This window comes from Phaseolus vulgaris, chromosome 11, assembly GCF_051622355.1.
Source record: "Phaseolus vulgaris cultivar YP4 chromosome 11, ASM5162235v1, whole genome shotgun sequence".
Taxonomy (NCBI): Eukaryota; Viridiplantae; Streptophyta; class Magnoliopsida; order Fabales; family Fabaceae; genus Phaseolus; species Phaseolus vulgaris.
The window spans coordinates 31,721,997-31,784,099 of NC_143508.1; the positions used below are offsets into that span (position 1 = coordinate 31,721,997).

The following is a 62,103-nucleotide window of genomic DNA, read 5'->3' on the forward strand; positions in this document are numbered from 1 at the left end:
CAATGGATCTCTCAGCAAAATGGGTTTCACCAAAGTAGGTGGCAAATGGATTAGCAAAGATGGTGACTTTGGAGCCTTATCTAGTGCTGCTGCTGATCATGAACAAGATGAACCTGCTGATATGGATTTTCATCATGAAGATCTACCTGAAGCACATCAAGATGCTGGACCTAGTACTGGTGCTGGAAATCAAGAAGAAAGAATACAATCCATGTCTTCTTTTGAAGAACTCATGATGAATAGGCTTGATAGCTTTGCGGAGAATCAAAGGAATCTCCATGATCTTTGTGTCAGCAATTTCCATAGGATTGATAACAGGTTTGACAGTATGGATGCACGTTTCATGACTCTAGATGAACAAATTGAAGCAGTACAGAACCAAATCTTTGATCTTCAATATGCTGATGATGATGAATGAAGAAAAACAACCGGTTGATGTATCGAAACGACCGATTGTTTTTTGTGGTTGTATCAGTTTTCTATTCTTTCTGCTTTTGCTGTTTTAAATCTGATGTATTAAGAACAATTATCTTTTTCATCTCTTCTTTTTGTCTATTTCTGAAGATAAATAGGGGGAGATGTATGCTGTGTTTGGTTTTTAATTCTGCAAAACAGTTTGGATGAGTAAAACAGTTTGTTTGATTGTTTGCTCTGATATTATGTTCTAAATTTCTATATTTGTTTCTGTGCTAACCAAATATTAGAAACTCTGTGTTTTGCTTAAAACTGTGCTTTGCAGGAATTGCTTCAGATTCAATCAGGTACAACACAAGCATCAGGGATTTGTCTTCATCAAATAGAGGGAGATTTTTGAACCAAGTGGAGTTCAAGTTTTGAAGAATCCAAAACCCTTTGAAGGATGTTGAAGGGCTGTGCTTGCTGTTGCTGAGCTGTCTTAGATAGGATCTGGGGTAGATTGAGTTTTGTAATTCACCCTTGATCGAATCCAAAGCATAGGCATTCTCAATCTTTTTAAACAACCGATTGTTTGTTTTGGTACCATAACAAAAAAATGGTTTTTGTTTTGACTGAGCTTTAAATGTTTTTAATTGATTACGCTCCAGTCTTTAATGCTTTGCCAATCTTTAAATGCAATGAATAATTTTGTAAAGATTTGATAACAAACAACATCTTTGAATATATTCAGAAAAACAGATTTGAGAAAAGACAATTAACACAAGTTTTTGAGTTTTTCAAAGAGTTGAGATTGCTTAGAGATCGAGATTGATCAAAGTGTGTTAGATAGGATTTCTGCTTGTATTGATTTCAGATTTGCTTCTGTATCTGTTGAACAAGAGTCTTTGTGTGTTTGCTAAGAAGTGTTGTGTGTTCTTGAAGGGATCAAGATCAGCATTCTTAGTGTTGGTGTGTTGACCAAGAGAAGTGTGTGTCTTGATGGGATCAAGGTCACTTTCTTGGTTGTGTTGTAAGTGATCTAGGGTTGATTGCTTAGTGGTGTTCCTAAGTGGTTTCTGAGAAGACTAGATGTAGCTCTGGGTTTAGAGTGAACCAGTATAAACATCTGTGTGCATTCTCTCTATCCTTAATCTCTTTAAATTTAGTTTTAATATTTGCAAACTGGTATAAACAACCGATTGTTTCTGCGAAACAACCGATTGTTTTTCTGGTGCTGTTGTTTTTGCTTTGTGATTTGGAAAACTGAATTTCTTTATCAATTGATTCTCGAAGAAATTTCATTATTGACTTAAAAGTTTTCGAAAAACCTCTTTAAACAATTCACCCCCACTCTAGTTTAAAGCCACGTATTCTAACAATTGGTATCAGAGCTTGGTTCTTGAAAGTTATTCAAGTTGATCCAAAAATCTTGTTTTATGGCCTTAGCCTTCTAAAGATACTTGAATACATCGAGATGAGGACCTCTTCCATGTTTAGCTAAGCATTCATAAACGGAGTTCACAGATAAACACCCCGCTTCATCATTCCCCCACACCTAAACATCTTTCTTTTCTTTAAACAATTTTATTGTGGGTATGCGTATTACAATTTGGTTAATGGGCCTAGTTTTCTAATGGTGTGCTATGATTTAAATTCAAGTTGCATGTGTTTAAAGATAAAATATAAGGAGATATTTTATAATGATATAAGATAAAATATAAGGAGATATTTTATAATGATATAAGATAAAATATAAAGAGATATTTTATCTGCTGTGATTCTGGAGATAAAAGATAAATAGATATTTTGTCTGTTTGCTGCACATAAAATTCCTATTATTAACCCTAAAAAGATAGGGAGGTGTATGTATAACAGAATGTGGCCTACAGTTTAACAGCTAAAGGTCATTGGTGCATGTGGCAGGTGGTTTTCTGTTAGAGATATAAGATAATATCCTTATTGTCAGTTAATATTTGCTTATCTCAAGTGCAACTGTTGCATGTGCGGTTATAAAAAGGGGCTGAAACCCTAGGTGAAGGTACGTTGTTTCTAACGCTTGGCTAACACTTTACTAAGCATTATATTAGATACTTCTTGTTTCTTATAAGCCTTATACTGACTTGATCGTCGAAGTGCGATCGGCTGTTAGGGCACCCTCTGTCTCAACAGGAACAACATCCAGACATTAAGGAAAGCACGAGTTCCACCACGAGGCAGACTAAGTTCGAGCTCACCTGCAGAAGTCTACCGGCGACCGAGTCTACCGGCAAGAACATTTGGCGCCCACCGTTGGGCCCGTTAAAACTAGGTCCCATCCACATTCGTGATTGAAGCCACTAAGCAGTATGAGGACTACTAGGCACGGTCCCACAACATCAGAAGGAGGTGATAACCTTACTATATAGCAAATCTATGGAGACCATGAAAGGCCTCCAATCAGTAATCGAAGAAGCCAAGACTGACCAGTTGATGACTTTTTACGGCAAGTGCACTGCGTTTGTCAGAAGTAATAATTGTCCTTAAGGACGGATATCGATCCCACAAGGAACAGTGAATTATGGAGTACAATATTCGCTAAATATAACACTAAAATAATAAAAAGAGTTTTGAGTTGATTATATTGGCACTGATTAATAAGAAAACAAACAAAGAATTAGTTGCTTTAATTGGAAAAATAGGGATTAGGTTTCATCTTTCTTACTCTCATGTATTTTGATTAGCATGTCAATGTTAAGTTCTTTGATTGAAATTGATGGTCGTTTAAAAATCATTTATATCGATTCTTCGCATATAAAATCCTTAAGAATGTCCCCTAACTATCGATCCCTCGCATAATTATAAGAACAACTTATAACGAAGCTCAGACGTTTCATAGCAATTAACACTTCAAGTCTATTCCTATCATTCAAATATGTTAAGTATTGTTATTTAGGTCTCCAAACCCTAAAAATACCTCCGAGTCAGATTTAGGATTATCAATTTTTCATGGAAAGTTAAAAGTAAAACAATAATACCAATAATCAATCAAGAACTAAGAATTGAATATTAATATATAAGATATCACCTCAATACATAAGAGTTTGAGCAGACTACTCTCAATCCCAATGGTAGAATTAGCCACGCATACTTCTAGAACCTTCCATTCTCCCAATTGTGTTACAATTCACTCTTTGGTGTGTTCCTCTCAATCTGGCACACTAGGGTTGAACCTCTAGCCCCCTATTTATTCTACTTTTCTAAGGTTAGGTGACTTGTTGTGTCGTGCTAATGGGCTAAATGATAAAACATAAAAAAATTCCAATCTTTCTTTGCATCTTTTTCCATTTTGGGACCTTCCAGCTTTCTCTTTTTAGCTCAGTTATTTTCCTTTACTCCAAATCTTCAATCGTCCCTAAAAATCTTCAATTAACACCAAATTTGGGAATAAAATGGTATTATTCTAATAAAGCTCATAAAAATGTAAAAAGGTATAAATTCATAAATTAAGAATTATTTTATATGTAAATTAGCAATAAATCCTCATAAGTGCCTATATTTTAATATTAAATATTACTGAATTTAGACACTTATCACTCTCCCTAACTTAGAATCTTGTTTGTCCTCAAGCAAAGTAAATGAATATATTTGAATTTAAATATCAAACAGCTTAATTCACTAAGCAACAAACCAAATTAAAAACTTATGATGCTTCCAAATTCAAATATAGAAAAATATAGACACAATCAACTTCTAGGATCAAATCAAAACAAATAAATGACAATTCATCAAGGAATATCTTCTCATATGCTCACCGATAAGTGTTTCGCTCTATTTTCAATGAATCGTAACAAATCACAGTTGCTTTTCATTTCATCTCCAAATCACAAACATATTAGAAACATGAATCTTGAGGTCTTTTACAGAGTTGTAATGAGGTTGGGCTTCCAAAAAATATTGGTTTTTCTTAGATAACAAAATGCACATCTTAAAAAGAAGAACATACCTACAATTCAATTATAGAGAACATATATGTTATCTAATTACCACTTTCTTTCGATGTCACCTTTTTCCTCATTTTCTTTCTTACTTTTCATGATTTTCATAATTAATTTTTTTTCTTTCCTTTCTATTTATTTTTCCTCTTTCATTTCTCTTTTTTTTCAATAATAGGAAAAAAAATCTTCTTATTTTTCAACTTTTTGAACTTTCACAATCAGAACCAACCATTCCCTTTATATATGTATTGCATCTATGTTCTCCTTCCTTAAACATGCTAAAGGTAGTAAAATATATCATTAAAGGTTAAGGTGCAATATTAACAAAAAATTTCTTCGCCCAAAGAGGATATATAAAAAAATGGGATTCTAATAAGATAAAGGTTGGCTATTTGGTCATGGCTCCTAATTAACACAACAAATGTCTCAATCATCTTCATGCTCTTTTATGATGTAACAAAAATCAAAGTTAACAACCACAACTGTCAATTCATCAGTAAAACTCTCAAAACTGTTTAAGGTTCACACGCTCACTTGGTTTAATTAGTTTCATTCCTTTTTGTCTTGTCATTCTCTGTCTTAATCAATCATCCTATTAAATTTTCATGTATCACAATTTCAATTATATTTGAATAGGGATTCAATCATATTTTCTTTTCTAACCTGTGTCTAATCCATCTCACTATTTAATATTTAAACACAAATCTTTTTTCCACAATTCAAAATTAATATTCTAGTTCTTTTTTATTTGAGAAAAATAAACTAGAAAATAAACAAATTAAAATTGAAATTTATTCAAGAAAGATAATTAAAGACTTAAAACTAACAAACTAACAAAAAAGGAAATTTATTCAAAAATAAGCAATAAAAACAAACTAAAAAAATAAACAAATAAACAGAAAACAAAATAACCAAAAAATAAAATAAATAAAATAAGAAAAATTCAAATAACTGAAAAGAAAAGAGAATTAGAAAGATAAAACCATATTTTTGCTCAATCCTCTCTCTTTAAGAAGTCATCTAGCTTTTTGTTAAAATCTTTATCTACAGTCCTGCTTCATTTGTTGGATCTGCCCCCCTAAATAATGGAACCTGTCCCCAGGTCAAAATACATAACCTACAAAATGATTAGGAGGCATATAGGATTTTTTTTATATTATTTAATTTTTTAATTTATTTCAAATAAAATCAAGTAATAAAACAACATAAAACTAAAATGTGGGTTGGGTTGCCTCCCAGTAAGCGCTCGTTTAACGTCATCTAGCTTGACACCTGTTTATTTCAAGGTGAAAAACTCCCTTTGTTGTATCCTTTTGTACACATTCTTCCCCTGCCTTAAAATTTTTAAGACCATAAAAAAGATTTAAAGTTACCTCCTCATCTTGAGTTCTAACTTTAAGTTCTCCTTTGTCAACATCAACTATGATTGTAACAGTCTTCATAAAGGGTCTTCTAAGTATCAAGGGAACCTCCTCATCTTCTTTCATGTCCATCACAACAAAATCCACAGGGAATGTGAATTTATCCACCTTGACAAGAACATCTTCAACCACACCATATGGATACTTGGTTACTTGATTAGCTAACTTTAAATTCATCTTAGTGGGTTTAATCTCCAAATCACCTATTTTCTTCAGCATTGCCAAAGGAATTATATTTACGCTTGCTCCCAAATCCAATAAAGCATTGTCTACAAATAAAGCACCTATAGACACGGGAAGGTTAAAACTCCCTAGGTCCTTGAATTTTTTAGGCAAGCCTTTTTTAATAATGGCACTATATCTATCCTCCAGCTCTATATTTCTTTCTTCAATATAGCTCCTATTCTTTCGAAATCTTTCAAATGTTGAATCTTGCTTCAAATTTCCTGCAAAATAATTTTTACGGAGCAATTTATCAAAGAATTTTCTTTCCTTGTCATATTTTGAAATAGGATAAGGATATGATAAATCTTTTTCAAGAACACCTCTCTCCTTATTTTTAATTTTTTCTTCCTCACTTCTTTTCTTTTCTCTCTCTAACCCTGTCTGATCTTTCTTTTCAGTTACTACATTATTGCAATGCTCTTTTGGGTTGGTTTGGCTATCAACTGAAAACCGGCCACTTTGTATTTCTTCAAATTGTTTGGCCACTTTTCCCATCTGGATCTCTATATTCCTGATTGTTGCCATGATATTTTCTTCCCTTATCACAAGCTTTGTCAGGGCGTCTTCAACTTTACTCATTCTTTCAAGCATGGATGGATCCTCAACTTCAAATGAATTGTTCTGATAAGAACAATGACCATTAGGATGATCACCTCCACAAAAATCATACTTGATTGATTGACTCTGGCTTTGAGATGTATGAACAACATGTAATTGTTGGGGAAATTTAGCCATTTGTGCAGTTAGCTGCTAAATCTGTTCTGTTAGAATTTTATTTTGAGCCAATAGTGCATCTTATAACAACCCTTCCTTCTGATTATTTTTTCTATCATGTTCGACTTGATAATCAGTTGATGCCAATGCAACAATAATCCTTATCGCTTGTTCTACATCAAAAGCCATCATTGTGCTGCCAGCTGCAGCATCTAGGAGCATCTTTGTCTCAGATCTGAGACCGGTGAGAAATATGCTCAGTTGAGCAATATCTTCAAACCCATGATTTGGGAATTTTTTAAGTATCATTTTAAATTTTTCGCATGTCTCTCACAGAATGATTCATCTGCTCCTTTTATGAACACAGAAATTTTAGACTTTGCTTTGATGTAGCGAGAAATTGGAAAAAATCTTTGCAGAAATATTTCCTCTACATCCTTCCAACTAGTGAAACTCTGATTTGGAAGTGATCTGAGCCAATCCTTAGCCTTTCCTGCCAATGATAAAGAAAACAAGCGCTTATACACATTTTCAAGATCACCTGATTGAAAGCCCATTGTTCCCACCAATTCATAGAATGTAGACAAATGTGAACATGGATCTGTTAGAATGTTTGGCTTTAAACGAAAAGTGGGGGGGGGGGGAATTGTTTAAAGGGGGTTTTCGGAAACTTTTAAAGCTAGAATGAAATTCTTTGCAAAACACCAGATTAGGAATTCAGTTAGCCAAGAAACGAAAGCTCAAAACAGCAAAGCCCCAGAAAAACAATCGGTTGTTTATGCGAAACAATCGGTTGTTTATACCAGGAAAACAATAACAACTGAATTTAAAAGAGTTTAAGAGATACACAAACAGTTTATGCTGGTTCACTCTTAAACCAAGAGCTACATCCAGTCCCCAAAATCCACTGGGCAATCCACTAAGCAATCAATTATAGATTACACACAAACACCACCAAAGAAGTGACCTTGATCCCCTTAAGAAACACACTTCCTTTGGCTTAGCACACCCACCAAGAATGTTGATCTTGACAACCTCAAGAGCACACAACCCTTTGAGGCTTTACAACACCAGAATGTACAAAGTATTTAGAACGAATTACACTTGTTACAGAATGAACTGAAATCAATACAAATGTAATCATATTCCACTCTCTCTTGAGAAAACCAAAGCTCAAAGGTGAAAACTCAAATCTTGAAAGCAATCTCTGAAAAACTCAATTCTGTTTTTCTCTTTCCTTGTTTGTTATAAAACATTAACAAACTATTTATAGCTTTGAAATATTGGTCATAGCATTTAAAACATGAGCGCATTCAATTTGAAAATCATTTAAAGCACACTTAACTAACAAAACATATTTTGTTTAAGATTTTCAAACAAAGAATCGATTGATTTCACGAAACAATCGATTGTTTTGGTTTGACAGCAAGTCAACCAACCAAAACAGTTTTCAACCTTTTCAAAAACATCTAAGTGTAAAACAATCAGTTGTTTCGACAAAACAATAGGTTGTTTTTCACTTAGTTTAAAAAACACTTTAAACTTAAAAGATTTGAAAACACTTAAGCTTTAGATTCAACAAAGAGTGGATTACAAAGATAAACTACCTAGATCCTACTCTAAAACACAATAGCAATTTCAAGCAGCTTCATCCTTCCATCAAACACTAGGATTTGGATTCTTCAAAGCTTTTGATCACACTTGATTCAACAATCTCCCCCTATTTGATGAAGACAAATCCTTCGTTACTTGAGTTGGACTTGTTTGAATCTGAAGCAGTTCCTACAAGACAAAGCTTTATAGAATAGACAACATCTATAGCAGTAGGTTAGAAAAGCAATATTGCTAAGCACTGTATCAGATAAACAAAAGATTATGTCCTCAATTCAATCGATTGTTAAGCCTCTCATACCACTGCCTTGGAGCTTACTTAAGCCCATACAATGCCTTTTTCAGCTTAAAGACATGATTAGGGTGTTGATGATCTTCAAAACCCGGTGGTTGCTCAACATACACTTCTTCATTGATGAAGCCATTGAGAAAAGCACTATGCACATCCATTTGAAAGAGTTTGAATCCACTCATACAAGCAAAAACCAGCAGCAACCTCACAACTTCCAATCTTGCAACAGGGGCAAAGGTTTCTCCATAGTCAATCCCTTCCTCTTGATTGTAGCCTTTGGCCACTACCCTTGCCTTGTTCCTTGTAATTACTCCAGCCTCATCAACCTTGTTTCTGAAAACCCACTTAGATCCAATGATGTTCATCTCAGCTATTTTAGGAACCAGAAAGCATACATCATTTCTAGCAAACTGATTCAGCTCTTCATGCATAGCTTCCACCCATTTTTCATCTTTGAGAGCTTCTTCAATAGACTTTGGTTCAACTTGAGAGACAAAAGCAGTGTGTCTGCAAAAGTTTGAGATAGAGCTACGTGTAGAAACACCCTCCTTTTTCTGCCCAATGATGTTCTCCACTGACAAATCTCTAGGTATTCTCCATTCTTTAGGTAACCCACTCTGCTGCAGAATTTCAATCGGTTGTTTTGATGAATCAACCGATTGTTTTTCTGCACATCAGTCCAGCTTCTCCAGATTGATGTTCTGCTCATCCTCTTCTGTGTTGTTCTTTGAGATTTGAATGCTTTTGCGATCAACTTCATCAAAGACTACATGAACAGATTCTTCTACAGTCATGAGCCTCTTGTTGTAGATCCTATATGCATGACTATTTAGGGAATAGCCAATAAAGATTTCAAGATCAACTTTTTTATCAAACTTTCCTAGGTTTTCCTTTCCATTATTTAGAACGAAGCAGCTGCAACCAAACACTCTAAGGTGACTGATGTTTGGTTTCCTTCCATTGAAGAGTTCATAGGAGTTTTTTTCAAGATTGGCCTTATTAGCACTCTATTCATTACATAGCAAGAGGTGCTAACAACATCAGCCCAAAAATACTTGGGTAAGGAGTATTCACTTAGCATGGTTCTTGCTAACTCTTCAAGAGATCTGTTCTTTCTTTCCACCACACCATTTTGTTGAGGAGTTCTTGGTGCAGAGAAGTTGTGTAGGATCCCTATCTTCTCACAAAATTTGCTGAATTTCTCATTTTGAAATTCCTCTCCATGATCACTCCTTATAGAACCAATGTTGCTGTTTTTTGTATTTTGTAATCTTCTAGCAAGCTTTTTGAAGGCAGAGAAGGCATCACTCTTTGATTCTAAGAAGAGAGTCCGTGTGTACCTAGAGAAATCATCCACAATAACAAGAGCATAATAGCTGCCACCAAGACTCATGGTTCTTGAAGGTCCAAACAAATCCATATGGAGCAGCTCAAGGGGTTTTAAAGATGAAACAACATTTTTAATTTTGAAAGAATTTTTCACTTGTTTCCCCTTTTGACAAGCTTCACATATGTGGTCGTTCTCAAACTTAAGCTTGGGCAACCCAATCACAAGATCTTTTGAGATTAATTTGTTTAAGTGATTCATGTGAATGTGAGCAATTATTCTATGCCATAACCAAGATTCATCATGCTTAGAAAGAAGACAACCTATAGAACAAGGAGAACAAATATCCAAGAGATAGACATTGTTGATTCTCTTACCAATTAACATTACCTCTTTTGAGTTAGGAAGGCAGATTTTACAAGAGTTTGTCTTGAAGATTACTTGATAGCCTGTCACATAGTTGGCTAATGCTGAGCAAGTTGTACTTTAGTCCCTCTACATACAAGACATCATGAATAATCAAGATACTCTTATCTCTTATAGAGTCTCTTCTAAGAATTCTTCCTTTCTTGTTATCTCCATATGTTACATGGTCTTCTTGTTTGAAGGTGATGCTCACAAACTTTGATTTATCTCCTATCATGTGTTTTGAGCAGCCACTGTCCAGATACCATTGTTGCATGCTCTCCATCAAATTTCCCTACAAAGTGAAATTTCAAGTACAAAGATATGGTCCCCTTTTAAATTTGGGTCCTTTTGATTTACATTCATCACTGGAAACTTCAGAGTCTTTAGGAATCCATTTCATAATTCCTTTAGGAACAGAATATTTCCTAATTTTACAGAATCTGACAGAATGGCCTCTTTTCATGCAGTAGAAACATGTAACAACCGGTTGTTTCGACAAAACAATCGGTTGTTTTTCTAGCAGTTTCAGAAATGACTTTGAAAACTTGTCTTGCTTGTTTTGTGGATTAAAACCTAATCCAGCTTTTCCAAAGACACAATTTTGAGATGCCAAGACATTCTCAAAATTGGATTTACCCTTTGAAAGCTTATCCACAATCTTTACAAGATAATGAACTTTCTTTTCAAGATTTTCACAATTTTCACAAATAAGAGTTTCATACTTGCAAGAAGACTTTTTGTAAAGGATTTCACGGTTTTCAAAATCTGTTTTTGAATTTTCTAATTCTTCTTCCAGTGATTTGACTCTGTTTTCAAGTCAGTTGTTCATTCCTTTCAACCGGTTGTTCAAGAGGGCCAATCGGTTAGCTTGTTCATGTGTTTCTTGAAGAGCTTGAAGCAATTGACTGTAATTTTCAGCATTTGAAGAATTAGAGGAACTTACACTACTTGAATCATCTTCCTTTTTGGCCATGAAGCATAGATTAAGACCTTTTTTATTCTTCCTCCTTCTTCTTCTTGTCTTTGATTTCTTTAAATCAGTGGTACTCTCATGAGTTGCTTTGAGTGTATCCCACATCTCTTTAGCAGATTCACACTTTGCTATCCTAAAAAATTCTTTAGAATCCAAAGCAGATGTTATTATAATTTTGGCACAGTAATCAAACGTGGCCTTTTCACTTTCTTCATTAGTCCATTGGGACCAAGGTTTTTTAATAAAAGATCCATTCTTTTTAATCTTTGGAATGAAAGAACCATTTTCGATTCCATCCCAAATCCCTTGATCAATGGATTTGATCCTGCCGGTTGACCTAGCGTAAGAACGATGCCTCGTCACGATCTTTCCTCACCAGCTTTGACACCACGTGCTCTTCAAGTCCACTCCACAGATCGTCTCTCTGAGAACCTGAAAACACAAGATGGCGCCTCTGCGGCCGGTGGCGCTCCGACGCTCAAGTCAGTAACAAGAACACCCAAAAACTGAGAGAAAACTATACTCTGTAGAACCGTATTAAAGTGCACTCAACCCAAAACAATGAGCCGTAATGAACGTACCTCTGCAAATTCTGTTAAGTTTACCTTTATGCCTAGGTTTTTTTTCTCTCCAGGCAGTTACGCTTTGGACGCGTGGCTCACATCCAACCCTGCACGTGTCATCATCTGGGTTAGGGTAGCAAGTAATACCCAGCCCTACACGTGTCATCATCTGAGCTAGGATAACTTGAGCGTCATTTCTATATTGCATCCAACCCTACACGTGTCGCCATCTGAGTTGGGCTAACTGGTAGTACCCAACCCTACACGTGTCATCATTTGGGATGGGATAACTTGAGCGTCATTTCTATGTAGTAACCAGCCGCGCGGCCAAGTCTCCTATTCAAGGAGTAATCTAGCATGTAACATGCTCTAGAACACCACCCGACAAGGCGAGTATCGGATGCAACAAAGTACACCATCTCTGTGATATCGCTTGTCGCAAGTGCCACCCTTCTTATTGCTACGCCATGCATGTTCCAGCTGAGGAAACCTTGCCACCAACGAATGTCCACTCTGGGAATCCCGTCGTTGATGAGCAAGCTATTCCCTCCAACTCACACAACCTTCACGCCCCATGCTGGCGTAACAATCATCTTACTGAACTTACACGCTTGAACTTACTCGCCTGTGCCTCCAACAACTTTAACTAAGTTTACAAGGAAACCCGGTGATGTGCTCCTTGCGGCGATGTCAGACCACCTGATCTTCCATGTTCTAACACGTCGATGACACACAAACCCGGCGACAACTGACTGTGTACACTGTAGAGCGCCACTTCCACGAACGGCGACTATGCTCACTTCTGAACCATTCATCTTCCTCTTGTCCACGTGTCCCGCTGAGCTCGCCTCACACAGTCACTTGCTAGACACGTCATCGCACCCGATGACCTGATCGGTACAGGATTCAACAAAGATTTTCATTCTAGCCCCCCAATATTTATAATTCAAACCACATAACAAATGTGGTTTGTTAATTGAAGCACCTTCCTCAGAAGATAGTTTTCCAACCATTGAAAAAGATTTTAGGATCAAACTTGAGTATTTTTCAAGTACAGATTACAGATTACACACAAACACCACCAAAGAAGTGACCTTGATCCCCTCTAGAAACACACTTCCTTTAGCTTAGCACACTCACCAAGAATGTTGATCTTGACAACCTCAAGCGCCACAACCCTTCTTGGCTTTACAACACCAAAATGTACAAAGTATTCAGAACGAATTACACTTGTTACAGAATGAACTGAAATCAATACAGATGTAATCATATTCCACTCTCTCTTGAGAAAACCAAAGCTCAAAGGTGAAAACTTAAATCTTGAAAGCAATCTCTGAAAAACTCAAATCTGCTTTTCTCTTTCCTTGTTTGTTATAAAACATTAACAAACTATTTATAGCTTTCAAATATTGGTCAAAGCATTTAAAACAGGAGCGCATTCAATTTGAAAATCATTTAAAGCACAATTAACTAACAAAACAGATTTAAGATTTTCAAACAAACAATCGATTGATTTCATGAAACAATCCATTGTTTTGGTTTGACAGCAAGTCAACCAACCAAAACAGTTTTCAACCTTTTCAAAAACACCTAAGTGTAAAACAATCGGTTGTTTCGACAAAACAACTAATTATTTTTCACTTAGTTTAAAAAAAACACTTTAAACTTAAAAGATTTGAAAACACTTAAGCTTTAGATTCAACAAAGAGTGGATTACAAAGATAAAATACCCAGATCCTACTCTAAAACACAACAGCAACTTCAGCCTTCCATCAAACACTAGGATTTGGATTCTTCAAAGCTTTTGATCACACTTGATTCAACAGGATCCTCATGATCCATTGCTTTGACTTGATGGGTAATGATGAGAGTGAGAAAAACGGGTTTTATTTCCAAGGCCTTGGCGGTAGCATGTATTGCAATACTAGAAAAATGCCTTGATCCTTGGTACATGACATAATCTCCAAGTGTCCTCCTAGGAGGTGGTGCTTGTTCTTCTACCATGTTGCTTTCTTCCTAAAAGATATTAGTGGAGAAAAAAAAATAGTGTACCTTTTTTTCTTTAAAAAAAAAATTAAATTAAATAAATTCAAAATAAATTTGAAGATAAAAATAAAAAAATTAAAATAATCTGCAAAATAAAATAAAATAAAACACTAAAATGAAGTTAGGAAAAAAATAACAAAAATATTCAGAAAAAATATAAATAAAATAATAACTTACGTAAAATAAAAAATAAAAACAAGATAAAAGAAAACAAAACAATATGAATAAATATAAAACAAAAATACAATAAAATAACTAACTTAAACTAACAAATAAATACTATATGTAAAAAAAAAAAGAAAATTATAATCCTAAACAACTAACTAACTTACTTTAAAGATACTACGTAAACTAAATTTACGTAAAAATAAAAACTAATATTAGTAATGATAAATAATTAAACCAAATAAATAAAACTAATATACGTAACTAAACCTAAAAAAGAACTAAAATAAAATATAATAAAATCAAAAGAAAATCAAAAGAAAACTCAAAATAAAACTCAAAATAAATCTGAAAATAAATAGAAACAAATAAAATCAAAATAAGAATTAAAATAATAACAACAAATCTAAAAATTAAAATTAAATCAAATCAAATCTGTTTAAAACAAAATAAAAACAGTAACAATTATAAACACAAAATTAAAATAAATCAAAACAATTAAAATATTCACAATATTTAGGAAACTATACTCAACAAATTAAACCTGTTCTGGCAACAACGCCAAAAACTTGATGACTTTTTACGGTGAGTGCACCGCGTTTGTCAGAAGTAATAATTGTCTCTAAAGACGGATATCGATCCCACAAGGAACCGTGAATTATGGAGTACAATATTCACTAAATATAACACTAAAACAATAAAAAGAGTTTTGAGTTGATTTATATTGGCACTGATTAATAAGAAAACAAACAAAGAATTAGTTGCTTCAATTAGAAAAATAGGGAGTAGGTTTCATCTTTCTTGCTCTCATGTATTTTGATTAGCATGTCAATATTAAGTTGTTTGATTGAAATTGATGCCCGTATAAAAATCATTTATATCGATTCCTCGCATATAAAATCCTTAAGAATGTCCCTAACTATCGATCCCTCGCATAATTATAAGAACAATTTAGAACGAAGCTCAGATGTTTAATAACAATTAACATTTCAAGTCTATTCCTAACACTCAAATATGTTAAGTATTGTTGTTTAGGTCCAAACTCTAAAAATACCTCCCGTTCAGATTTAGGATTCTCAATTTGTCACGGAAAGTTAAAAGTAAAACAACAATACCAATAATCAATCAAGAACTAAGAATTGAATATTAATATATAAGATATCACCTCAATACATAAGAGTTCGAGCAGATTACTCTCAATCACAAAAGGTAGAATTAGCCACGCATACTTCTAGCACCTTCCATTCTCCCAATTGGGTTACAATTCATTCTATGGTGTTTTCCTTTCAATCTGGCACACTAGGGTTGAACCTCTAGCCCCCTATTTATCCTACTTTTCTAGGGTTAGGTGGTTGTTGTGTCGCGATAATGGGCTAAGTGATAAAACATAAAAAAAGCTCAATCTTTCTTTGCATCTTTTTCCATTATGGGACCTTCCAGCTTTCTCTTTTTAGCTCAATTATTCTCCTTTACTCCAAATCTTCAATCGTCCCTAAATTCATAAATTAGGAATTATTTTATATGTAAATTAGCAATAAATCCTCATAACTGCCTATATTTTACTATGAAATACTACTGAATTTAGACACTTATCACCAATTAAGGCCATTCCTCAAGCGTGGAATGTGGCAAACCTCAAGTTGTATTTCAGCTAAGATATTCTTGCTTAATGCTTTCTTTTTGAACAATGTGTGATAAAATTGGTTTTGGAAGATGATGCATTTAGCTTTCTTGATTTATCTGAGTTGGCACATGATAAGTCGACCTAGCTCGGTATAAGTACGAGCATAGGCGCTCTGTGGGATTGATTTGTTTGTCGATTTGCTTAAGCACAACACAGGTAAGTTAACCTAGTTCGGTGTCAGTACAACCACTCGAGTATAGGCGCCCTGTGAATAAATGATTACCTAGTGGCAGGTAAGACAAGGGCATGTGTACCATGCAGGAGAGCACGTCATCTCGGCCCAAGTGTTTGGGGGAGGTCGATTTCCATAAGCACAACACAGGTAAGTTAACCTCACTCGGTGTCAGTACAACCACTCGAGTATAGGCGCCCTGTGAATAAATGATTACCTAGTGGCAGGTAAGACAAGGGCATGTGTACCATGCAGGAGAGCACGTCATCTCGACCCAAGTGTTTGGGGGAGGTCATGTCGGTGTTTGGGCACGAGAGGTAAGTCGTGAGCTCGGCTCAGGTGTTGGTTAGCCCAGAAAAGGTAACATAAAGAAATATTTTATCTGTTGTAATATTATTCTGAAGATAGAAGATGAAAAGATATTTTATTTATTGTGATATTATATTTTATCTGTTGTGATATTATATTTTTATCTATTGTGATGTTATTCTAAAGATAAATGATTATTATCTTTTAAGTCTGTTGTGATATTAGTCTGAAGATGAAAGATATAATTATTATTGTTTAAATATGTTATCATATTATCATGAAAATAACGAATATTTAAGAATCTGTTATCATGTTATTCTGAAGATGAAAGATATAATTATTATTGTTTAAATATGTTATCATATTATCATGGAAATAACGAATATTTAAGAATTTGTTATCATGTTACTCTGAAGATGACCAGAATGATTAGTTATCATTTAAAACTGTTGTGATATTGTTATCATAATCATGATCTCTCACAATAGAGAAGTTATTCTTGTTACTGGTTATAGAGCATAGTAGTGAAAAAGTACATGTCTAGGAAAGTTCTGGCGAGGAAAGACTTGGTATTTAAGCACGTCCATTGGTGATCCACCTCTCTTTCCTGGGAACTTACCTGGTGTACTAGTTCACGATCTACAACATGCAACAAAGATTAACTTTCACAAATTTTCCAGAACTTGTGTGTCGAGAATGAAAAATGATTATGTCCTACCGTAGCTCGACGGTAAAGGGCAGTACAACATCAAACTTTTACACCATGCAGGGTCATAGAAGTGTTGGACGACGAAGCCTATCGGCGAAAAGTCAAGCCATTGGAACCATTCCTCTAATAGGGACATCGCGGAACAGGTACGCTGACCCTTGGCTTAGAGACAATCAGGACATGGGCACCCCTGATCGCAGCTCGCCACCTTTGTGGCTCGAGCACCCGAATAGGTACATAGCGACTCTCAAGTCGCAGCTCGCCACCGTTGTGGTTCGAGCCTTCGAACAGGTACGCTGACCCTTGGCTCAAAGACAATCTGGACATGGGCACCCTGATCGCAGCTCGCCATCGTTGTGGTTGAAGCCTTCGATCAGGTACATGGACTCTCAAGTCACAGCTCGCCACCGGTGTGGCTCGAGCACCCGAACAGGCACATAGCGACTCTCATGTCACAGCTCTCCACCGCTGTGGCTCGAGCACCCGAACAGGTACATAGCGACTCTCAAGTCACCGCTCGCCACCGTTGTGGTTTGAGGCATTGAGACAGGCGCAGAGCAACTTAGTCTCTTCACTGAAACAAGTTCAGCTTGAGACTAGGGCCTTGTGTACTGGACAGGAACTCGGTCCTCGGTCTTGGACCGGCTACTACTCGGTTCTCGGGTAGGGCAGAGGTCATCTCGGCCATGGACTAAGAGTTAAGCTAGCGGTGTTGGGCCTGCTTGGTTAATGTGCCTAGTTTTCTAATGTTGTGCAATGATTTAAATTCAAGGTGCATGTGTTTAAAGATAAAATATAAAGAGATATTTTATAAAGATATATGATAAAATATAAAGAGATATTTTATAAAGATTTATGATAAATATAACCGAATGTGGCCTGCAATTTAGCACCTAAAGGTTATTGGTGCATGTGGCAGGTGGTTTTCTGTTAGAGATATAAGATAATGTGCTTATTGTCAGTTAATATTTGTTTATCTCAAGTGCAACTGCTACATGTGCGGTTATAAAAAGGGGCTGAAACCCTAGGAGAAGGTACGCTGTTTCTAACGCATGGCTAACACTTTACTAAGCATTATATTAGATACTTCTTGTTTCTTATAAGCCCTGTAATGACTTGATCGTCGAAGTGCGATCGGTCGTTAGGGCGCCCTCTGTCTCAACAGGAACAACATCCAAACATTAAGGAAAGCACGAGTTCCACCACGAGGCAGATGAAGTCCGAGCTCGCTTGCAGAAGTCTACCGGCGACCGAGTCAACCGGCAAGAACATGTGTATTACAAGCTCTGCTTCCAGCAAGGATTCCCACTCAAATCTTGCACGCCTCCACCTTAAACACTATCGCCAAACCGAATCTTCCCACTCACCTACCTCTTCCACCTTATGCCCCTGATTTAAAGACAAAGAAACACAATCTTGGGAACATTGTTTTGAGATTAGAATTTCCAACCCACACATCCTCCCAGAACTTTACTTTGTCTCCACGTCCTAATTTCCACCCAATTTCATTAAGAAACCATCCATCTCCTCCACCCTCCCTACAGACTTTAAGTAAGTCTCTCCACCACCAGGATTGTAGTTTCACTGGTGTTTGTTAATGTTGTAGTCCGAGCCATACTTCACAACCAACATATCCTTCCACCTCCCTTTCTCATCCGATATATAACGCCATCTCCATTTAGCCAGGAGGGAAGAATTAAACTTTCGGATGTCTTTCAAACCCAGACCACCCTCCTCTCTTGGTTTATACAAAACTTTCCAGCTTACTCAAGAGATTGACTTGTTCTCCTTCCCCCAACCCCATAGAAACCTCCTTTGGATACTAGTGATGCTTTTACAAACCATATCCGACACTCTGAACAGGGATAGGTAGTAAAGCGGAACAGAAGTAAGGACATATTTGATTAGACAAATTCTCCCTTCCATGGATAAGAATCTCCCTTTCCACACATTGGGCCTTGATTTTAAATTGTTTAGCACCGGCTCCAAGAACTTTTTCTTCCTTGGATTTCCTCCCACTTCAAGCCCCAGATGTTTAAACAGTATTCCCATCTGAGCACAGTTCAAGGTCTTTGTGTAGCAAACAAGAGTATTTCTAGGGACATTGATGCCTATTAGTTTTGACTTGTGGAAGTTAATCTTCAAGCCTGATGCTAACTCAAACCCCCTAAGGATTCAGAGTCACCACATTGGTGTAGGAGTCCTCACAGAAAAACACAGTGTCATATGCAAACTGAAGGATGCACAACTCAACCTCCTTTCGACCGATCTTAATGCCAGAGAGTAGACTAGCCTTAACAGCTTGCCTTACTAAGTCGGCCAAGCCTTCTGCTGCTACTATGAAGAGGAAAGGAGCTAGAGGGTCACCCTGCCTCAGTCCTCTAGATGGTTTAAATTCCTCCGTAGGGCTCCCATTAACAAGCACACAAATACTATGGCACTTTCCACACATCCTCTGATCCAACTAATCCACTTACTGTGAAACCCCATCCTTTGTAGCATATCATAAAAGAAAACCCATCTGACTGAGTCATAAGCTTTCTCAAAATCCACCTTCAGACACAAACCACTTCTCCCACGCCTCCTTAGATCCTCTACCGCTTCATTAGCCATAAACACGCTATCAAGAATCCCTTTGTCCTTTATAAAACTCGATTGACTTTCATCAATAATTGAGGGTAGGACATTCTTTACTTTGCCAGCCAGCACCTTAGAGATGATTTTGTACATAGCACCTACTAGCGATATAGGAAGATACTGCTCAAGCCTTACAGAGTCCCTAACTTTAGGAACTAAAGTTATGAAAGAAGCATTGCACCCCTTCGGGATAGAACCTGTTTCATGAGCCATAGCTGCCATAAGATCTTCTTTTAGAAACTACCAACTTTTCTTGATGAAGTTGAAGTTGAATCCATTAGGTCCAAGACTCTTTGAACCTTCACATTGCCACACCGCGTCCCTTACTTCTTTCTCGGAGAGCTCCGCTAATAGGCTCAGATTGTCTTCCTGAGATAAGGATTTAAACTCAACCACATCAAGTCTTACTCCAAAATCTTTCGTTGGCGGCTTATTCTTTTGTATGAAAATAATCTCTTGATTCACTTTCCTCCACTCCTGTAGTCTTCCTAATAAAAACCTTCATGACCTACAACATTGTAGAAACTACAAATGTAACCATAGAAACATATATAATGATCTATGATATTTAGGTATCCCTTGCTTTATAATTCATCACCAACAAAATATATTCCAGCTGCTATAAAACATAGTGAGAAAACATGTTTACAGCATGTCTATAAAATTATGGAATACCGACTAATGAATGAACCACAGTTAGGATTCAGTTTTGTTACAAGTGGAGACTTTATGTTAGTCACTGTTTAATGAGGTGGGGTTTCACACGTCCATTCAACTCTATCCTTGATAGAGGCACGGATGACAACACCATGTGATATCTCATGCGTATGCCCTCTATCCTTTAACACTATTCTTTTCAGGGATTTGGGTTTCCTTCCCACACAATCGTAAAAACTATATATACACTATCCCTTTGTCTTCACAAACAACACATGCCATTGCAAACCTCAAGCTTCAACACTTGGATTCCTTCTTTTAAGATTTGGGATTCTTCTACTTCATTCAATCAAGCACAACAATGGGTTTTCGATTACCTGCTATTCGACGAGCATCATTCACAGCTAGCCAAGCAGCTTCAAAATCTTCAGAAGTCCCAAAGGGCTATCTTGCAGTGTATGTTGGAGAGAAACAAAAGCGGTTTGTGATTCCCATATCATACTTGAACCAACCTTCATTTCAAGGCTTGTTGAGTCAGGCTGAAGATGAATTTGGATATGATCATCCCATGGGTGGCCTCACAATTCCTTGCACCGAAGACGTCTTCCAACGTATAACTTCTTTCTTAAATTGACAATATATTTCACTCTTGAAGACTGACATAGATTAGTGGAGAAATTTTGTACAATAGGCATCTCCTCATCTTGTAAAGTTTTTTCCCTTTCTTGAGAAAGTGGGAAAAGAAACAGAATGACAAAATCAAATTGTATAATTCTTTTGTTTATATGGCATGAATTCAATCACTAAAGCAGCTCCTCCGTATTTTCTATTTTAGTTTCAGTCTGCACTTTTTGCTTTATGGATAACAAATTTTCATTACTACTTTTGTATTTAGCTTCCTTGTGTCGTGGTTACGATAATTTAGTTTGTATTGTATCAATCTTTTAAGTCATAACCATGACTCCTTTTTCATTGGATAAATTGATTAATAACATACAGGACCAACAGCAGAAATCAATGGTGAAAAAGATACCTAGAATTGAAAATAGCTTAACAGGGTCTAAATTTTATAATTATGCAGTGGGGTACGATGCTTGCATGGCTATGCCACACAGTCCTTCTTCAGAATCTACACCCCTTTGCATCCTAATGTAGCCTTCTTCACCCCACTCAGTTCCCCATGAGTTCTTAACCAACCAATACTCAGTTCCATCATCGCTGACGCCATATCCCACTGCAGTGACACCGTGATCCAACTCTGTTCCACATGAACCAGTGAAGACACCACTCTTGTAAAATTGAAAGTCAGAGCCACTAGCATCAATTGCTACAGAAACTGGTTGATTGGTTACAGCTTTTTGCAGTGCCTTCTCATTGTTGGCTGGGACATCCTCGTAGCCTCGAATGGTAGCTGCATGACTAGATGCCGCCTTTGCATTGCAGGTTCCATCAATGCCCTTGAAAGGGTAATTGGCTTCAGTATTGAGTCCGTTATTTTGGATGATGAATTTGAAAGCATCATCCATAAGACCACCTTCACAACCTTGGTCCACACCCTTTGTGTCACAATCAACAAGTTCTTGTTCAGACAAAGAAATCAATTTTCCAGTGGTGAGTTGATGAATTCCTTCTGCCGATGCAACAGCAGAAAACGCCCAGCAACAACCTACAATGCAAAGTAAATTAATAGTTACATAGTAATGATTCAATGTAATTTGACTTGACTTGGGAAATGAATTATCCAGGACTTACCACATTGGCCTTGGTCCTTGACCGGTGTTACCGCACCCTTTTGCCTCCAATCCACTGTGGATGGTACTGATGTCACATTTTCGTACTTAAAAGTGGTTGTCTTTATGATTGAGGAACACATGTGCCCCTTGAATCTATTTCTTGGTGCTATGAACTCCTCGTTGGTGAGGTCTGCAAATTGATTAATGGCTAGCTTGTAAGGTTTATTGGCTGCATTGTTGAAGGCTTCAATGTAATTCATATTTTGCTTGAATATCTTGAAACGCTTTTCCTTTTCTTGAGGGTCCTTGTAGACTCTGGAATAACGAGCCATCCATTCCTCATGCCTCTCATAGATGGAGGCATCTTGCAGAGTGCGAGATGTGACTTGTAAAGCGCAGAACGCCATGCAGAAAAGCATTGCAAGTGAAATATGACACAAATGAATTTTGGTAACCATGATGGGTACTGTAGTGTGACAATTATGGGAACAAATGCTTGAGGTTGGCTAGTGAAATGTATGAAAAATATATTGTGTTGTGGTATTTATAGTAAAGATAACTTTGAATGTTAAACTAATTAATGTGCTTGTTTTCAACTCAAGCTCTAAGAGCACAGTGTACCTCTGAAGAAGTTTTGTATGTATCTGGACAAATTATTTGTCTAAGAGTGATAACGTAGAGGCACTGACATGGCAAACGATGACAGAGTAGTTTTCAAAGGAATGCCTTGCGTGTATCGGAAATTTTTGGAATTATAAAAATCCAGCTTTGACACTTTTATTGTTTCATCTCCATGCATATTGCCAATGCATATCAAAATCTAATAAAATTATATACATGTCATCCTGAGTGAGCCACGCATACATTTAAGCTAAAAGGCATGAGGACCATAAATGAATCAAAGAGAAAAGTAGGAAGGCACAGGTGTTAGAGAGAGAGAAAATTGAATTGTATGAAACAATTGTAAATCATTACAATGACACAGAAGGAAGGTTTGTGTATATATAGTATTGACAGAGTGCGGTTTAACCACACAAAGAAATGCTCTAAGAAATATGAATTTGTCATTTGAATGGTCTTTCCCCTCTCTTCCTCAAGAAAGGGAGATCTCTACAAGTTGAGAAGACGTCTATGTTACAAAATGTCTTCATTAATCTATGTCAGTGTCCAAAAGTATACTACTATTTGTCAATTGAAGCAACACGTTATACGTCGAAAGACATCTTCACTGCAAGGAGTTGAGAGACCACCAATAATGGGATGTTCATATCCGAACTCTTCAACAGCTTCATTCAACAAGTCCTGAAATGAAGGTTGATTCAAGTATGATAAGGGGACTACAAACCGCTTCATTTTCTCTCCTACATAGACTGCAAGATAGCCCTTTGGCACATTCCCTGCTTTTGAAGATTCTTGATTTGTTGCAAATAATGCCTTTCGGATAGCATGTAAACGAAACCCCATTGTGTTGATTTGGGATGAGAATAAGCTCGAGTTTTGAATGCTCTAGGATGTGAATCAGGTGTGTTGGTTTTTTAGAATACTGCCTTTCGGATAGCATGTAAACGAAACCCCATTGTGTTGATTTGGGATGAGAATAAGCTCGAGTTTTGAATGCTCTAGGATGTGAATGATCTGTGTTGATCCTATAAATTAGCCATGAATATATAGAGAAATGAATAGATAAGACCCCATTGGCTGCATGAATTATTGAAGGAGGGTTACGCAATAGGAGTAATTGGACCAATTGAAAGACAAGGGCACATGGTGTTGTCTGATTAAGGTTTAGTAGTTGCTGTCTGTCACTGTGATACTATTTGATGATACATCCAAGAGATATGTAGTTTTGAATGGAAATGTCAAACATGAGGTTATCAGGTGTGTTGGTTTTTTAGAATATTTCAGAGATTATCTTTGCTAACAATTACATTTATAGTAACTGCAGTAACAAACTCTTAACTAATTTTATGAGCAGTTACCTAGAAATATTAAATCAACAATTAAAACAGAATTAAAACAGAATAACAAACAGTTAAAAAAACAGAATTTCTAACAAGGTGGATAATTTGACGATCATTATCGCAATGCACTCCCACTCAGTTTCCTAATCCCTGAAAACGACTTCTGCGGCAATACCATGTGATATTGTTTTCTTGAGTCATCTCATGGCCAACTGTGAACATTATATGTAAGGTTTGGCTCTGTCCTATACCTCATAGCTCCACTGTGATAATAAGAGAACCAACGCTGAATAATTGTCCATATCACAAGGCATTATGAATCACATTTGATGTACATTAAATTCTAAGAAACACAGCATGATATTTGAATAACCCACCACCCTGAATAAGCTAGTGTCGATAAGATCAAATTACACTTCTTTTTCGTAGATCCAAAAGGTGGGTCATTTCTACTATGTACATGCTAACATGATACGTTGATTATTAAGAAAAGTCATCAAAGACAACACCACATGCCATGTCTCTCATTTGGTCCCATGAGTCCTATTTTATTTCCCTCCTTCACCAATAATTCAAGTAACCAATTCATACTTTTTGCATAATCTTTTATCTGTATATATATTCACTTATTCAAGCATTTAGGATCAATACAAATCATTCACATCCGAAAGCATTCAAATTTCCCAAGACTTCTCTTAAATCCGTTATCTTCTGAAATCAATACAACAATGGGTTTTCGTTTACCTGTTATCAGAAAGGCCTTATTCGCAGCAAATCAAGCATCTTCTAAAGCAGTGGATGCACAAAAGGGCCATCTTTCAGTCTATGTTGGAGAGAAAATGAAGCGGTTTGTGATTCCCGTATCATACTTGAACCAACCTTCATTCCAGGAGTTGTTGAGTCAAGCTGAGGAAGAGTTTGGATATGATCATCCAATGGGTGGCCTCACAATTCCTTGCACCGAAGATGTCTTCCAACGTATAACTTCATGCTTGAATTCACCTTAAATCTCACACTTTAGGAGACTAACATAGATTAGTAGAGGCATTTTGCACAATACGATCTTCTGAGCTTCTAAACATCTCCCTTTCTTGCAAAAGAGGGAGAGAAACCGAATTACAAAATCTTTGTATATAATTTTTTTAATTAAATTGAATTCAACAACTCAAGCGGCTCCTGTAGTTTCATTTTTAGTTTAAATCTGCACTTCAATCTGTATGACCATGCTTCAGTTCTGTTTAAAAGCAAGACTTTATACTGATAAGAAAAAATTCATGTACAAGAAAGTAAATTTTATCAAGAAATATACACATCATCATTTTGTGAACTTTATGAAGAAAACAAATTCAAAGCACGAGGTAGTCATTGTTAAAGCAGGTGAAAAATAAAATTGTGCTTTACATCAACATTTCTTCTTTTATGAATAATAGAGGTGGCCTACTCCAGTTACGAAAGCTTTCTCTTATATCATTCATGAATGCTATGTCTTAGTGTATGTCTTTAGGAACTATGTTCTTACAATGCAAGAAGCATAGGTTTAAAGTTATCAAACCAATAAAACAAGAGTCCTTGGAACAAAAGGGTTTCTTCATTTGTATCACAATTGTGACTCACGCTGGTATATACGTATCAAGTTAAATTTTGTAATGAAGCTGTTGTAAGTATATAATAAAACAAAAAAAGCCATATGTACAAATCTGTCCCTTCTAATCTATTTGTATCTCCATCAGCAAAATTTGCAGATCATTCAAAGTCACATTTCGCACTTCTTCCCCTTGTTATTAATCAATTTATCCAATGGAAAAGAGTCACAGTTATGACTTAAAGATTTATACATATCATAACCACAACACAAGGAAGCTAAATAGAAAGTAGTAATGAAGAGATCCAGAAAGAGAGCGGCAATTGAATTCCGTGTGAAAGAATTTTTACTCAGTTCAATTATGCATAGCGGTGTATGTATCATTGGCATAGTATTGTTAATCAACCAAGTAAATATAAGCTATACGAAATATGAAGTTCTGATTCCAAATGTTTGTCCATAGAAAAGGAGATGTTTACATGTTGATTGAATTCATGGCATATAAACAAAAGAATTATAGAATTTGATTTTTTCATTCTGTTGTTTTCCCTATTTCTCGAGAAAGGGAAAAAGGTATACAAGCTGAGGAGATGCCTATTGTACAAAATTTCTTCACTAATCTATGTCAGTCTTCAAGAGTGAGATATATTGTCAATTCAAGAAAGAAGTTATACGTTGGAAGACGTCTTCGGTGCAAGGAATTGTGAGGCCACCCATGGGATGATCATATCCAAATTCATCTTCAGCCTGACTCAACAAGCCTTGAAATGAAGGTTGGTTCAAGTATGATATGGGAATCACAAACCGCTTTTGTTTCTCTCCAACATACACTGCAAGATAGCCCTTTGGGACTTCTGAAGATTTTGAAGCTGCTTGGCTAGCTGTGAATGAGGCTCGTCGAATAGCAGGTAATCGGAAACCCATTTTTTGTGCTTGATTGAATGAAGTAGAAGAATCTCAAATCTTGAAGGAAGGAATCCAAGTGTTGAAGCTTGAGGGTTGCAATGACATGTGTTGTTTGAGAAGACAAGGGATAGTGTATATATAGTTTTTAAGATTGTGGGAAGGAAAACCCAAATCCCTGAGAGGAATAGTGTTAAAGGATAGAGGGCATAGGCATATGTGATATCACATGGTGTTGTCTTCAGTGCCTCTATCAAGGATAGAGTTGAATGGACGTGTGAAACCCCACCGTATTAAAGAATGACCAACATAAAAGTCTCCACCTATTGTTCATTCACATGGAGAATTTTTATTTGTCTTTTTTGGACTTCCGTTGAGATGAAATACGAAGATGTATAATATGCACCAAGAGATCAAAAGAAATGCTAAAATAATAACCATATTCTTCGGAAAAGATCAAAGTTGAGAACTTTGATTAGAAACCCAATCAACAGCGAAAAAGAAAAGAAACCATAAATGCCTCTCGTAAATTCGATTTATAAATGCGGCTATGTAAATAGCCGCATTTATAAATCAAAGTTACGAATGCGGCTATATATATAGCCGCCTTCTTATCTCTTCCATTTACAAATGCGTACTCATTAAATGCGGTTATATAGCCGCCCTTATAAATGTAAAATAGTCGCACTCGTTTTGCTTTTCTGCACCAGTGACCTTAGACATCAATTGGAGGATATTAAGAGATAGAAAATCCTATAGGAGGCATCCATCAAGGAGAAACACCCTGAATCTTCTTTTCTTGTTTTGCATGTTTGTAATAGCCAACATGAATGACTAATTCTTCCTTAATCTATTCAAACTCTTATGTATTGAGGTGATATTGATTTATAATATTTAGTTCTTGATTGATGATTGGTATTATATAATTTTATTCTCAAAGCTTGAAAGTATTCATGATTTTGATCCTTAGATTTGACTTGAAAGGACTTTTAAGCATCTGACCTAAATGATAATGCTTAACATATTTAAATGCTAGGAATATATTTGAAATGTTAATTGCTTTATAACATCTATTGTAATGATAAAGAGGTTTTATAAATATGCAAGGAATCGATATTTAGAAGACTCTCTTAATAATTTTGTATGCGAAGAATTGATATGAATGATTTTTAATTTTAAAGTACGAATTCTTAAATATTGTGAATATTTTATTATTATTTTTTATTTCCATATATTACTTGATTTAAAGTCTATTGTTCTAACCAATTCATAGAATGTAGACAAATGTGTATATGGATCCTCGTTATCCTCATGGTCCATTGCTGTAAATTGATGGATACTTAATAGATTGAAGAATGTAGGTTTCATCTTCAAGTGTTCTTTTAGGCTGTGGTGGTTGTTCTTCAGCCATGTTGCTTCCCTACTGAAAAATTTCAATGTGAAGGATAGAACTGGTTGAGGATTCTTCTCTAATTTCTACTTGTTTTCTTTTCTCTTTTTAACCTTGATCTTCATTGCTTCCTTTTCAATTTATGATTGATATTACAATTGGTCTTTAGAAACCTATCCTCTTAATAGCATATAAGACAACTCGCTAAAGGATTAACACAAGGAGTAACTAGAAATAAAAATTCATTGCTGCCTTTTCATGCTTAGCCTCGCCTAAGTTAGATTTTCGTTATACTTATTACTTCATGCTCAGGATGTAGAGATGAATTAGTATGAGTAATAAGGTATTTGCGTGTGTATTGTTAGTAGTTGTGTAAAGGAATTTGCAATAAGGCAAGAAAGTTGTTATTTTCATACTCAAGCTAGCAAAACCTCACTATATGATGTGTGTTAAGATAAGTTAAGGAGTACATAACGCATTTGTAAAGGTATCAAAATAACTATACATGACAAAGCAAGTCAATGACGTAAAATGAGAAAAAGCAAAGGTACTAGTAACATAAAATCATAAAGTGTTCAAACTGTTCCTATGGTAAGAGAGTTTAGCATATTACAGACCATAAAATATTTAAGTTAATCATCCCTTAGTTGGCCATCGACCACAGTTTTACCCGGGCCGAGTTCTGCGTAGTCTAGATCGGAATGGAGCACTGATGCTTGTTCGATGGTTGCCTCGAATTCTACAAGGTATGATTGGGTAGCATCTTGCTTGAAAGATTCCCAAGCCTTGGTGAGGTCCTCCCCTTGGCGGGTTACCTCATTCTCCAACTCTTCAATTTTGGATAAGAGTTTGTCCTTTTCTTCTACTAAGCTCGTAGCTTCTTGAACCTTCTCAACTAGAAGTCGCTTGGTTTCTTCTTGAAGATTAGTAAGGCGTGTGGCTTCAGGTTGGGCATGGTCGTTCAAGTTGTTGATCTCGGCTCGTAGGTTTTTTACTTCCCTTTGAAGCTCCACGACCCTTTGATCTTCAGTAGATTTCTGACTTCGTGCTTTAGAAACAGCCAAGAAACCCATTGCAAAGGTCTGCCCAATTTGCTTCATGGTGTCGTGAAACAAGTGGTCTTCGTCGAGGGCCATGAGTAGGGGTGGCAAAGCGAGCCAGCCCGTCCCGCACTTGGCCCGCAAAATGCGGACCGGGTTGGCCCCCCTCTGCAAAGTTATCGCGGGCTAGAATTTCTATCCAGCCTCACATAAGAGTTGGCCTGCGCATTTGCGGGTCAGCCCGCGTTTATTTTTTTTTTTTTTTTTTTTACATTTTGCTCTTGAAAAATTGTCAAATTGAACCTATATATTTGTTATTATCAAACATAATTTTTTTTTCTTCCATTTCAAACAAAGTCAAAAATCAAAACATTAAAAATATTAAGATAAAAATCAAATATCAATATTCTTCCACTTCCAAAACATTAAAAATACCTAATTCCAAAACATTAAACATAAACATAAACATTAATTCAAAAACATTAAACATAAACATTATTGATATTCTTCCATTTCAATAACATTGGATGCCGCCTTAGAAGAACTTTCATCTATTTTTTCATAATTATAATCATCCCCGTCATCTGCATACATTAAAACAATGACAATTAATTAATTAATTTTCCATAAAAATAATACAATAAAAATAAGATAAATGCTTCCACGTTTTCAAGCAAAAGTCGATTCCTATACTTGTTAAGAATTCGAGAATCAATGCTAAATGCAAATTCTGATGCAACTGTGGTTATAGGGATGCTCAACAAATCTCTAGCCATTAAAGCAAGATCAGAAAAACGTTGACTATTATATTTCCACCAATCTAATATATCCATCTGCTCTAAATAGTCAAAATCCAAAGTTGGTTCATCCAAATAAGTGTCAAGTTGTGACCTTCCAACTTTATTAGCTACTTGAATCTTGCACATTTTTAATTCCTATAATGATGTAATAAGTTAGTATAATGGATTGCTGCAAAAAGAATTAAAAATGAATTAAAGTGCATTAATAAGTATTATTAAAGTAAATAACTTACATAAAAAAGACTTGGTTTAGACATAGATGATGAGAGTGAAGATTGTCCTTGTTTTTGCTTTTGAACACTTGATGATGTTGTGAAACCTTTGGTAGAATATTCAACAAAAAGTTTGTATAATTTTTCCTTGATCTTTTCCAATTTTGGTTCCCAAGTAAGTGAATAATTTTTCTATGTTTCTAACTTCATCCTTGGGTCTAAAATTACACCAAATGCAAGTACAACGCTATATTCATCCCAATATTTCTCAAACTTTACTATCATCAATTTAGCCATGTTCTTAATTAGTACATCTTCATCCTTCACATTCTCCATCAACAAACACTGAATTTTCCAAACTTGTAAAAAATACAAGTTGGAAGTAGGATAACTTGTAGCAGAAATCAAGTTAGTGATATCATAAAAGGGTAACAAGAACTTGCAAATTTTTCCAAATCTCTCCCATTCTTCCTTGTAGGGCAATATTTATAAGATTCATCAACCAAATGCAAGCTTCCAAAAACACGTTGATATTTAAGAGCATTTTTAATCATCAAATAAGTGGAGTTCCATCTTGTAGGGACATCAAGACACAACTCAAATGATGCATCAATATCACTAAACCTTTCAAGGCATTGTTTAAATTTCACCATTCTCATTTCCGAACCCATCACATATTTGATGCAATTTCTAATTTGGTCCAAAACATCACCAAGCAACTTTAATCCTTCTTGAACAATTAAATTCAATATGTGCACAACAACGAAGATGAAAGAATTCACCACCACATATCAAACCATTTTGCAAAATAAGTTGACTTTTTAAAGTATTTTAGAGAACATCATTAGCATAAGCATTATCAAAAGTCATACAAAACACTTTTTTCTCTAGTCCCCAATCTTGTAAAATTTCGTTAATTTTCGTAGACAACTCAAAACCTGTGTGAGGGGGACGCATATGACAAAAGTTTAGTAGCTTGGTATTTAACTTCCAATTTAGGTCAACAAAATGTGCAGTCAATGATATGAAAGCCTCAGTATTAATAGATGTCCATAAATCAAAAGTTAAGCATATCCTACTAGGAATGGAAGCAAGCAATTCCTTAAGCATTATTTTTTCTACATTCTCCCTATATCAGCCTTAATAGTGTTTCTAGAAATCATGATTGCATCAGGACACAAGTAGTTTATCCAAGTCCTAAGTTCGAGATCCTCAACAAATTTGTAAGGCAAATTATGGCTAATAACTAGACTAGACAACTATTCCCGATGTACAATTGATCTATTTTTTTTTGCCTTCAACTTTCCCTGCATATCCAAAATCATTTGACCCACATCTTCAGATTTTCTTTTAACACATTTCATAATATGACGATTTAAATGAGAAGTCCCATATTTTCTTCCACCAGTTACATATATTTTGTTGCAACTATTGCACTTTGCCCTTTCTTTTCCATCATTTCCCTCCCCAATCTTAGTAAAATACCTCCAATAATCAGATGTGCTAGTCTTATCCCTTTTCTTTTTCCCAAGTTCAACAGCTTCAGATTGTTTCTCAGTATTATCATCTTCCTCGAATTCAAATTCACAAAGAGGCATGTTACATTCTTCATCCATTACAATCAATTTGCAAATTGAGATCCTGTTGGAAAATATAGAATCCCTATTTATATGCAGATAAACCTAAATACCCAATTTATATCAAAATTTCAAACCAAAGAAACACAAATCCCAAATTTAAATAAAAAAATCAAACCAAATAAACACAAATCCCCTATTTATATCAAAATTTTAAATTAAATAAACACAAATCCCCAATTTATATCAAAATTTCAAACCACACAAATCTCCAATTAATTTGTAGAAAAAAAAACCTGCTTTGTGTGGTGGAAGAGGAGTGGCGGCGGCAGCGGTGCGGTCCGGTAACGGTGCGAGCGAAGTCGCAGCGTAGGCGGGGCGACTGGCAGTGCTAGCGGAGTGAGCGCCAGCAGCGTTGCCAATAAGAGAGAGCGTTTATGTTTGGAGCAACAACTGGGCCCTTGTGATGTGAGTAATCGTGTTTCTTTGAAATGTTTTTGAAAATCTAAATGCGTTGCCCAACTTGCCCCTGTTGCCAAGTGCCAATTAATTTTTGTTTGTTTTTGGGTTAGCGGGCCAGCCTGTCCCGCCTTACTGCTAGCCTGCGCGGGCCGCAGGTTATGCAGGGCGAGATAATATGGGTTAGCGGGTTGAAAAAGTTAGCCCGCCCCGCTTTGCCATCCCTAGCCATGAGCCTATCCTTGTCATCGCTGGGCAGGAAGACGTGTTCATCATAGGTTGGGATGTCGAAGTTCAGATCCCACAAGCTCTTCCTTTTAGAGCTCTCTGCTTCACCTTCTTGGATGACAATTACATCTCGATGCGGGGCTGGCCTTCTGGGGAAACAACATCCTGATGGAGGGCTCGACCATCCAAGTGAGAATGCTCAGTAGGGGGAACAATTGCTTTTCTCTTTTTTTTTAAAGCAAGCCCCGAGGTGGTGTCCTTCTCCTGCTCAGTCGAGGCTTGAGTAATGGTGACTGAAACTTTCGTTTTCTGAGTTAAAGAATCCTTGGGCATGTTGGCAACTGCCCTCATTTTTTTAGCCATCTTGGCTAGCTCCATCTTGCTGATATGGGTCAACATTCTTTTTGCAAAGTAAATAAGTAAATGGTTAATAAGTAGTAGCAGAGTTATTTTCATCAAGAGTGGGAAATAAGGAGTACCAATATAATTTTTCAGAGTACCGAGAATGTACTCTTTGGTTATTAAGTAGAAGGTGTCGAAGACGACCTTCAAACTCGACAAGAATTGACAAATCCCTTGATCTTTTGATGATAGATCTTCTAGGCGCCAAGCACTCTGGAATTTGGGCTCAAGGGTCCAATATAGGGGAAATCCATGCAAAAGGGTTGGATATCCTGTTGAGGAATGATGTGAGTTGATTTTTAGATGTTTTCATTTATGATGACACTTTTCCTTAAGATTGGGATTTTAAAAATTAAAGGTGAGGACCTAAGGAAGATTCCCACTGGACACGAACTTAACCAACTGGTTAAGTAAGTGTGAATGTTGACTTCACAGAGGCAAAGAAGAAAAACAAGATATGGTGAGAATGAGATGCAATTGCAAAATTGAAAATGGGAACAATGTTAACATCAATGGTGGTCATGGCCTCCCAAAATATGCACCATACTCATGATTATGAGCGAAACCCAAGAGCAACAAAGAAAAGAAACTAAGAGACAAACACATAAAATGGAATGGAGAAATGGAAGGAAACTGGAATGAGAAAACTTATGATGGTGGGTGAGAAATGTCACGCCATTTGGAGGGTGATGTGCTCCAAGATGAGTGTGTTGGCCACCACTTGAGAGCTTCCCAATCACTCAAGATAAGACCTCAAACCTAAAAGGACATAAGCCTCACTAAGAGCTCACACAATTTGTGTAGAGTTTCTTTACTTCATTCAAATTCAACTTGTAAAATACAATGAGGTAGGCCTCTTATTTATAGATGAAAGAGCCTTGGAGAACAAGCATGAAGGGTAGGATGGGAAACACAAAAAAAAAGGTAGCCTTAGGGTCGTTCGGGCAAGGCGTCGCCAAGAGAAGGCATCACCAGGTTAAGACGGAGCCCAAAACAGTAACAAAGAAAGAGAAAGGTGGCTTCAAGGCCATAATTCTAGTACTAGTAGGGAGTAATCTGACTCGCGTAGTACCCACGCCACCTCGGGGAGACCCTAAGGCTCATCAAATGCGGTTATATAGCCGCCCTTATAAATGTAAAATAGTCGCACTCGTTTTGCTTTTCTGCACCAGTGACCTTAGACATCATTTCGAGGATATTAAGAGATAGAAAATCCATCAATGAGAAACACCCTGAATCTTCTTTTCTTGTTTTGCATGTTTGTAATAGCCAACATGAATGGCTAATTCCTTCTTAATCTGTTCAAACTCTTATGTATTGAGGTGATATTTATTTATAATATCCAGTTCTTGATTGATGATTGGTATTATATAATTTTATTCTCAAAGCTTGAAACTATTCATGATTTTGATCCTTAGATTTGACTAGAAAAGACTTTTAAGCATCTGACCTAAATGATAATGCTTAACATATTTAAATGCTAGGAATATATTTGAAATGTTAATTGCTTTATAACATCTATTGTAATGATAAAGAGGTTTTATAAATATGAAAGGAATGGATATTTAGAAGACTCTCTTAATAATTTTGTATGCGAAGAATTGATATGAATGATTTTTAATTTTAAAGTATGAATTCTTAAATATTGTTAATATTTTTTTATTATTTTTTGTTTCTAGATATTACTTGATTTAAAGTTTATTGTTCTCACCAATTCATAGAATGTAGACAAATGTGTATATGGATCCTCGTGATCCTCGTGGTCCATTGCTGTAAATTGATGGATACTTAATAGATTGAAGAATGCAGGTTTCATCTCCAAGGCCTTAGTGCTAGCATGTTTTGCAATATTACAAAAATGTCTGGGCTCCTATTCCATAGCATAATCTCCAAGTATTCTTTTAGGCTGTGGTGGTTGTTCTTCAGCCATGTTGCTTTCCTCTTGAAAAATTTCAACGTGAAGGATAGAACTGGTGATGGATTCTTCTCTAATTTCTACTTGTTTTCTTTTCTCTTTTTAACATTGATCTTCATTGCTGCCTTTTCAATCTATGATTTATATTATAATTGGTCTTTAGAAACTTGCCCTCTTAATAACATATAAGACAACTCACTAAAGGATTAGCACAAGGAGTAACTAGAAATAAAAATAATAAAATTTTAAAATTATAAAACATACAACAAATCTGAAAATAAAATAAAATTAAAAACAATAAATAATTAAAATATTCACAATATTTAGGAATTCATTCTCTAAAATTAAAATTGTTCCCCGACAACTACGCCAAAAACTTGATGACTATTTTACGAGAGTGTACTGAGTCAGAAGTAATAAATGATCCCTAAGTACGAATATCAAATCCACAAGGAACAATTCTAAAATCTCAAGTATAATATTCAGAGAATATGAAAAGATGTGTCAAAGTTTGTTAGAAAGGTTTGTTTGTATTAGAAATTTGTAAGAAATTAAATAAAAGCAAAGTAAATGATTTGGATGAGTCAATTGGAAAAATTGGGATTGGGGTTCATGCTTTTCACTTGTTCGTATTTTTATGAATAAAAGCATATAACATTCCATCTTGGTTGACATTGATGCACATATAAAAAACATTAATATCATTTCCTCACATACAAAATTATTAAGAATGTTTCCTAAATATTAATTTCTCGCATATTTATAAAAACCACTTATCATTACAAACAAATGTCACAAAACAATTACCATTTCAAATGTCTCCCTAATATTCAAATATGTTAAGGATTACAATTTAGGTCAGATGCTTAAAAGTATTTTCTAATCAAATCTAAGGATAAAAATCATGAATAAACATTCAAACTTTAATAATAAAATTACAATACCAATCATCAATCAAGAACAAAATATTATAAGTAAATATCACTTGAATACACACTACAAGAAAATTTGGGATTATATACAGGTCAAATCCATATATAAGACACTAAATCCGTATGTAACTATCACATATAGATTTTAGATTAATTGTACGTAAAATTCGTATGTACTTACTTATGGAAAACTCTGTACGTAAGTGTGTGCAGGTTTACATACAAAAAAATCCATATGTAAGTGTGTGCAGGTTTACATACAAATAAATCCATATGTAAGTGTGTGTAGGTTTACCTACAAAAAAATCTATATGTAAGTATGCGCAGTTTTACATAAGCATTTATTCGTATCTAAGTGTGTGCAGGTTTACATATGGATATTGTACCGCCCTGGTGGTCGGGTGTGATGACGTGGCATCCTGCTACAGTATAGGCGCCAGGTTGACAGTTGGGAAGGAAGTCGGGAGGCACGTGTAGTCGCCGATAGTTAAGTTGGCGTGTTCCGGTCTCCAGCGTACCAGAATAGGCGATCGCCAGTTTGGGGATGAAGTCGCCAGATGCGGACTCAGGCGACCAGACAGTCGGAGATCGCCAGAACAAGCACATCGCCGAAGTTAAAGGAGAAGCAGATTATGAAGGCGGCCGGCGAGACCACAGGGAAGGTGTATGAAGGCCCTACCTCGCCAGTTTCAGTAGAGATCGCACTCCTGAGTTAGCTATGCACTGGGCAGTACCATGCATAGGTAACTTAGCCAAAATGAGAGTAGAAGCAGCGCCAAGTCAGTGAGCCTCCAAATGATGGCACGTGTACGGTTGGATGCAGGCCACGTGTCCAAGCCTGTAACTGCCAGGAGAGAGAAAACCACCAGGTATATAAGAGTTCCTAACAGATTTTCTAAGGTACGCGCGTTCAGTTCATACACTTTACGCTTGCGAGTGACAGAGCTGTTTGTGAGAGAGATTTGCACGGTTCCAGTTCTTAGTATTTGGTGATACCGTCACTGACTTGAGCGTCGGAGTGCGATCGGCCGCAGCGGCGCCGTGTCATTTCTTTGCAGGTTCTTGAGATAGATCCAGAGGAGGAACGGAAGTGATAAGCGGCGCGCACGTCGATCCTTAACGAGGCATTCTCCAGCGCTCCGGTCAACAGGCAGGATCATCAGGCGCCCACCGTGGGGCCGTGTAAAACGTGCTCCCATCCACAGCGTGAGTTCGTGGAGGTTTTCGAGGTTTTCTGCGCGGTTGTGTGCTGGTGCAACCGTCGTTCTTGGTTTCTTTGAGTTTCGTTCGGTGAAGTTTGTGTTTTAAACCGTTCGTTTGGTTTTTCGATCGGTGGATTCGAGTTCTTTCGAGTGGTTGTTTGGTTCGCGGGGGAACGGTGGTTTTGGTGAAGCTGCGTTTTTCTTTGAAGGTTCGCGGTTTCTTGAAGTCCTTGCGCAGTTTCTTGAATCTTCTCCGATCGGTCGCTGATTCGTTCGTGGTTGAAGTGTTATTTGCTATACTTCTGTGGTTCGCTGAAGTTAATGAGAAAGATGAGAAGCAATCGTTCCAGTCCCGTGGCTCCCGTCGCAGCTGAAGGCGACGCCGCCATGACCATGGCGCAGATGGCAGAAATGATGCGCTCATTGCAGGCCACTGTAGAAGCCTCGCGCGTCGAGCAGGCGAGGATACATGAAGACCTGGTCGCCTCTCGCGCCAGGAACGAGGAGCTCAGCAAAGTAGCTGAAGAGCTACGTCGAGCTCTTCAGGAGCAGCAGGGTCGTTCTTCAGCTGAAGAGGTGGCACCGTCGACGCCGCCTCGTGTGTTCCCAATGCCTTTCGCTCAGGCGATTACCGACACGCCAATTCCCACGAGCGTGGTTCCGGTTAAAGCTGTGTTTACCGGCGTGGAGGATCCAGAGGCTCATCTGACCACGTTCCACACGCAGATGATGCTGTCGGGAGGGTCGGATGCCGTCTATTGTAAGATGTTCGTGAGCACGCTCCAGGGAACGGCGATGGAGTGGTTTGTGAGCCTGCCTAATGGCCACATAACTAATTTTCAGCAATTCTCGAAAATCTTTGTCGAGCAGTATATTGTGAACAAGGCACCGCCCAGGGTGTCGTATGACCTGTTTGATATAAGGCAGTACCATGGGGAGTCCCTCAGAGACTACCTCAATCGCTTCGGAGCGCAGATGGTTAGATCGCCGGCCAAGGATGAAGAAATGCTAGTTTATGCCTTCAAAAAGGGCGTGCAGCCAGGGCCATTCTGCGAAGCCTTGATCAGGGCTCATCCAGCGACGTTTGCTGAAGTCAGGCGACTTGCGGTGGCTCACATCGCCGACGAGAGTGAGGTCGCCGAGAAGAGAGGCAGTGTGGCTCCCGTTAGGCCACGCGCCCAGACCAGGATCCAGCCACAGAGGGTACTGGAAACGGCAGCGGCGGCCAGAAAGGATCAAAGGACTCGCTATCCTTACGATAGGAGAAACAAGGGAAGAAGCCAAGCGCGCCAACCGCCAGCACGCCAACAACCAGCACGCCGGGAATACAATCGCCCACCTAAGCACAAATTCGTCATGGGACTAGCGGACCTGATCGCTATCCCTAACATATCTGCTAGGTTGAAGGCGCCCGAGAAGGTGGGCGACAAGGTGCTAGGGTCGAAGCCGGACGTCTGGTGCGAGTTTCACCAGTGCTTTGGCCACAACCTGGACTCGTGTTTGTCTTTAGGATACCAGCTCGACGATCTGGTCAAGAGCGGGTTCCTAAACGACTATCTGCTGGACAGAAGGACCGGAGGGGCGTCGAGTTCCCAGCCGGCAGGTGGAGAAGCCCAGCAACATGAGATGCCTATCCATGGGGAGATCCACACCATTGCAGGGGGTTTCTCAGGTGGTGGATGCACCGCGTCGCAGAGGAAAAAGTACGCGCGATCGGTGATGTCAGTAGACATGTTTGAAGATCACTCGCCCGAAGTGGACATTACGTTCACCAAGCAGGATCTTCAGGACGTTGTGCCTCATGACAACGATCCCATTGTTATTTCGTTGATCACGGCGGGGAGGAAGGTCCACCGAGTTCTGGTGGACCAAGGAAGTTCGGCCGACGTGATGTTCTGGCCGACTTTCACGCAGTTGGAATTGCCCCTTGACCAGCTAAGGCCCTATGGAGGGTGCTTGTATGGGTTCGCTGGCGACCAGGTGGAGGTCAGGGGGTACATCGAGCTGAGAACCACGTTTACCGATGAGGCTGGGTCGAGGACGGAGAAAATCAAGTACCTCATCGTAAACGCCCCTTCAGCATATAACATCCTGCTGGGAAGGCCCACTCTCAACAGGATAGGCGCAATTCCATCGACTCGGCATATGAAGGTGAAGCTGCCGTCCATGGAAGGGGTGGTGATCACGATAAAGTCTGATCAGAAGGAAGCGAAAAAGTGCTATGAAAATAGCCTGAAAAATAAAAGATCAGTGAGCTATGTCACAACCACCCCACCTCCCGGTGTGAAGCCCAGACCGCCGATAATGGAGGAGGCCGCCGGAAGGGACGTAAAGATGGTAGATGTTGAGCTGGGGGAGAGGAATGCTGGCCTGGAGGAAGAAGAGGCGCGGAATCGCCCGGAGGAAGCAAGGGAGCTGGGAATCGCCAAGGCGGTGGCCGCCAGAGAGTCCAGGCCCAAACCCGTCGAGCAGTGGCTTGAGAAGGAGATCGGGGGGAAGGTTTTCAAGCTCGGAAGATCTCTGGAGGTCGATCTCCAGGACCAGATCGCCAAGGTGATTGAACGACATTTGGACGCGTTTGCCTGGTCCGCTTCGGACATGCCCGGAATCGACCCCGACTTCTTGTGCCATCATCTGGCGATGGACAACATGGTGAGACCGGTGCGGCAAAGAAGGAGGAAATTTAATGAAGAAAGGAGGCAGGCGATCAAGGATGAGACCCAGAAACTCCTCGCTGCAGGCCACATCAGGGAAGTCCAGTACCCTGAGTGGTTGGCAAATGTCGTGCTGGTGAAGAAGAGCAACGGGAAATGGCGCATGTGCGTCGATTTCACCGATCTGAATAAGGCTTGCCCAAAGGATTCGTATCCTTTACCAAGCATTGATGCCCTGGTTGATAGTGCTGCAGGGTGCAAGTTGCTGAGTTTCCTGGATGCCTTCTTGGGCTACAATCAGATCAAGATGCATCCCCTCGATGAAGAAAAGACAGCCTTCATGACGGAGAGGTCGTGCTACTGCTATAAGGTGATGTCGTTCGGGTTGAAGAACGCCGGGGCCACGTACCAGAGGCTGATGGATCGAGTACTTGCACCGATGCTGGGAAGGAACGTGCAAGCCTACGTTGATGACATGGTCGTGACCTCGCAGGAGAAGAGCAGGCACGTAGCAGACTTGGAAGAGTTGTTCACGACGATCGCCAAATTTAAGTTGAAGCTTAACCCGGAGAAGTGCATTTTCGGCGTGGAGGCTGGGAAGTTCTTGGGTTTTCTTTTAACTGAAAGAGGAATAGAGGCCAACCCGGACAAGTGTGCCGCCATCTTGGCGATGAGAAGCCCGACTACAGTGAAAGAAGTCCAGCAGCTAACGGGTCGGATGGCGGCCCTATCCCGCTTCGTGTCAGCGAGCGGAGAAAAGGGACATCCCTATTTCCAGTGTCTGCGGCGCAACAACAAGTTCGTTTGGACGAAAGAGTGCGAGGAAGCTTTCGTCGAGCTAAAGAAATATTTGGCGAGCCCGCCGGTTCTGTGCAAACCACTGGCGGGAATCCCTCTCAGGTTGTATTTCGCTGTGACTGAGAGGGCGGTGAGTGCGGTGCTCGCCCAGGACCAGGATCAGGCTCAGAAGCCTGTTTATTTCGTGAGTAAAGTGTTGCAGGGCCCGGAAACGAGATATCAGGCCCTGGAGAAGGCTGCATTGGCTGTGGTGTTTTCGGCGAGGAGGTTGCGCCACTACTTCCACAGTTTCACAATACTGGTGATGACTGACCTGCCCATCCAGAAGGTCTTGAAGAAACCTGACGTCGCAGGAAGAATGGTGAAGTGGGCAGTCGAATTGTCAGAATTTGACATTAAATATGAGCCCCGAGGCCCGATCAAGGGACAAGTCTTCGCTGATTTCATAGTTGAGCTCTCTTCAGAGGCGACGCGGGTTGAAGGAGACGATTTCTGTTGGGTACTCTCGGTGGATGGATCGTCAAACCAGCAGGGTAGCGGTGCTGGAGTCATATTGGAAGGACCCAACGGCGTGCTGATCGAACAATCGTTGAGATTCGCCTTCAAAGCCAGCAACAATCAAGCAGAGTATGAGGCGCTGATCGCCGGGATTCTGCTGGCTAAGGAAATGGGAGCCAGAGTGCTGATGGCTAAGAGTGACTCGCTGCTAGTCACAGGGCAAGTAACAGGCGAGTTCCAGGCTAAAGATCCACAAATGGCGGCTTACTTGGCGTATGTGCAGGAATTGAAGAGTTCCTTTGCCTCTTTTGAAGTGGTGCATGTGCCCCGAGAACAGAATGCCCGAGCTGACTTGCTTGCTAAGCTCGCCAGCTCAAGCAAGGGGGGTAGGCAGAGGACAGTGATCCAAGAAACACTGAAGACGCCGAGGGCATTCGTAGCAGATCACCTGGTCCTTCAGATAAGCAAGTCGACGGAGAAGGCAGCGAGGAGCCATAAGTCTTTGACGCAAGAAACTCTGAGATCGCCAAGGGTCAGAGCTTGTCGGGGAGAGAAGGTGGACGTGATGCAGGTCTGCGCCACCCATGAGCCAGACACGTGGATAACACAGTACAAGCGATGCCTGGCGGATGGCCTCCTCCCGTTAGATCCAACAGAAGCTAGGAAGGTAAAGAAGAATTCCAGCAAGTATACACTGATTGATGGCGATCTGTACAGGTTTGGGTTCACTCACCCACTCCTGGAATGTATACACGGCGAGAAGTGCACGAGAATTATGGCAGAGCTCCACGAAGGAATATGTGGAAGTCACGTCGGGGGTCGAGCTCTGGCCACCAGGACTCTCCGTGCAGGCTACTATTGGCCATCCATGAGAGAAGATTGCAAGAAGTATGCCCAGTGCTGCAAGCAATGCCAGCAGCACGCCGATTGGCACAAGGCGCCTCCCGAGGAGTTGAAGTCGATCTATAGCCCTTGGTCGTTTCATACTTGGGGAATCGACATCCTGGGACCTTTTCCACTGGCGATCAGGCAGATGAAGTACTTGGTGGTGGCGATTGAGTATTTCACCAAGTGGATTGAAGCAGAACCAGTGGCCCAGATCACCGCGCACAAGATCGAAGGCTTTGTATGGAAGAATATTGTGTGCCGGTTTGGAGTGCCTAAGCGCCTGGTATCAGATAATGGGACTCAGTTTGCAAGCCACCTGTTGAAGAAGCTTTGTGAAGGGGTTGGAATTCAGCAAGTGTTTGCATCCGTCGAGCACCCTCAGACGAATGGCCAGGTGGAATCAGCCAATCGGGTGTTGCTGAGAGGTTTGAAGAGAAGGCTCGAGAAAGCCAAGGGAAGTTGGGCTGAGGAGGTACCCCGTATAGTTTGGGCGTACCACACCACCGAGCAGTCAGGAACCCATGAGACCCCGTTTAGCTTGGTCTATGGGTGTGATGCCATGATTCCAGTCGAGATCCAGGAGAGCTCGCCGAGATTCCAAAACTTTGTAGAGGAAGACTCGAATGAAGAGAGAAGGCTGAACCTGGATCTGCTAGACGAAGTCAGGGAGGAGGCAAGGCTGAAGGCTGAGGCGGTGAAGAGAAGGGTCGAGCGAAGGTACAACTCGAAGGTGATGCCAAGGCAGTTTAGAGAAGGCAATCTGGTGATGAGGAAGGCCCACCAGTACGAGATGGAGAATAAGCTATCACCCAAGTGGACTGGACCGTTCAGAATAACCGAGGCACTCGGGAACGGAGCCTATCGCTTGGAGACGCTGGAAGGGGGGGCGATCCCTCGTACCTGGAACGCCACACACCTGAAGTTGTACTATAGCTAAGAGCTTTGTAAGTAAAGACAAACACAAGTGTTATATTGCAATGTTTCTGTTAAAACAGTTTCAAGGGGGCACTCTTTTTTCCCTAAGGAGGGTTTTTAATGAGGCCACCCAATAAAAGAAGAGTTTTCGAAGTATAAGGTGTTTTCAGATTGCATATGTGTTATTCCCAAAAGTTTCGAAGAAAGACCTTGTCATTCGTACATGATTTAAGGCACGAAAAGATATGTCGCGTGTTTTCTAAAAGTTTTAAAGCCCTCATCGTTTTTCGGCGACTAGAGGCACCAGTTAAGTTTTTAAAAGTCCTCATCGTTTTTCGGCGATTGGAGGCACCAGTTAAGTTTTTAAGTCCTCGTCGTCTTTCGGCGATCGGAGGCACCAGATGGAAGACCTCAACGCCCTCACGCGTCTTGAGGCAAGTTAAAAGACCTCCTCGCCGTTGAGCGAGTGCAGGCGAGAAAGAGAAAAAGTCCTCCGTGTTTCTGGGAGCGAGAAGATGTAACTCCCGGGGCAACGTAGAGGCAAGTTAAAGACCTCCTCGCCGTTGTGCGGGCGCAGGCGAGAAAGGTCCTCAGTGCATCCAGGGGGGGAGGAGATGTACGCCCTGGGCAAGTTGAGGCACCGGATAAAGTCCTTATCGCCGTTGTGCGAACTAAGGCCCATCAAAGACCTCCTCGCCATCGAGCGAGTGCAGGCATGAGAAAGAAAAGGTCCTCAGTGCATCCAGGGGGGAGGAGATGTACACCCTGGGCAAGTTGAGGCACCAGACAAAGTCCTTCTCGTCGTTGAGCGAGTTAAGGCCATTTAAAGACCTTCTCGCCGATGAGAGAGTTCAGGCGAGTTAAAGACCTTCTCGCTTACATGCGAGCGTAGGCAAGATAAAATCCTTCTCGTCTTGAACGAGTTCAGGTATGGCGAAGAGGGTGGAAGAAGCTTGAAAGGCGGCTAAGGTAGGTTCGAAGAAAACGCCTAGTCAACCGGTCTTTTGCTCTGAAGTTCAAGGGGGCAAAGGAAGATCCCAAAGGGCGTTTCTACCCCAGGTAAAGAAACGATTGCCAAAGCATGAGGCTGGGAAAAGTTGGTGTTGCCAAGAGGTCTTGGCGATCGGGAAAAGATTGAAAGACTTGTTTGATAAAGCAGGACGAGCGGGACGTTGTTTGAACCAATGATTGAGTTACAGTTCGTTGCTTGGAAGGTATTCTTATGATAAGGTTAGTGCCTCAAGAGTACAAGTTGTTTAAGGTGATTATTGCTTAAGTTTGAATCAGCTCGAAGAAGTTACGCCAAAGGTCATGTTTGCAAAATCGCTAAGTTAAACGTAGCAGAGTTAGGCATACAAAGAAAGTAAAGCGCTCAAGAGAAGTCAGAAGACATATCCAAATTTCGCTATTGAAATAAGTAGCTGTTCAAAATACATGTGCAAGAGTTTTTACAAGATAAATACAAGTGAATTCATAAAGAAGCAGATGGGGTAGAGTTGGTTGAGCCTTCGGCGGGAACGACCTTCCCATCTACTACTTCGTTGTCTAACGACACCATGCTAAGGTCAAGATCAGGGAAGAGGCATGCAAACTGTTCTCGAGCGGCATCAAACCCAGCAACCAGAATCTGAGCAGAGCTTAGCTTAAGTTCTTCAATTTGCTTTTGAAGTTCTTCAATTTGCTTTTGAAATCCTTCAACCTGCTGCTTAAGCTCCTTGTTCTGCTGCTCCAGCTCTTCGACCTGTTTTTGGAGTTGTTTGTTGGTCTCTTGAGCTTGAAGAAGGTCGTCAGCCACCTTCTTAGATTCTGTTTGAGCCTGGGCCAACTCGGCAACCATCTTCACCTTCTCTTTGTTTGCCTCGGAGAGATCAGCCATGGCGTCGTCTCTTGCTTTCTCTACTTGCCCAAGTAGCTTCTCGCGGTCAATCGACCTTTGCTCCAGCTTCTGTACCTTATCGGCATTGGCTTGAATTTGAGCCTCCAGGTTGCTCGCCTTGGTACGCAGAGGCACGATTCTGCTTTCAAGTTCAACCTTTTCTTGGGCAAGTTCATGGACTTTGCGGCGAAGGTCAACAGCTTCCTTGCGCGCAAGCCTAAGCTCGGTGTTTAGGGCATCCTCCACTCGAGAATGTTCCATTTCCGCGAGCGTTAGGCTGAATGACACCTTCTCCACCTCGACCTTCATTGTGCTGTTCTCGGTCTTGAGGTTGTAGATGTCATCCTGTAGCCGCCTGGTGGAGCTCTCCACAGCTCTCGTTATGATTGATGGGATATCCTCTGCAATGGTTTTGAGCTTAGCAGTCAGAGGTTCCCACATCCTCGTGACCTCGAGAGAAAGATTTGCAGCTTGGAGAGGCGCCAGGGGGGCTTGTTGAGGGTTCTCGTCGCCGCCTTCCTTAGCAATATTTTCGGTGTTTGCTTCTTGGCGCGGCGACGCAATCGGGGACTCGGTGATTAGGATTGGAGAGGTGTGAACGGCCTCATCCCCGATTGGAACGACTCCTGTAGCTGAGGTGTTGGAAGGAGGGCCCCCTCCTGTTGATATATGTGGAGTAGAGGCGCTTGGGGGGTCCTCTAAGAAGTTTGGCTCTTGGGCCTCAGTTGCAGGTGGCGCAGTGGCCAATGGGACTGCTTGGACTGGTGGTGAAGGGGCTTGTGGTGCTGGTGGTGAAGGAGGAGGAGCGGGTGTTGATGGTGGTGTTGAAGCTGGAAGAGGGGGCGGGGCAGGTGGGGAAGATGGTGCCACCCTCTTCCTTTTCGTGACAAGGCCATCCTCTGTGACCTCGTCGTCCTCTTCCTCATCCTCTTGGACAACTTGGGGGGCTTTCCGCTTTGGCCTCTTAAGGACCAGTTTCTTTCGTTGAGTGGGCGCCTTAGGCGGTGATCGCCCCTGGATGATGGCCTTCTCGACCGCCGAGTTGGGAACCGTCTGGGAGCCGGTCGCCAACCCGTGGTTGCGGGCGAGCGCCTTTAGATCGGCGAGCATATTCTTACCCAACATGGTATCTGCGTAAAATGAAAGTGCATAAGTTAGCTTAAAGGAGAATGGAGTAAGTGTACAAGGCAATGAAACAGCAAAAGCAGGCATATGCAGAAAAGATAAAACCAAAGTCTTGTGTGTGTCGCACAAGACGCCCAGAAACAATATCAGAAGCAATGTGAAGACAAAGATGTAGCGTCCTGACCTATTTGAAATTCCAACTGGTCCTCAAAGAACTCGAAGGAAATCAGGGTGGGGGTCAAGAATGTTATGTGGGCATCTGCTACCCTCTTCCAGAAGAGACAAAGGTCTCTGTCCAAAGCTCCCATGCTGTCAGGACTTCTGGGCCTCCTGAAGCAGCTCTTGGACTCTTTTTTCCCCTTGTCCACCCAGTACAAGGGGAAACCGTCGAGAAGGGAAGGGTCTTTGTTGTTTGCGCGGACCTGGATGAACTTCCCCTTCCAATCCTTATATGACTGCTGGAAGATGGTGAAGATGGATCTCCCAGCAATGGCGTTCAGACTGACCCAAAGGCGATCGCCTGGGTGTTTGGCCTCAAACAGAAATAAAAATACGTCCACTGACGCAGGCAACCCCAGGTGGGCGCACGTTACCTCAAAAGCTCGGACGAACGCCCAGCTGTTGGGGTGAAGCTGGGCGGCAGCGATGTTGAGCTCGGTTAAGAGTTCCCTCTCAAATCGAGTAAGAGGGAACCTGAGTTTAACTTTCTTGAAGAGAGTGGTGTAGACGAAGCAGAAGGGCCCGTCGGCGCTCACTTTATCATCGGCACACACTGGCAGAGTGGCTGGGCAAGGCAGCACCATCATTCTCTCATCGTGCTCCTTGTGGAATGATTGGTGGGCCTCGTCCCCATTGGTCAATCGCAGAACCGCTCCCGCGGTGTTCACCGACGACGTTTCCTTTAAGAGGGTTGAGTTAGCCCATGAGTATAACGTCTTGAAGTCTGGCAGTGGGGTGGGGGCTTCTCCAGCGTTTGGTGGAGTCGCCTGGGCCAGAGTGGTTGGAGAAGACGCGGGCCTCACAGCCTGCGAAGAGGGGGCACCACGAACTTGCGTAGAGTCGTGTGCTTGAGAATGAGGGTTTCGCGCTGACGGAGGGGGGTTCGGGGTGATCTTCGTGCGAGTCATGGTAGCAAACTGCAAACGAAGAAGAAAGGAAAAATAATCAGGAGGGTTACAAAGGCTGACTCGATCAGGGAGGGAAGGTGAAAGACGAACGAATGTGAGTTCGTTGCGACGATCGGTAGAGCCCTAAGTTACGAGAAGGAGAAATGGAAAACAGCCCACAGCGTATGCACCAGACAGTTACAGGATGATGCAAATCGGTGAAAATGCGAGAAAACACAGCAGATGAGGGAAAGTAGTTACCTTTCGATGATCGGGAGAATGTTGAAGGGAGGTGGTGATCTAGAGCGTCGAGGAACGTCGAGAGCTTTCGCAGAGGGAAATAAGAGCGTACACAAGTGTGAAGAAAGTGATGGAACAGTAGGAGCGTAAGGGGTTTAAGGGTTTTCGAAACGGTTTGGGGAAGCGCTAACGGCAGATGAAGATAGCCGTTGATGAGAGCCACGTGTCAAGCGATGCGCGAAGGGTTTGGTGGAGCGTCAGAGCAGCAGAAAGTACTATATCGCTTGGAATTCTGCGCCCCATGCCACGTAGACCGGTGTTAACGAAGGCTTCTTCAGTCTTTTCGCTAGACAAAGTCTTCGCTTAAGACTGGGGGGCTTATGTACCGCCCTGGTGGTCGGGTGTGATGACGTGGCATCCTGCTACAGTATAGGCGCCAGGTTGACAGTTGGGAAGGAAGTCGGGAGGCACGTGTAGTCGCCGATAGTTAAGTTGGCGTGTTCCGGTCTCCAGCGTACCAGAATAGGCGATCGCCAGTTTGGGGATGAAGTCGCCAGATGCGGACTCAGGCGACCAGACAGTCGGAGATCGCCAGAACAAGCACATCGCCGAAGTTAAAGGAGAAGCAGATTATGAAGGCGGCTGGCGAGACCACAGGGAAGGTGTATGAAGGCCCTACCTCGCCAGTTTCAGTAGAGATCGCACTCCTGAGTTAGCTATGCACTGGGCAGTACCATGCATAGGTAACTTAGCCAAAATGAGAGTAGAAGCAGCGCCAAGTCAGTGAGCCTCCAGATGATGGCACGTGTACGGTTGGATGCAGGCCACGTGTCCAAGCCTGTAACTGCCAGGAGAGAGAAAACCACCAGGTATATAAGAGTTCCTAACAGATTTTCTAAGGTACGCGCGTTCAGTTCATACACTTTACGCTTGCGAGTGACAGAGCTGTTTGTGAGAGAGATTTGCACGGTTCCAGTTCTTAGTATTTGGTGATACCGTCACTGACTTGAGCGTCGGAGTGCGATCGGCCGCAGCGGCGCCGTGTCGTTTCTTTGCAGGTTCTTGAGATAGATCCAGAGGAGGAACGAAAGTGATTAGCGGCGCGCACGTCGATCCTTGACGAGGCATTCTCCAGCGCTCCGGTCAACAGGCAGGATCAGATATATGTAACTTTAATTCATTTTTTTTATATTTGATAGCACTGGAGATCACTTCCACACCACATATACCAAAAGTATTCCAGTTTTCAATAGAATTCATTCAAAGACAAATATTCATCAACATTCAGACTTGCCCATACATTGGAAAGCATGATAGAATACAATACTATTTCCAAATATTCAAAATATCCAAATATATTTTATTCAAACGAAAAAAAAAACATCTAATAAAAGGAAATTGAAGTCATTAAAATTTTTTAAGAAGCTAATAATTATTATAATCCTGACCGGGTGAATTTTGTTGCTCATCATCATTATCTTGGATCTGATTCTGCTGAGTATTTGGTTGCACCATCCATTCCCAAAGCCATGCAATTATTGTTATTATACAAGTCACCATCTAAGACATCTTCACCATGATCAGTCCAAATTTAATAATTAGATTTGAAACCATGTTTGTAAAGGTGAACATTCACATGTCTTTCCTCTAAAACTCTTGTACAATCACACTTACTACACGAACATTGTATTCCCCCATAATTTTGATAACATTCTTATTGGCAAGCTTTGGTTATAAAGTCTTCAACATCTTATATAAAAGACTCTTTCAAAGAACCTCTTCTTCTATGACACCTATCATACATCCATCCACGATTGGATGGAAACTGATCCATGTTTTGTTCATAAAGCAGTTGACAAAAAGTCAACGAATTTTTAAGACAAGCCTTGGAAGACTGAAAAAACTGTAATAAATTGTATTTGCAAATTATTTTTGGAATAAATGCCTAATTTTTCCTTAATCTGTTCAAACTCTTATGCATTGAGGTTATATTTATTTATAATATTCAGTTCTTGATTGATGATTGGTATTATATAATTTTATTCTCAAATCTTTAAACTATTCATGATTTTGATCCTTAGATTTGAATAGATAGTACTTTTAAGCATCTAACCTAAATGATAATGCTTAACATATTTAAATGTTATGAATATATTTGAAATATTAATTGCTTTATAACATCTATTGTAATGATAAAGAGGTTTTATAAATATGCAAGGAATCAATATTTAGAAGAGTTTCTTAATAATTTTGTATGCGAAGAATTGATATGAATGATTTTTAATTTTAAAGTACAAATTCCTAAATATTGTGAATATTTTATTATTATTTTTTGTTTCCATATATTACTTGATTTAAAGTCTATTGTTCTCACCAATTCATAGAATGTAGACAAATGTGTATATAGATCCTCGTGATCCTCGTGGTCCATTGTTGTAAATTGATGGATACTTAATATATTGAAGAATGCAAGTTTCATCACCAAGGCCTTAGTGGTAGCATGTATTGCAATACTACAAAAATGTCTTGGCTCCTGTTCCATAGCATAATCTCCAAGTGTTCTTTTAGGCAGTGGTGGTTGTTCTTTAGCCATGTTGCTTTCCTTTTGAAAAATTTCAACGTGAAGGATAGTACTGGTGGAGGATTCTTCTCTAATTTCTACTAGTTTTCTTTTCTCTTTTTAACCTTGATCTTCATTGCTGCCTTTTCAATCTATTATTCGTATTACAATTGGTCTTTAGAAACCTGCGCTTTTAATAGCATATCAGACAACTCACTAAAGGATTAGCACAAGGAGTAACTAGAAATAAAAATAATAAAATTTGTAAATTATAAAACATAAAACAAATCTGAAAAATAGAATAAACTAAAATTAAAAACAATAAATAATTAAAATATTCACAATATTTAGGAATTCATACTCTAAAATTAAAATTGTTCCCCGACCACTACGCCAAAAACTTGATGACTATTTTACGAGAGTGTACCGAGTCAAAAGTAATAAATTGTCCCCAAGAAAGAATGTGAAATTCACAAGGAACAATTCTAAAATCTCAAGTATAATATTCAGAAAATATGAAAAGATGTGTCAAAGTTTGTAAGAAAGGTTTGTTTGTATTAGAAATTTGTAAGAAATTAAATTGGGATTGGGGTTCATCCTTTTCACTCATTTGTATTTTTATAAATAAAAGCATATAACATTTCATCTTGGTTTACATTGATGCACATATAAAAATCATTAATATCATTTCCTCACATACAAAATTATTAAGAATGTTTCCTAAATAATCCCATGGGTGGCCTCACAGTTCCTTGCACCGAAGACGTCTTCCAGCGTATAAATTCTTTCTTGAATTGACAATTTATCTCACTCTAAAAGACTGACATAAATTAGTGGAGAAGCTGCCTCTGATTTCAGCTATTAGATTTATGCTATTTTTGTGACAAAAGGCTTGAGAATCAAATTAATGCAAGCAATCAAAGTACCTTCGTTCGCACATCCGTTCGCACCTCCACTCACCTCACGACTACCACCCGCAGGTTCCTCCTCCTTCTCCGCTCGCATCTTCGTTCGCACCACGACCAACACCTGCAGCTTCCTCATCTTCATTCAATGCCCTAAAAGCTTAAAGAAAAGCAAATTAAAAGAATTTTTTTTAAATAATAATATTTAAGAGTTTCTAGTTTGATGACACAAATTTTTCAATACGTAAATTTAATTTCAACATCCCAATTTTTTATCTAATTACATTATTTATTATTAGGAATGAATAAAACTATTATCTAATTTCATGGTTTCTAACTTGCATATAGTTATTACCTCTTTAATAATTTTTATTTAAACAAATTTTTTTTAGAAACAAGTGATAAAAGTGCTATTAATAAAAAAATATTAATAATTAAAAAATTATTTACAATTTAATCTGAAAATTTAGTTACTTTTATAAAATTAAATTTATTTTAAAGAGATAATTTTATTTAAATTTAATTATGTGGCGTAATTTACATTTTTTTAAAAGGAATAATTTCATTAATAATAATATTTTGTGATCCTGCCTGTTGACCAAAACGCTGAAGCTTTGCCTCGTCAAACTTGGATCGACTCCTGCGCCGTGTTAGCCTCCGTCCTTCACCGCGATCCACCTCAAGAACCTGCAAAAGACGAAACGGCGCCGCTGCGGCCGATCACGCTCCGACGCCCAAGTCAGCGACTGAACCACCAATTACTTAAGAGTAAAAACTCAAGAACTCTAAGGGGCAAGCGTAAAGAAACAATCTGAACGTGCGTACCTCAGAAGTTCGTTGGAAACTCTTATATACCTGGGCACTTTCTCTCTCCTGGCAGTTACACATCTGGACACGTGGCTCGCATCCAGCTGTACACGTGCCATCATCTGGAGCATCCTTGACTTGGGCGCTACTTCTTACTCTTCAGGTTTTTTGGCTAAGTTACTTATGCATGATACTACTGAGTGCATAGTTTCCTTGGAGCGTGATCTCTTCTGGGTGGCGAGTTCGGGTGCCTTCGTACACACCTTCCTTGTGGTCTCACCGGCCGCCTTCATGATCTGCCCTACCTGCTTTACCGTACATGTTCAAATAAGCTGTCTCCCGACCTCATCCTCTGGCCAGCTGGGAAATGACTATCTGCCTTCAACTTTGGCGATGTCCTTGTTTCGGCGATCTCTAATCACTTGGTCGCCTGGGTTCACATCTGGCGACTTCAACTTCAACCCGGTGACCGCCGGTTTAGATATGCTGGAGATCGGAGCACACCAACTTAATAACTGGCGACTACACGAACCCCCCGACTTCCTTCCCTTCTGCCAGCCAGGTGTCCCATCCAACACGCCTATATAATAGCTCGACGCCACGTCAGTACTCCTGACTACCAGGTCGGTACACAAGCCCTCCAGTCTTAAGCGAAGACTTGTCCAGCGAAAAGACTAAAGGAGTCACGTCACTACCGATCTACGTGGCGCTGGCGCAGAATTCCAAACGTTTGTACTTTCTGCTTTCCTGACGCTCCACCAAACATTCTCCCAATCGCTCGACACGTGGCTTCATCAACGGTTATCTCTAGTTGTCGTTTACGCTTCCAAAACCCATTCGAAAAACCCTTAAACCCATTTCACTTCTACTGTTCCATCACCTCTTTGCCTTCTCAAACGCTTTGAGTTTCTTCTGCAAAAAACCCACGACGCTCTTCAACCTTCTGGATCCTGAACTTCCTTCAGCGTTCTTCTGATCATCGAAAGGTACTCCATTTACTTCTTCTGTTGAGTTTTCCTGCATTTTAACCGATTCGCATCATCCATTAACTGCCTGGTGCATACGTTGTGGGTTGTTTCTTCTGCTTCTCCCTTCTCGTAACTTAGGGCTTCGTCTCCGTTACAACGAACCTTCGTTCGTTCGTTTTTTCATCCTTCTTTCACAATCGAGTCAGCCTTTGCAAACTTCGCTCACCCTTCCCTTTCTTTTTCCTTTGCAGTTTCCGCGATGGCTCGCTCAAAGATCACCCCAAATCCTCCTCCCTCGTCACGAAACCCTCCGTCTCAAGCTCATAACCCACCACGAGCACCTGGTGCTTCTTCTTCCCAGGCTGAGAGGCCTGCAACCTCTCGCCCTGACCTGGCTCAGACTACTCCACCGGTCGCCAGAGGAGCCTTCGTCCCTACTCCAGACTATAAAAAGCTTTACCCCTGGGCCAGCTCGGCTTTGCTGAAAGAAACTTCTTCAATAAACTCTGCGATGGCGGTGCTCCGACTGACGAAAGGGGACCAGTCGGATCTTTCTTTTCACAAGGAGCACGATAATTAAATGGCTGTGCTGCCTTGCCACCCTGAGGAGCCGATCTGCGCTGACGACAAAGCGAGCGATGGCGAGTCGTTTTGCTTTCTCTACACGACGTTTTTCAAGAAGGTGAAGCTCTGACTTCCCTTCACTCGTTTCGAGCGAGAGCTGCTGACCGAGCTCGACATCGCCCCTGCCCAGCTTCATCCCAACAGCTGGGCGTTCGTGCGGGCGTTTCAAATCATATGCGCACATCTGGGACTGCCAGCGTCAGCGGACGTTTTCCTTTTCCTTTTTGAAGCTAAGCATCCGGGTGATCGCCTTTGGGTGAGTCTGAACGGGATTGCTGGGAGGTCGATCCTCTCTATCTTCCAGCAATCCTACAAGGATTGGAAGGGGAAATTCATCCAAGTACGTCAAAACGACCAGGACGCTTCGCTGCTCGACGACTTTCTCTTGTACTGGGTAAACAAGGGAAACAAAGACTCTAAAGGAAGCTTCAGGAGGCCAAGAAGCCCTGACAGCATGGGCGTTTTGGACAAAGATCTGTGCCTCTTCTGGAAGAGCGTGGCAGATGCTAACATCACCTTCCTCACCACTGCGCTCATTTCCTTCGAGTTCTTCGAAGATCAACTTGAGGCTCGCATAGGTTAGTGTTTACCTCAACGCTTAAGTCTTTGCCCTGTGCTGCACCTCCGTTAACTGTTGCTGGGCGTCTTGTCTATTGTGCACAAGACTTGGGTTATGTTTTCTGCATCACTTGTTTGTCTCATCTGCATACTTGCTCATGCGTTTATCTTTCTCTTCGAGCTGACCTGTATACCTTTGTATTATGCAGATCTCATGTTGGGCAAGGAAAACTGGCTGAATTGAGGGCGCTCGCCCGAGCCCATGGGTTGGCGTCGGTCTCCCAGACCGTTCCCAATTCAGTGGTGGAGATCGCCGCTGCCCAGGGCAGATCGCCGCCTAAAGGCCCAGCTCCTTCAGAGGCCCAACCCGCCCCACAACGCAAAAAACTCTTCCTCAGAAAGCCAAAGAGGAAAACCCCTCAAGTGGTTCATGAGGACGAAGAAGAAGACGATGTGGCAACTGAAGATGGCCTCATCACCAAAAGAAGGAGGGTGGCGCCTTCCTCACCACCTGCTCCACCTCCTCCTCCAACATCAACACCGCCTTCTCAGCCAGCTCCACCTCCAACACCGCCTCCTCCCCGAGTTCCCGCATCACCAGTCCAAGCAGTTCCCTTGGCAGCTGCATTTCCTGTGGTTGAGGCTGCTGAGCCCAACTTCATGGAGAACCCCCCAAGTGCCTCCACGCCATATGTATCTGCTGGAGGGGGTCCTCCTTCAACTGCCTCAATCGCCGAAACTGCGGCGGGTGGGGATGAAGGGGCTCACAACTCGCCCATTATCATCACCGAGTCCCCCTCGTCGCCACCACGTCAAGAAGCTCCAACTCAACAGCCAACTCAAGAAGGTGGTGGCGAGAACCAGCAACAGGCTCCCCCGGTGCTTCCGCGAGCAAACCTCTCCCTTGAGGTCAAAAGGGTGTGGGAACCCTTCTCAGCAAAACTCAAGATGATGGCAGAGGATTTCCCCTCCATCATATCAAAAGCTGTGGAGAGCTCCAGTAAGAAACTCCAGGATGACATCTCCGTGCTCCAAGAGGAGAATCGCCTAATAAGGATCGAGGCGGAGAAGTTGTCCTGCAATCTTATGCTCGCGGAGATCGATCATTCCCGAGTGGAGGACGCCATGAACACCGAGCTGCGGGTGGCGCACAAGGAGGCCACCGATCTACGCCATAGGGTGCACCTCTTAGCTCAAGAGAAGATCGAGCTGGAGAGCAAGTTGGTCCCCTATCGCCTCAAGGTGGCTAGCCTAGAGGCGTCAATTAAAGCAGATGCCACCAAGGTAGAAAACCTTGAGAAGAGGTCCGTAGATCGGGAGGTCCTCTTGGGGAAATTTGAGAAAGAGAGAGACGACACCATGGCCAAACTCGTCGAGGCCAAAAAGGAAAACGAAGGGGTCGCCGCAGAGCTGGTCCAAGCGCAGGCGGAGAACAAGAGGGTTACTGAAGACCTTCTTCAAGCTCGGGAGAGGGCTGAAGAACTGACGCAGCAGAATGAGGGGCTCAAGAAGCAGATTGAAGAACTCGAGCTGAGCTCCGCCCAAATTCTCGCTGCTGGGTTCGATGCTGCCTTGGAACAATTCGCCTGCCAGTACATTGATTTGGATCTCTCCATGGTGTCGCTGAACAACGAAGTGGTGGATGGGAAGATCGTTCCTTCTGAAGACTAACTGCTTGCTGCTTCCCTCCATCATTTACTCACCTGTCTCTCTCTTATACAAACTTCTTGTAATAACTTTCCTCCCTTTAGTACATGTAATTTGAACTGATACACTTCATTATAAAGCTTTTCTGCCTCTTCTTGCAATTTCTCTGTTTGACTTATCTTTCCTTGTACAATTTACTTCAACCGAAATTAACTTGGCAATTCTGCGGGCGCAACTTGTTTACTTGCTGCTCAAACTATCAACTTTCGAATAACAACATTCTAATAACTCGTAAACTTTAAAAGCAGCGAACCTCGTCGTAAAATTATTCACTAAACAGCAAGTTTTACTTCAACTGACCGCTTAAGGCACAGCTTACCTGATCTACCTTATCAAAACGGGCCTTGGCTTCTCGCTATCGCTTGAATTTCTCCTGGTCGCCAAAGAGTCTTAGCGAGACCAGCTTCCTCTTGCCTTCACAACTTGGCCATTGTTCCCTCATCCGGGGGTAGAGGTGCCTTTCGGATCCTTCTCTACCTCCCTAAGCTTCAGAACAAGGAACCGAGTGGCTGGGCGTCCTCTTCGAACCTACATTAGCCACCCTCTGAACTTCTTCCACCCTTTACTCCATACCTGAACTCGTTCAAGACGAGAAGGATTTTATCTTGCCTGAACTCGCTCGACGGCGAGAAGGTCTTTAACTCGCCTGAACTCGCTCGACGGCGAGAAGGTCTTTAACTCGCCTCTACATTGCTCCGGGGGCTACATCTTCTCTCCCCTAGAAACACTGAGGACTTTTTGCTGGTGCCTCTACATTGCCCCAGAGGCTACATCTTCTCTCCTCTGGAAGCACTGAGGACTTTTTACTGGTGCCTCTACATTGCCCCAGAGGCCACATCTTCTCTCCTCTGGAAGAATTGAGGACTTTTTACTCTTCCTCGCATGCACTCGCTCGACGGCGAGGAGGTCTTTATCTCGCCTCAGGACGCGCGAGGATGTTGAGGTCTTTTAACTGGTGCCTCCGATCGCCGAAAGACGATGAGGACTTTAAACTTTAACTATACCGCTAATCGCCGAAAGACGATGGGGACTTAGAAACTTTTTAGAAAGCATGCAACATAACTTCAACTCGCCTTAAATCACATATAAGTGACAAGGTCTTTCTTCAAAACTTTCGGAAAACAACAAGCATGCAATCTAAAATACTTTACTTTGAAAACTCTTCTTTATTGGGCGGCCTCAAAAAACCCTCCTTAGGGACAAAAGAGTGCCCCCTCCAAACTGTTTTAACAGAAACATTGTAAAGCTCTTCGTGTTTGTTTTTACTTACAAAGTTCTTAACTGTAATATAACTTGAGGTGCGTGGCGTTCCAAGTGCGAGGAATCGCCCCTCCTTCCAACGTTTCCAAGCGGTAGGCGCCGCTCCCGAGCGCCTCGGTTATCCTGAACGGTCCCGTCCACTTAGGCGACAGCTTGTTCTCCATCTCGTACTGGTGGGCCTTCCTCATCACCAGGTCGCCCTCTCTGAACTGTCTTGACATCACCTTCGAGTTATATCTTCGTTCAATCCTTCTTTTCACTGCCTCAGCTTTCAATCTCGCCTCCTCCCTGACCTCATCCAGCAAATCCAGATTCAGCCTTCTTTCCTCATTCGAGTCTTCCGCTACAAAGTTCTGGAATCTCGGCGAGCTCTCCTGGATCTCCACTGGAATCATTGCGTCGCACCCGTAAACCAAACTGAACAGGGTCTCATGGGTTCCTGACTGCTCGGTGGTGTGGTATGCCCAGACTATACGAGGTACCTCCTCAGCCCAACTTCCTTTGGCTTTCTCTAGCCTTCTCTTCAAACCTCTTAGCAACACCCGGTTGGCTGACTCTACTTGGCCATTCGTCTGAGGGTGTTCGACAGATGCAAATACCTGTTGAATTCCCACCCTTTCGCACAGCTTCTTCAACAGGTGACTTGCAAACTGAGTTCCGTTGTCTGACACCAGGCGCTTGGGCACACCAAATCGGCGCACGATGTTCTTCCACACAAAGCTCTCGATCTTGTGCGAGGTGATCTGGGCCACTGGCTTTTCTTCGATCCACTTGGTGAAATACTCAATCGCCACCACCAAGTACTTCATCTGCCTAATCGCCAGTGGAAAGGGTCCCAGAATATCGATCCCCCACATGTGAAACGGCCAAGGGCTGTAAATCGACTTCAACTCCTCGGGAGGCGCCTTGTGCCAATCGGCGTGCTGCTGACACTGCTTGCAACACTGTGCATACTTCTTGCAATCTTCTCTCATCGTTGGCCAGTAGTAACCTGCACGGAGAGTCCTTGCGGCCAGAGCTCGACCCCCGACGTGGCTTCCACATATCCCTTCATGGAGCTCTGCCATAATTCTCGTACATTTCTCGCCATGCACACATTCCAGGAGTGGGTGAGTGAACCCAAACCTATACAGCTCGCCATCAATCATTGTGAACTTGCTAGAATTCTTCTTTATCTTCCTAGCCTCTGTCGGATCCAGCGGGAGAAGGCCATCCGCCAGACATCGCTTGTACTGTGTTACCCAGGTGTCTGGCTCATGGGTCGTGCAGACCTGCGTCATGTTCACCTTTCCTCCCCGACATGCTCTTATTCTTGGCGACCTCAAGGTCTCTTGAGTCAAGGATCTGTGACTCCTCGCCGCTTTCTCCGTCGACTTGCTTATCTGAAGAACCAGGTGATCTGCCACAAATGCTCTAGGCGTCTTCAGAGTTTCTTGAATCACCGTCCTCTGCCTACCCCCCTTGCCTGAACTGGCGAGCTTAGCTAGCAAGTCAGCTCGGGCATTCTGCTCTCTGGGCACATGCACCACTTCAAAGGAGACAAAGGAACTCTTCAATTCCCGTACATACTCCAGGTAAGCCGCCATTTGTGGATCTTTAGCCTGGAACTCGCCCGTTACTTGTCCCGTGACTAATAGCGAGTCACTCTTAGCCATCAGCACCCTAGCTCCCATCTCCTTGGCCAGCAAGATATCGGCGATCAGCGCCTCATATTCTGCTTGATTGTTGTTGGCCTTGAAGGCAAACCTCAGGGATTGTTCGATCAGCACGCCGTTGGGTCCCTCCAAGATGACCCCAGCACCGCTACCCTGCTGGTTCGACGATCCGTCCACTGAAAGCACCCAACGAAAGTCATCCCCCTCAACTCGTGTCGCTTCGGACGAGAGCTCGACCACGAAGTCTGCGAAGATCTGTCCCTTAATCGGACCTCGGGGCTCATACTTGATGTCGAACTCCGACAGCTCCACCGCCCACTTTACCATCCTCCCAGCAACGTCGGGCTTCTTCAAGACCTTCTGGATGGGCAAGTCGGTCATCACCAGTATCGTGAAGCTGTGGAAATAGTGGCGTAGCCTTCTCGCCGAAAAGACCACTGCCAGTGCAGCTTTCTCCAGGGCCTGATATCTTACCTCCGGGCCCTGCAGCACCTTGCTGACAAAATAAATAGGCTTTTGAGCCTGATCTTGGTCTTGGGCGAGCACCGCACTCACCGCCCTCTCAGTCACAGCAAAATACAACCTGAGAGGGGCCCCATCCGCAGTTTGCACAAACCGGCGGGCTCGCTAGGTAATCTTTAAGCTTGATGAAGGCATCTTCACACTCCTTCGTCCAGGTAAATTTGTTATTCCGCCTTAAACACTAGAAATATGGATGGCCCTTCTCTCCGCTAGCCGACACGAAGCGAGACAGGGCGGCCATCCGACCCGTGAGCTGCTGCACCTCCTTCACGGTCGTGGGGCTCCTCATCGCCAAGATGGCGGCACACTTATCAGAGTTGGCTTCTATTCCTCTCTCAGTTAAGAGGAACCCCAAGAACTTCCCAGCCTCCACGCCAAAGATGCACTTCTCGGGATTCAGCTTTAACCTGAACTTGGCGATCGTAGTAAACAATTCCTCCAAGTCCTCCACGTGCTTGCTCTTCTCCGGCGAGGTCACGACCATGTCATCTACGTATGCTTGCACATTTCTTCCCAGCATTGGTGCAAGTACGCGATCCATCAACCTCTGGTACGTGGCCCCCGCGTTCTTCAGCCCAAATGGCATCACCTTGTAGCAGTAGCACGATCTCTCGGTCATGAAGGCAGTCTTCTCTTCATCCATGGGATGCATCTTGATCTGGTTATACCCCGAGAAGGCATCCCGGAAACTCAACAACTTACACCCTGCAGCACTGTCCACCAGGGCGTCTATGCTCGGCAAAGGATACGAATCCTTTGGGCAGGCCTTGTTCAGATCAGTGAAGTCGACGCACATGCGCCACTTCCCATTGCTCTTCTTTACCAGCACGACGTTGGCCAGCCACTCAGGGTACTGCACCTCCCTGATATGGCCTGCAGCGAGGAGCTTCTGGGTTTCGTCTCTAATCGCCTACGTCCTCTCCTTGTTGAACTTCCTTCTCCTCTGTCGTACTGGTCTCACCTGGCTGTCCATCGCCAAATGATGGCACAAGAAGTCGGGATCGATCCCGGGCATGTCCGAGGCGGACCACGCCAACGCACCCAGATGTCGCTCTATCACCTTGGCGATCTGGTCCTGGAGCTCAACCTCCAGAGATCTTCCCAGCTTGAAGATCTTTCCCCCGATTTCCCTTTCGAGCCACTGCTCGACGGGTTTTGGTCTGGTTTCTCTGGCGATCACCGCCCTGGCGATTCCCAGCTCCCTCGCTTCCTCAGGGCGATTCCTCGCCTCTTCTTCCTCTAGACCGGCGTTCCCCTCCCCCAGCTCAGCATCCACCATCACCACATCGCTTCCGGCGGTCTCCTCTATTACCGCCGGCCTGGGCTTCACACCGGGAGGCGGGGTGGTTGTCACGTAACTCACGGACCTCTTGTTCTTCAGGCTATTCTCATAGCACTTCTTTGCTTCTTTCTGGTCGGATTTGATGGTGATCACCACCCCCTCCATAGACGGCAGCTTCACCTTCATGTGCCGGGTCGAAGGTATAGCGCCTATTCTGTTGAGCGTGGGTCTTCCCAGCAGAATGTTGTATGCTGAAGGAGCGTTCACGACAAGGTACTTGATTTTCTCTGTTCTCGAACCCGCCTCATCTGTAAACGTAGTCCTCAACTCAATGTACCCCCTGACCTCCACCTGGTCACCAGCGAAACCATACAAACACCCTCCATAGGGCCTCAGCTGGTCAAGGGGTAGCTCCAACTGCGTGAAAGTCGGCCAGAACATCACGTCTGCCGAACTTCCTTGGTCCACCAGAACCCTGTGGACCTTCCTTCCTGCTGTAATCAGCGAGATGACTATGGGGTCGTTGTCATGAGGCACCACGTCCCGAAGATCTTGCTTTGTGAACGTAATGTCCACATCCGGCGAGTGGTCCTCAAACATATCCACCGTCATCACAGACCTCGCATACTTCTTCCTCTGCGATGCGGTGCATCCACCACCCGAGAAACCTCCTGCAATGGTGTGGATTTCTCCGTGGGTAGGCATCTCGTGCTGCTGAGCCTCACCACCTGCGGGCTGGGAGCTCGACGCGCCCCCCGTCCTTCTATCCAGCAAGTAGTCGTTTAGGAAACCGCTCTTGACCAGATCGTCGAGCTGGTACCCTAGAGCCAAACATGAGTCCACGGTGTGACCAAAGCCCTGGTGGAACTCGCACCAGGCGTCTGGCTTTGGCCCCAATACCTTGTCGCCCACCTTCTCGGGCGCCTTCAGCCGAGCTGATATATTGGGAATGGCGATCAGATCCGCCAACCCCATGACAAACTTATGCTTTGGGGGGCGATTGTACTCCCGGCGTGCTGGTTGAGAGCGTCCTGGGCCCCTGCCCTTGTTCTTCCTTGGATCATAAGGATGGCGAGTCCTCTAATCCCTCTTGGCCGCCGCTGTCTCCAGCACCCTCTGTGGCTGGATCCTGGTCTGGGCACGTGGCCTGGCGGGGGCCACGCTTCCCCTCTTCTCGACGACCTCACTTTCATCGGCGATGTGGGCCACCGCAAGTCGCCTAACCTCAGCAAACGTGGCGGGGTGAGCCCTAATCAACGCCTCACAGAAGGGTCCCGGCAGCACGCCCTTCTTGAATGCGTATACCAGCATCTCTTCATCCTTGGCCGGCAAGCGGACCATCTGCGCCCCAAAACGATTCAAGTAGTCCCTGAGGGACTCTCCCTGGTACTGCCTTATGTCAAACAGATCATAAGACACCCTGGGCGGCGCCTTGTTCACTATGTACTGCTCGACGAAGATCTTCGAAAACTGTTGGAAGTTGGTTATGTGACCTGTAGGCAGGCTCACAAACCATTCCAGCGCCGTCCCCTGGAGTGTGCTCACAAACATCTTGCAGTACACGACGTCTGATCCTCCTGACAGCATCATCTGCATATGGAACGTGGTGAGATGTGCCTCAGGATTCTCCACGCCGGTAAAAACAGCCTTCACAGGTACCACACTCGCAGGGATAGGCGTGTCTGTAATCGCCTGAGCGAAAGGCATGGGAAAAACGCGAGGCGGCGTTGACAGCGCGACCTCTTCAGCGACTGGGCGCCCTCGCTGCTCCTGAAGAGCTTGGCGCAATTCTTCAGTAACTCTGCTGAGCTCTTCATTCCTGGCCTGAGAGGCGACCAGGTCCTCGTGCATTCTTGCCTGCTCTATGCGCGAGGCTTCCACATTCGCCTGCAACGAACGCATGATTTCCACCATCTGCGCCATAGTCATGGTGCCTTCAGCAGCAACGGGCGCAACTAGACCTGAACGGTTGCTTCTCATCTTTCTCATGAAAACTCGACAAACCACAAAGAGCGATGAACAACACCTTCTTCAGCGACAATCGATTCAGCGATCAATCGGTCAGAACCTCGCGAAACTTAGAAAAGCCTCAAGAACACAGCGAACCTTCACAGAAACTCGCAACTCCACCAAAAACCAACACTTCCTCCACGAAAATCCGAACGAGCAACAGAACTCAGATCTCACCGATTAAAACTCGCGTCAGCAGCAAAAAAAACCTCACCTCACCGAACAGAAACTCAAACGAACGGTGGACAACGCGAAATTACCGAACAAAACCTAGATGAACAGCGGACAATGGTTGCACCAGCACACAACCAACAGAAACCGCAGAAACCTCCAAGAACTCACGCTGTGGATGGGAACAGGTTTTACACGGCCCCACGGTGGGCGCCTGATGATCCTGCCTGTTGACCAAAACGCTGAAGCTTTGCCTCGTCAAACTTGGATCGACTCCTGCGCCGTGTTAGCCTCCGTCCTTCACCGCGATCCACCTCAAGAACCTGCAAAAGACGAAACGGCGCCGCTGCGGCCG

At 41.7% G+C, this 62,103-nt stretch overlaps 4 protein-coding genes and 1 pseudogene across 4 annotated transcripts; 2 read left to right on the forward strand and 3 right to left on the reverse strand.

Moving 5' to 3' along the window:
* Positions 1-20,457: 20,457 nt before the first annotated feature.
* LOC150023178 (auxin-induced protein 6B-like) lies at positions 20,458-21,117 on the forward strand. The gene has a single exon (XM_090297435.1). It carries the CDS (start codon positions 20,645-20,647, stop codon positions 20,915-20,917), a length of 273 nt encoding a protein of 90 aa, XP_090153561.1. The 5' UTR covers positions 20,458-20,644; the 3' UTR covers positions 20,918-21,117.
* Positions 21,118-21,210: 93 nt separating this feature from the next.
* On the reverse strand, positions 21,211-23,528 carry LOC137826728 (senescence-specific cysteine protease SAG39). Its single transcript, XM_068632831.2, has 2 exons — positions 22,036-23,528; positions 21,211-21,949 (listed from the first exon to the last, which is right to left on the reverse strand). The coding sequence occupies exons 1-2, from the start codon at positions 22,472-22,474 to the stop codon at positions 21,357-21,359; spliced, it is 1,032 nt and encodes a 343-aa protein (XP_068488932.2). The 5' UTR covers positions 22,475-23,528; the 3' UTR covers positions 21,211-21,356.
* A 1,079-nt stretch (positions 23,529-24,607) lies between these two features.
* Positions 24,608-25,146, forward strand: LOC150023179 (auxin-induced protein 15A-like). The gene has a single exon (XM_090297390.1). It carries the CDS (start codon positions 24,706-24,708, stop codon positions 24,982-24,984), a length of 279 nt encoding a protein of 92 aa, XP_090153516.1. The 5' UTR covers positions 24,608-24,705; the 3' UTR covers positions 24,985-25,146.
* Positions 25,147-25,980: 834 nt separating this feature from the next.
* Positions 25,981-26,698, reverse strand: LOC150023180 (auxin-induced protein 6B-like). The gene has a single exon (XM_090297436.1). It carries the CDS (start codon positions 26,481-26,483, stop codon positions 26,211-26,213), a length of 273 nt encoding a protein of 90 aa, XP_090153562.1. The 5' UTR covers positions 26,484-26,698; the 3' UTR covers positions 25,981-26,210.
* A 2,774-nt stretch (positions 26,699-29,472) lies between these two features.
* Positions 29,473-30,458, reverse strand: LOC150023181 (zinc finger BED domain-containing protein RICESLEEPER 3-like; annotated as a pseudogene).
* Positions 30,459-62,103: the final 31,645 nt, after the last annotated feature.

Excerpts from the sequence above, each read along its gene's own strand:
- LOC150023178 (XM_090297435.1), top strand. The coding sequence starts at position 20,645 with ATGGGTTTTCGATTACCTGCTATTCGACGAGCATCATTCACAGCTAGC.
- LOC137826728 (XM_068632831.2), bottom strand. The coding sequence starts at position 22,474 with ATGGTTACCAAAATTCATTTGTGTCATATTTCACTTGCAATGCTTTTC. Across the intron at positions 21,950-22,035 it reads CAAGGACCAAGGCCAATGTG|GTTGTTGCTGGGCGTTTTCT; the intron begins GTAAGTCCTGGA and ends TTTGCATTGTAG.
- LOC150023179 (XM_090297390.1), top strand. The coding sequence starts at position 24,706 with ATGGGTTTTCGTTTACCTGTTATCAGAAAGGCCTTATTCGCAGCAAAT.
- LOC150023180 (XM_090297436.1), bottom strand. The coding sequence starts at position 26,483 with ATGGGTTTCCGATTACCTGCTATTCGACGAGCCTCATTCACAGCTAGC.